This window comes from Musca autumnalis, unplaced genomic scaffold, assembly GCF_047663935.1.
Source record: "Musca autumnalis isolate F117 unplaced genomic scaffold, ASM4766393v1 scaffold_4, whole genome shotgun sequence".
In the NCBI taxonomy this organism is placed as follows: domain Eukaryota; kingdom Metazoa; phylum Arthropoda; class Insecta; order Diptera; family Muscidae; genus Musca; species Musca autumnalis.
This window is the reverse complement of record NW_027411977.1, coordinates 232,979,136-233,048,790: the sequence shown is the minus strand read 5'-3', so window position 1 is coordinate 233,048,790 and position 69,655 is coordinate 232,979,136. Positions and strand designations below refer to the sequence as shown.

The 69,655-nt window shown below is 38.1% G+C and overlaps 4 protein-coding genes across 10 annotated transcripts; 1 reads left to right on the top strand and 3 right to left on the bottom strand.

Moving 5' to 3' along the window:
• Window positions 1-9,944: 9,944 nt before the first annotated feature.
• LOC141403503 (uncharacterized) lies at window positions 9,945-11,016 on the bottom strand. Its single transcript, XM_073986021.1, has 2 exons — window positions 10,715-11,016; window positions 9,945-10,658 (listed from the first exon to the last, which is right to left on the bottom strand). Exons 1-2 carry the CDS (start codon window positions 10,925-10,927, stop codon window positions 9,966-9,968), a joined length of 906 nt encoding a protein of 301 aa, XP_073842122.1. The 5' UTR covers window positions 10,928-11,016; the 3' UTR covers window positions 9,945-9,965.
• LOC141403276 (lamin Dm0-like) lies at window positions 10,978-22,031 on the bottom strand. The gene is made up of 2 exons (XM_073985464.1): window positions 21,063-22,031; window positions 10,978-10,995 (listed from the first exon to the last, which is right to left on the bottom strand). The coding sequence occupies exons 1-2, from the start codon at window positions 22,029-22,031 to the stop codon at window positions 10,978-10,980; spliced, it is 987 nt and encodes a 328-aa protein (XP_073841565.1).
• An 8,825-nt stretch (window positions 22,032-30,856) lies between these two features.
• On the bottom strand, window positions 30,857-36,150 carry LOC141403500 (uncharacterized). Its single transcript, XM_073986010.1, has one exon. It carries the CDS (start codon window positions 36,066-36,068, stop codon window positions 31,008-31,010), a length of 5,061 nt encoding a protein of 1,686 aa, XP_073842111.1. The 5' UTR covers window positions 36,069-36,150; the 3' UTR covers window positions 30,857-31,007.
• A 7,526-nt stretch (window positions 36,151-43,676) lies between these two features.
• LOC141403501 (uncharacterized) lies at window positions 43,677-58,233 on the top strand. 7 transcript variants are annotated; one of them, XM_073986018.1, is made up of 7 exons: window positions 43,677-43,728; window positions 43,796-44,221; window positions 54,351-55,553; window positions 55,611-55,859; window positions 55,925-56,476; window positions 56,534-56,776; window positions 56,835-58,233. In XM_073986018.1, the coding sequence occupies exons 1-7, from the start codon at window positions 43,704-43,706 to the stop codon at window positions 58,208-58,210; spliced, it is 4,074 nt and encodes a 1,357-aa protein (XP_073842119.1). In that variant the 5' UTR covers window positions 43,677-43,703; the 3' UTR covers window positions 58,211-58,233. The 7 variants fall into 7 exon arrangements, with proteins under 7 accessions (XP_073842119.1, XP_073842118.1, XP_073842117.1 ...); XM_073986017.1 differs by having other exon boundaries at window positions 43,682-43,728; window positions 54,351-55,859; window positions 55,925-56,167; window positions 56,234-56,476; XM_073986016.1 differs by having other exon boundaries at window positions 43,682-43,728; window positions 54,351-55,859; window positions 55,925-56,167; window positions 56,225-56,476.
• The last annotated feature ends 11,422 nt before the right edge of the window (window positions 58,234-69,655 follow it).

The following is a 69,655-nucleotide window of genomic DNA, read 5'->3' as shown; positions in this document are numbered from 1 at the left end:
TTTAACAATTGAAGGTGTCTAACTGCACAATATTGATGGAGAAGACATCGAGAATTTATGGAATAATGTAAAAAACTCCATGAATACCATAACCAGCAATATCCTTGGAACCACAACATCTAAAAGAGAAGACACGTGGATGACGGACGAAATACGCGCGCTTCGCATAGAAAGGAGCAAGCACAAAAATTCTAACTATGAAAGATATTGGGAAATAAATCAAGAAATAAAAACTGCAACTCGGGCCGCAAAAAATGCGGAACTCAATAAACAGTGCCAGGAAATTGAAAGACTCCAAATCCTACATGACGATTTCAATCTCCACAAAAAGTTAAAAGAGGCATCTGGAATTTATTCAAAAAGATCATATACATGTATTTTTGCTGAGAATAATACAGCCATATACGAAACTGCAGAAAAGAAAAAACACTGGGAAAACTATATTAGAAATCTCTTTACCGACACTACAAGAACAGAAACTAATAACACAGATAGAGAAACCAATTTTAGAGGAAGACGCATTACCAAAAGTGAACTAGATATGGCCATAAATTCAATGAAAAACAATAAGGCTACCGGGCCGGATGAAGTCCCATCTGAATTATTTAAATTACTAGATGAAAGAAACACACAACTATTGTTGAAATTATACAACCAAATTTATGAAACAGGACAATACCCTCAAGATTGGCTGAAATCTACGTTTATAACGATTCCCAAGAAAAATAATGCGAAGACGTGCGGAGACTATAGATTAATAAGTCTTATGAGCCATGCTTTAAAAATATTCTTAAAGATAATACATAGGCGCATATACCCAATATGCGAATCACATATGGGAAAAACTCATTTTGGTTTCAGGGAAGGCATGGGTACTCGAGAGGCCCTACTTAGTTTGAATGTACTAATACAAAACTGCCGAGATGTGCAAAAGGATGTTTACATATGCTTTATCGACTACGAGAAGGCATTTGACACGGTCAACCATGACAAGTTGATGGAAATTTTGATATCAATTGGATTAGATGAAAGTGACCTTAAATGCATTAGAAACCTGTACTGGCAACAGAGAGCCAACATTCATATAGATGGTGAACTTACCAACGATGTTCCTATTTCAAAAGGCGTAAGACAGGGTTGTATACTATCCTCTCTTCTATTTAATGTATATTCCCAAAAAATTTTTGAGGAGTCAATATGTGGGAAAAATATCGGAATTAGAATAAATAATACATTCATAAACAATATACGTTATGCCGACGACACCACATTACTTGCAAGCAGCCTCGCAGGATTACAAAAGCTAGTAGATGCTCTAGAACATTCTAGTACGTCATATGCCTTAAAGATTAATATAATGAAAACGAAGTATATGATTATAAGTAGAAGAAATATCGAATCCAATATTCCCTTATGCATTAAAGGAACTCAAATAGAAAGAGTCTCCAAATTCAAATACCTCGGAGTGCAAATTAATGACCACTGGGACATATCAAAGGAAATAAAATGCCGAATTGAAATGGCAAGAAACTCTTTTTTAAATATAGAAAAATACTAACGAGCCATGACATAACCATGGAAACTAAAAAACGATTTGTTAAATGCTACATTTGGTCCGTTTTATTATACTCGGCAGAAACATGGACGCTAAAAGCAGCAGACGAAAGAAGACTGCACTCGTTTGAGGTTTGGATATACCGACGGATCTTAAAGATATCCTGGACAGATCACATCTCAAATAATGAAGTACTGAGACGAATGAACACCGAAAGTCAAATGATCAGATTGATAAAAACGAGAAAAACTGCTTATTTGGGACACCTTATGAGAAATAGCAAATATAATCTCCTCCAAGCAATCATAAGAACCAAAATAGAAGGACGCCGACCAAGAGGGAGACGAGAAATAACATGGATCAAAAACATTCTGGAATGGACAGGACACCAAGATGAAATAAGCCTTTTAAGCGCCGCCAGAAACAGAGAACTAGCTATTATAGAATGAAATTTTTAATTTTATAACATATAACCAAATAACTCTGTAATAATTAACATTGTATGATCGCTAATATCCGAATACGGATTTGCAAATAAAAAAGAAGAAGAACATTTTTTTATTTTCCATTTAAAATTCTTCTTCGATCCATAAAATCTTGTACACGCTTAACAGCTATATTATTTGATTTTGTGTCAACAGATGTGAAAATAATCTTCTCTCCTTCTCTGACCTTTCCTACAGCTTGTTCTGAGTGCGAGAATGCGGATTGGATTATGACAATCGTTTGTGAGATAGGGCAACACGGAAATCCAAGACACGAAAATCCAATGATGTTGTAGCTTGTGCCTTTACATATAGTGGCTCTCCTTCCACGTTCTTATGTGATAGTGGTCGATTGACTTATGCAGGCAAACCCGTTGACTTGACTTGCGCCAATGATCCGGAACTGAGTTCCACCCGGCTATCGTGTTAAGGCCTCGGTACATAAGAAGCATTTCTGCCTCTTATGTGACGAGGCCCTTAGTGTTGCTACAACTATAATTCCCTTTCCAATGCACAAATATAAAACATACTGGAACGCAGTGCAATGTTTGGCATACAGTATCGGCCAAAACTAAAGCACCCCCTCAGTAAATTTTTTTGAAATGATAATTTTTTTATGAAAACTAAATTATAAATTTATATTTTATTTTTCTTTTTATTTATTTATATCTTTATAATTGGAAAATACAAAAATAAGGGATTCAGAATTTAATAAACAAAAGTTAAAATTCAAAAAATATTTTAGGTCGCAAATATAAGCGGACAAAACTAAAGCACCCCCCAATTTGAGGTACAACAAAAACTATTGAAATCAATATTTCGTTGCGTGTCCTCTATTCTGAATGACACAATCACATCTTTTTGGTATAGAAGATACTAAATTATTAATTATTGCAGGCGAAATAATCGGTTTTCGGAAAATTTAGCTTAAATCCTCAAAATACTGAAAATCGGAAGTTACCGTTATATGGGGCTAAACCCAAACGTGGACCCAGGTCCACGATTTTTGGTGGATATGTTTTGTGACCACTAGGAATCCTAAGTACCAAATTACAGCTAATTTAGTAGGAAAATGTGGCTTAAATATCCGAAATACCGAAGATCGAATGGTACCGCTTTAAGGGGGCAATACCAAAACATTAGCCGATATTGTTCAGATTCATCCAAAAATGATGATACATCATCCACTAGTCAAATACAATACGCTAACGTTTAAAAATTAGCAAAAGAACGAATTGCAGAAGAACGACAGACGCCGGCTTATTCAGTCGACGACCAGCAAAAAAAATGAAGGAGCCAGACTGGCATTCGCCAAGACCCATTTGAACTGTTTTCCGATGAATCTATGTTTAATTTAAAGTATTCAGGTGGTAAAAGGCTTGGACCAAATGGGCAACCGTTAAATCCTAAATATTGCAAAGACGCTGTAAAACATGGAGGCGGAAGGTTTTTTGCTGGTCGTCGACTGAATAAGCCGGCGTCTATCGTTCTTCTGCAATTCGTTCTTTTGCTAATTTTTAAACGTTAGCGTATTGTATTTGACTAGTGGATGATGTAGCATCATTTTTGGATGAATATGAACAATATCGGCTAATGTTTTGGTATAGCCCCCTTAAAGCGGTACCTTCCGATCTTCGGTATTTCGGATATTTAAGCCACATTTTCCTACTAAATTACCTGTAATTTGGTACTTAGGGTTCCTAGTGGTCACAAAACATATTCATCAAAAATCGTGGACCTGGGTTCACGTTTAGGTGTAGCCCCCCATATAACGGTAACTTACGATTTTCAGTATTTTGAGGATTTAAGCTAAATTTTCCGAAAACCGATTATTTCGCCTGCAATAATTAATAATTTAGTATCCTTTATGCCTAAAAGATGTGATTGTGTCATCCAGAATAGAGGATAAGCAACGAAATATTGATTTCAATACTTTTTGCTGTACCTCAAATGGGGGGGTGCTTTAGTTTTGTCCGCTTATATTTGCGACCTAAAATGTATTTTGAATTTTAACTTTTGTTTATTAAATTCTGATCTCCTTATTTTTGTATTTTTCAATTATAAAGATATAAATAAATAAAAAGAAAAATAAAAAATAAATTTATAATTTAGTTTTCATAAAAAAATTATAATTTCAAAAAAATGTACTGATGGGGTGCTTTAGTTTTGGCCGATACTGTACATATTTATTGATACCGTTGGGAATACCAGGCCGTCTACATTGTGTTTCTCCTACTCCATGGATGCACTGCTTTTTGCTGAGATTTGATACCTTTAAAATAAAAAAAAATAAAATAGTCACCAGAAACTACAAAATAAGTTATTTTACTTACATTACCGTTTTCCATAATTTATTTAATAATTTGTTCCCTTTTTTATATCTATTTATTTTAATAGTCAAACGTTTATTTATGTTTTTGCCAAGAAGTCCGCCACAAAACATTCGAATTTAAATCAGCTGATCAAACTTGCAAATTCTTACAAGAAAAATTTTCCTTGCAAAAACTTGTAAACAAATGTCTCCAAAACTCTCCAATATTCTCTCACAATTGTCTCCAAATTCTCTCTCTTTTACTTTGCAAGTTTGTTATCGAACAGCATTTTGTAAAAGTTTGTGCAAATTTACAACAGCAAAAACTGCTGTAAAATTATGAATGAAAGTCGTCAATTTCTTTTTGTTTTCCGTTCACATATTTTGTTTCTGTTCATGTTCTCTTATTTTCAACAGATTTCAATTATTATCACACTTAGTTTTACAAAAGTGTCAAAAATTTGTTAACCCGACTGTCTGTGAAAAAATGACGGACAGCTGGGAGACAACCGAGAAATGTATGTACGTGTTAGTAAATCAGAGTTGTATTTGCAGACAGTTTGTCTTGTGTAAACGCCTAGTAAAGTTGCGAACATTTTTACAGTAATCCACGATAAGGAAATTCTTAATGCGGTGCAATTCGAGACTCCATTTCGAAGTCTGAACTGAACCAAAATCTAGCTTAAAAGATCGAGGAACAATCGCCATACAGACAAGTAAGAAATGATCAGTCAGCTGTGCTGACGCAGATATACCCTCAACCTCTGACCAAAAAAGAAGCAAATACAATAATTATGCCGTATATAAAATACTAGCAAATTGCCCGCTACTTCGTAAGACCTTATCGCACCTCTACACTTCAACAGCTGCCTACATTTGAAATTCTAGTCAATGTTTTATTAGAACGGTACCATATTTAGTATTTAGAATATGTTATAGTTTCAAAAATTACTTTCTTATATCCAAAACTATATCCCAACCGCGATTTAGTATTTTTCAAATACATTAGTTCGAATTTCCGAAACTTCCTCTCTATCTCCACTCTAAACGCCAAATGCTATACTAACACCGAATTTCACAATTTCATCCCTACCCCTACAATACACAATAACAATTTGAACCAAATTCTGTGCCATTTAGTAATTTTCGTACACTTATTGTACGTATATCCACAACCACATCCATATCTCAACCCGACACACCAACAGCGGCTATAATACCAAATTTCCCAATTCCATCTCTATTGATACTACCATTAATACTTTTCGTATGAAAGTACGAATTTCAACAACAGTAATTCCGCATTTCATTATTCCAACTCTATCCCTTCACCCAAATCTAAAATGTACCAAATTTAGTACCATTTAGTACTTTTCGTAACAATAAGTACGAACCTCCAAAACTATCTCAGTTCTACACCCCAACAGTAATCTAAATTCCAAATTTCAGAATTCAAACTCTATCCGATCAACCAAATCCAAATTGAACCAATGCTAGTACCACTTATTAGTCCCAATTTACATTAGGCGAGTTTACTTGCGGCAATTGTCAGTTTGTAGGTGAGAGAGGGTGCTGAGAGGCAAAGGGTTACCATATGCCTCACCTCTCTCTCCTGCAAAATGACTATTGCCGCAAGTATACTCGCCCAATGTAAATTGGGACTTACTTTCCGTACCCATAAGTACGAATTTCCAAAACCACCTCAAACCTACACTCCAGCAGCAATCTTAATTTCAAATATCAGAATTCCAGCGCTATCCGTTCACCCAACTCCACATTGTTCCAAATTTAGTACTTTTTATACCCATAAGTATGAATTTCCAAAACTTCCTCAATCCTACACTCCAACAGTAACCTTAACTCAAAATTTCAGGATTCCAGCTTTGTCCCTTCAAATCTAAATTGAACAAAATTTAGTACCACTTAGTACTTTCCGTACCCATAAGTACGAATTTAGTACTTTTCGTTGCCAAAGGTACGAATTTCCAAAGGTATCCCAATACCACACTCCAATAGTAATCTTAATTCCAAATTTCACTATTCCAGCTCTCTCCGATCACTTAAATTCATATTGTACCAAATTTGGTACTATTTAGTACTTTTCGTACCCAAAAGTACGAATTTCCAAAATACTTCTATCCTACACTCCGACAGTAATCCTAATTCTAAATTTCAGGATTTCAGCTCCATCCGTTCCCCCAAATCCAAATTGTACTTTATTTGGTACTATTTAGTACTTTTCGTACCCTCGTATCTCAAACCTACACTCCAACAGTCAATCCCACGGCGGCGGGTTCTTTCGTACCGGATTGACCCGGAACAACGCAAAAACAATGTTCCGGCCAGCGGCTGCCACCTCAGTGTGTACATGTTCGTATTTGTTTCGTTTTTCTGCATTGGGAGCAGCATATCCCGGAATGCCTGCTCCGAATTCTATTGGTCCGAGCCGGGACGGAGGAAAACCCAGGACCAATATATCTGTGCTCAGTTTGTCACATCCGCATCTTCACCCACATCCAACCTTCGGTGAGATGCAATAGATGTCAGGAGTGGGTGCATCTAAGGGGTTGCTCTGGACTCGTCCACGTGAGGGACTACGACAGGGACTTTGTTGCTGCATGCTGTGTGAACACAGTCTCCCTCGTCGTCTGATTACGAAACTCCCCCGTAGTACCCTCGACAACAACCGCACACGCAGCCATTGTTGTCCCAATCCCCGAAAATGCAGCCGTTTTGCAATTGAATTGCAATGGACTCCGAGTTAAGATTGAGGAGATAGGTTCGAGAGTTATTTTGTTCGCTAGCCATTTTAGTACATATGTGTGTATGTATGTGCTTGCAGGGTATAGCAGCTTTTCTTTATTTTGAGAAGGGGTGTATAGAAGCACCCTTTTTTGAGAAGGGGTGTATAGAAGCACCCTTTTTTGAGAAGGGGTGTATAGAAGCACCCTTTTTTGAGAAGGGGTGTATAGAAGAACCCTTTTTTGAGATAGGGTATATAGAAGCACCATTTTTGAGAAAGGGTATATAGAAGCACACGCAGCCTTTAACACCAGCCATTGTTGTCCCAATCCCCGAAAATGCAGCCGTTTTGCAATTGAATTGCAATGGACTCCGAGTTAAGATTGAGGAGATAGGTTCGAGAGTTATTTTGTTCGCTAGCCATTTTAGTACATATGTGTGTATGTATGTGCTTGCAGGGTATAGCAGCTTTTCTTTATTTTGAGAAAGGGTGTATAGAAGCACTCTTTTTTGAGAAAGGGTGTATAGAAGCACCATTTCTTTGAAGGCAGGGTTCAAGGGTCTGCTGTTGCCTATAAAAGACCTCAAGAGGTTTTCTGTTATCTATGTAAAGCCTCAAGAGGACTTATGTTGCCTATAGAAACTACAAGACATCTTCTGTTGCCTATAGAAGACCTTAAGAGGTATTGCGTTGCCTAAGAAGACCATAATAGGTCCTCTGTTGCCCAAAGAACACCATATCAGGTCTTATGTTACCTATAGAATACCTCAAGAGGACTTATGTTACCTATAGAATACCTCAAGAGGACTTATGTTGCCTATAGAAGACTACAAGACATCTTCTGTTGCCTATAGAAGACCTTAAGAGGTATTGTGTTGCCTAAGAAGACCATAATAGGTCCTCTGTTGCCCAAAGAACACCATAATAGGTCTTCTGTTGCCTATAGGAAACCTCAAGAAGGCTTATGTTACCTATAGAATACCTCAAGAGGACTTATGTTATCTATAGAAGACATCAAGAGGACTTATGTTGCCTACAGATGCCACCAATAGGTCATCTACTGTTGTTGGTCTTTTGTTGGCTACATAAGACCTCAGTAGGTCTTCTGTTACCTTTAAAAGACCTGAAGAGGTCTTCTGTAGCCTATAGAAGCCCTCATGAGGTTTTTTGTTGCCTCAACAATAACACAGCAGGTTTCTATTGCATAGAAATGCAACCTAAATCGATCTCAGTAGATCCTATGTTGCCTCTAGAATACTTCAATAGGTCTTCCTTGGTCTAAAGAAGACCTCAATAGGTCTTGTGTTCACCTCAAGAGGTCGTATTTTCTTCAAAGAAAACCTAAAGAGGTCTTCCGTTGCCTAAATGAGATTTCAAAAGGTCTTCTGTTGCCTTTGTTGCCTAATGAAGAAATCAAAATTTCTTCGGTTGCCTATAGAAGAAGGCCTCATGAGGTTTTCTGTCTTTTGAAGAACACCTCACGAGAGCTTTTGTTGCCAAAAGAAGACTTCAAGAAATCTTTGGTTGCCTAAAAAACCTCAAGAGGCCTTCGGTTGCCTAACAAAGACTCCAGGAGCTCGTATGTTGTCCATAGAGGTTTTCTGTCTTTTGAAGAACACCTCACGAGAGCTTTTGTTGCCAAAAGAAGACTTCAAGAAATCTTTGGTTGCCTAAAAAACCTCAAGAGGCCTTCGGTTGCCTAACAAAGACTCCAGGAGGTCGTATGTTGCCCATAGAAAATCACTAGAGGGAGAGGTCTTCGTTTGCCTATGAAAGTAAATAAGAGGTCTTCTGTTGTCTAAAAATGGCAATAGGTCATGGCTTACTCATAGAACAACTGAAGAAGTCTTCTGTTGCCTATAGGAGGTCTTCTCTTACTTAAAAAAGGCCTCAAACAGTTTTTGGATTTTTGAAGGATACTTCATACGGTATTCTGTAGCCTAAAGAATATTTGAAGAGGTCTTCTGTTGCCTAAGAAACCTTCCGAGGTATTCGCTTGTCTACAAGAGACATGAAGAGGTCTTCTGTTGCAAAACGAAAAAAAAATAATAAAAAAACTAAGACGTCTTCTGCTGCCTATAAAAGGTCTCAACAAGTCCTATGTTGCTTATAGAAGAGGTCAAGGTATCCCCTGTTGCCCCAATAAGTCTTATGTTGCCCATATATTATAACATAGCTCTTATTTGGTGACATTGCCTAAAAAAATACCTCAATAGGTCAGGCAACAGATGATAGAAGACCTCAAGAAGACTTCCAAAAGGTCTTCTGTAGCCTATAGAAGCCTCAAGGAGTCCCCTGTTACCTCAATAGGTCTTCTGTTGCCTACAAAAACCTGCAGTTGTTCTTCTGCTAACTATAGAAGATTTCAATAGGTTCTCTGTTGCCTATAGAGACCTCAACAGGTATTCTGTTGACTAAAGAAGGATTCAATTCGTCTTCTGTTGCCTATGGAAGACCTCAATAAGTCTTCTGACCTCAATAAGTCTTCTGTTGCCTATAGATGGCCCCAAGAGGTTAAATAAATCCACGTTGGTCCTAGAGGACCCCTAAATTTTTTTTAATAAATCCACGTTGGTCCTAGATGCCTTTAGAAAATCTCAAAAAATGCTAGAGACTTCCTCAAATTCTTTAAAAAATACACATTGGTACTTGAGGCCTTCTAATTTTTTAACCACCTTGATTCTAGAGACCTCCTAAAATTCTTTAAAAAAAATCCACGTTGGTCCTAGAGGTCTTCTAATTTTTTTTTTTTTAATTTTTTTTCTCCTTTTTCCTAGAGGACCCTTAAAATTCTTCACAAAAAATCCACGTTGGTACTATCGGGCTCCTAAAATTGTAAATTTTTTTTTTTTTTATTTTTCATTTTCAAATTCAATCATCATTACATATTCCGTTTGTATCGGCAACACATTTTTTCGAATTCGCATTAAAATAATAACCCGTGGGACACTGATCTACATAGGCTATGCTATTAAGACACACATAATATTTATAACATTTGGGATGGATGAATTTCAAACCATCCATGGCATCACTACAAATGGGTTCACGTTCCAATATTGCACCACCGTCGTCGGTTGTTGTACAAAACCCCGTTACACAGGTACTGTTCGCCTTGTGGAAATGTTCATTGAAGGCGCATGCCTTCAAGTGTATCTGTTCATCCTGACATTCGTAGTATTCATAACAGTTGGGCGATTCAAAACGTAAACCATTGGGTTTATTTCGACACCACTTGCCGAATGGCAGACAATCGGCCTCAATGGCTGGTACACATTTCTCTTCGGTTTCGGAATAATGTTGAGTTGAAGGACATTCTATGAGAAGAGGTTTATCCTTCGTGCAAAGATAATACGATTCGCAATTATCTGAAACTTTCTCGAATAAAGTTTTACCAAGGCACAGGGTGGTATCTGCATGACATGCTTGACATTTGGTTGTAGTTTTGTCAAAACACATTCCTTTTCCACAATCTCCAAAGTGTGGTGGCTGAACAAGACACACTACATAGTGCTGGGGATTTTGAGGATATGCTATAATATCCTCTGAGGATTTTTCACAAAGCTGTGGAATAGAAATGTTTATTAATTTCCATTATTTGGAAAAATGTTGATATTCACCTCGGTTAGTTTGTTATCATCAACTTCGACTAGAGGTTTTAATATGCTGCCACCATCATTCCCTTTCTCTTCACTGCCGTCTGTGGCTTCACTTGAATCCGATTCTTGGGTTTCTGCTGAATTCTCATTTTTCGATTCGCCAGATTCCGCATAGACAGCGTAGTTGATTAGAATTATCAAGAGCCCAAATTGAAATAATTGCATACCCCACATGTCGGCAAATATTTTTACGAATGATAAATCGTCAGTTTTGCAACTCTTATTTAAACGAATGTGTGTGACTGTGAAAGTTTCGAAGGGAATTTTTTTAATTTTGTTGCCAAAAATCTGGAATGTTATCTTGATTGCAGCATTGCAGACAATTCAATTTTATATCAAAAAGTGATAAAAGTTTTTTTGAGGGTATCTTACAAGGCAGCACAGTGACTCACAGATAACAATTGGAATTCAACGCAAACAAAAAAAGGGCCTATAGAAGCACCCTTTCTTGCAGAAAGGAACTATAGAAGCACCCTTTCTTGCAGAAAGGGACTATAGAAGCACCCTTTCTTGCAGAAAGGAACTATAGAAGCACCCTTTCTTGCAGAAAGGGACTATAGAAGCACCCTTTCTTGCAGAAAGGGACTATAGAAGCACCCTTTCTTGCAGAAAGGGACTATAGAAGCACCCTTTCTTGCAGAAAGGGACTATAGAAGCACCCTTTCTTGCAGAAAGGGACTATAGAAGCACCCTTTCTTGCAGAAAGGGACTATAGAAGCACCCTTTCTTGCAGAAAGGGACTATAGAAGCACCCTTTCTTGCAGAAAGGAACTAAAGAAGCACCCTTTCTTGCAGAAAGGAACTATAGAAGCACCCTTTCTTGCAGAAAGGAACTATAGAAGCACCCTTTCTTGCAGAAAGGGACTATAGAAGCACCCGTTCTTGCAGAAAGGAACTATAGAAGCACCCTTTCTTGCAGAAAGGAACTATAGAAGCACCCTTTCTTGCAGAAAGGAACTATAGAAGCACCCTTTCTTGCAGAAAGGAACTATAGAAGCACCCTTTCTTGCAGAAAGGAACTATAGAAGCACCCTTTCTTGCAGAAAGAAACTATAGAATCACCCTTTCTTGCAGAAAGGAACTATAGAAGCACCCTTTCTTGCAGAAAGGAACTATAGAAGCACCCTTTCTTGCAGAAAGGAACTATAGAAGCACCCTTTCTTGCAGAAAGGAACTATAGAAGCACCCTTTCTTGCAGAAAGGAACTATAGAAGCACCCTTTCTTGCAGAAAGGAACTATAGAAGCACCCTTTCTTCCAGAAAGGAACTATAGAAGCACCCTTTCTTGCAGAAAGGAACTGTAGAAGCACCCTTTCTTGCAGAAAGGAACTATAGAAGCACCCTTTCTTGCAGAAAGGAACTATAGAAGCACCCTTTCTTGCAGAAAGGAACTATAGAAGCACCCTTTCTTGCAGAAAGGAACTATAGAAGCACCCTTTCTTGCAGAAAGGAACTATAGAAGCACCCTTTCTTGCAGAAAGGAACTATAGAAGCACCCTTTCTTGTAGAAAGGAACTATAGAAGCACCCTTTCATGCAGAAAGGAACTATAGAAGCACCCTTTCTTGCAGAAAGGAACTATAGAAGCAGCCTTTCTTGCAGAAAGGAACTATAGAAGCAGCCTTTCTTGCAGAAAGGAACTATAGAAGCAGCCTTTTTTGCAGAAAGGAACTATAGAAGCACCCTTTCTTGCAGAAAGGAACTATAGAAGCAGCCTTTCATGCAGAAAGGAACTATAGAAGCACCCTTTCTTGCAGAAAGGAACTATAGAAGCACCCTTTCTTGCAGAAATGAACTATAGAAGCAGCCTTTCTTGCAGAAAGGAACTATAGAAGCACCCTTTCTTGCAGAAAGGAACTATAGAAGCAGCCTTTCTTGCAGAAAGGAACTATAGAAGCAGCCTTTCTTGCAGAAAGGAACTAAAGAAGCAGCCTTTCTTGCAGAAAGGAACTATAGAAGCACCCTTTCTTGCAGAAAGGAACTATAGAAGCACCCTTTCTTGCAGAAAGGAACTATAGAAGCAGCCTTTCTTGCAGAAAGGAACTAAAGAAGCAGCCTTTCTTGCAGAAAGGAACTATAGAAGCACCCTTTCTTGCAGAAAGGAACTATAGAAGCAGCCTTTCTTGCAGAAAGGAACTAAAGAAGCAGCCTTTCTTGCAGAAAGGAACTATAGAAGCAGCCTTTCTTGCAGAAAGGAACTATAGAAGCACTTCTTGCAGAAAGGAACTATAGATGCAGCCTTTCTTGCAGAAAGGAACTATAGAAGCAGCCTTTCTTGCAGAAAGGAACTATAGAAGCAGCCTTTCTTGCAGAAAGGAACTATAGATGCAGCCTTTCTTGCAGAAAGGAACTATAGAAGCAGCCTTTCTTGCAGAAAGGAACTATAGAAGCACCCTTTCTTGCAGAAAGGAACTATAGAAGCACCCTTTCTTGCAGAAAGGAACTATAGAAGCACCCTTTCTTGCAGAAAGGAACTACAGAAGCATCCTTTCTTGCAGAAAGGAACTATAGAAGCACCCTTTCTTGCAGAAAGGAACTATAGAAGCACCCTTTTCTTGCAGAAAGGAACTATAGAAGCACCCTTTCTTGCAGAAAGGAACTATAGAAGCACCCTTTCTTGCAGAAAGGAACTATAGAAGCAGCCTTTCTTGCAGAAAGGAACTATAGAAGCACCCTTTCTTGCAGAAAGGAACTATAGAAGCAGCCTTTCTTGCAGAAAGGAACTATAGAAGCAGCCTTTCTTGCAGAAAGGAACTATAGAAGCACCCTTTCTTGCAGAAAGGAACTATAGAAGCACCCTTTCTTGCAGAAAGGAACTATAGAAGCACCCTTTCTTGCAGAAAGGAACTATAGAAGCACCCTTTCTTGCAGAAAGGAACTATAGAAGCACCCTTTCTTGCAGAAAGGAACTATAGAAGCACCCTTTCTTGCAGAAAGGAACTATAGAAGCACCATTTCTTGCAGAAAGGAACTATAGAAGCACCCTTTCTTGCAGAAAGGAACTATAGAAGCACCCTTTCTTGCAGAAAGGAACTATAGAAGCACCCTTTCTTGCAGAAAGGAACTATAGAAGCACCCTTTCTTGCAGAAAGGAACTATAGAAGCACCCTTTCTTGCAGAAAGGAACTATAGAAGCAGCCTTTCTTGCAGAAAGGAACTATAGAAGCAGCCTTTCTTGCAGAAAGGAACTATAGAAGCAGCCTTTCTTGCAGAAAGGAACTATAGAAGCACCCTTTCTTGCAGAAAGGAACTATAGAAGCAGCCTTTCTTGCAGAAAGGAACTATAGAAGCAGACTTTCTTGCAGAAAGGAACTATAGAAGCACCCTTTCTTGCAGAAAGGAACTATAGAAGCACCCTTTCTTGCAGAAAGGAACTATAGAAGCACCCTTTCTTGCAGAAAGGAACTATAGAAGCAGCCTTTCTTGCAGAAAGGATCTATAGAAGCAGCCTTTCTTGCAGAAAGGAACTATAGAAGCACCCTTTCTTGCAGAAAGGAACTATAGAAGCACCCTTTCTTGCAGAAAGGAACTATAGAAGCAGCCTTTCTTGCAGAAAGGAACTATAGAAGCAGCCTTTCTTGCAGAAAGGAACTATAGAAGCAGCCTTTCTTGCAGAAAGGAACTATAGAAGCAGCCTTTCTTGCAGAAAGGAACTATAGAAGCAGCCTTTCTTGCAGAAAGGAACTATAGAAGCAGCCTTTCTTGCAGAAAGGAACTATAGAAGCACCCTTTCTTGCAGAAAGGAACTATAGAAGCACCCTTTCTTGCAGAAAGGAACTATAGAAGCACCCTTTCTTGCAGAAAGGAACTATAGAAGCAGCCTTTCTTGCAGAAAGGAACTATAGAAGCACCCTTTCTTGCAGAAAGGAACTATAGAAGCAGCCTTTCTTGCAGAAAGGAACTATAGAAGCAGCCTTTCTTGCAGAAAGGAACTATAGAAGCACCCTTTCTTGCAGAAAGGAACTATAGAAGCAGCCTTTCTTGCAGAAAGGAACTATAGAAGCAGCCTTTCTTGCAGAAAGGAACTATAGAAGCACCCTTTCTTGCAGAAAGGAACTATAGAAGCACCCTTTCTTGCAGAAAGGAACTATAGAAGCACCCTTTCTTGCAGAAAGGAACTATAGAAGCACCCTTTCTTGCAGAAAGGAACTATAGAAGCACCCTTTCTTGCAGAAAGGAACTATAGAAGCACCCTTTCTTGCAGAAAGGAACTATAGAAGCACCCTTTCTTGCAGAAAGGAACTATAGAAGCACCCTTTTCTTGCAGAAAGGAACTTTAGAAGCACCCTTTCTTGCAGAAAGGAACTATAGAAGCACCCTTTCTTGCAGAAAGGAACTATAGAAGCACCCTTTTCTTGCAGAAAGGAACTATAGAAGCACCCTTTCTTGCAGAAAGGAACTATAGAAGCACCCTTTCTTGCAGAAAGGAACTATAGAAGCAGCCTTTCTTGCAGAAAGGAACTATAGAAGCAGCCTTTCTTGCAGAAAGGAACTAAAGAAGCAGCCTTTCTTGCAGAAAGGAACTATAGAAGCAGCCTTTCTTGCAGAAAGGAACTATAGAAGCAGCCTTTCTTGCAGAAAGGAACTAAAGAAGCAGCCTTTCTTGCAGAAAGGAACTATAGAAGCAGCCTTTCTTGCAGAAAGGAACTATAGAAGCACCATTTCTTGCAGAAAGGAACTATAGAAGCACCATTTCTTGCAGAAAGGAACTATAGAAGCACCCTTTCTTGCAGAAAGGAACTATAGAAGCACCCTTTCTTGCAGAAAGGAACTATAGAAGCAGCCTTTCTTGCAGAAAGGAACTATAGAAGCAGCCTTTCTTGCAGAAAGGAACTATAGAAGCACCCTTTCTTGCAGAAAGGAACTATAGAAGCACCCTTTCTTACAGAAAGGAACTATAGAAGCACCCTTTCTTGCAGAAAGGAACTATAGAAGCACCCTTTCTTGCAGAAAGGAACTATTGAAGCACCCTTTCTTGCAGAAAGGAACTATAGAAGCAGCCTTTCTTGCAGAAAGGAACTATAGAAGCACCCTTTCTTGCAGAAAGGAACTATAGAAGCAGCCTTTCTTGCAGAAAGGAACTATAGAAGCAGCCTTTCTTGCAGAAAGGAACTATAGAAGCAGCCTTTCTTGCAGAAAGGAACTATAGAAGCAGCCTTTCTTGCAGAAAGGAACTATAGAAGCACCCTTTCTTGCAGAAAGGAACTATAGAAGCACCCTTTCTTACAGAAAGGAACTATAGAAGCACCCTTTCTTGCAGAAAGGAACTATAGAAGCACCATTTCTTGCAGAAAGGAACTATAGAAGCACCCTTTCTTGCAGAAAGGAACTATAGAAGCACCCTTTCTTGCAGAAAGGAACTATAGAAGCACCCTTTCTTGCAGAAAGGAACTATAGAAGCAGCCTTTCTTGCAGAAAGGAACTATAGAAGCACCCTTTCTTGCAGAAAGGAACTATAGAAGCAGCCTTTCTTGCAGAAAGGAACTATAGAAGCACCCTTTCTTGCAGAAAGGAACTATAGAAGCACCCTTTCTTGCAGAAAGGAACTATAGAAGCACCCTTTCTTGCAGAAAGGAACTATAGAAGCACCCTTTCTTGCAGAAAGGAACTATAGAAGCACCCTTTCTTGCAGAAAGGAACTATAGAAGCAGCCTTTCTTGCAGAAAGGAACTATAGAAGCACCCTTTCTTGCAGAAAGGAACTATAGAAGCAGCCTTTCTTGCAGAAAGGAACTATAGAAGCACCCTTTCTTGCAGAAAGAAACTATAGAAGCAGCCTTTCTTGCAGAAAGGAACTATAGAAGCAGCCTTTCTTGCAGAAAGGAACTATAAAAGCAGCCTTTTTTGCAGAAAGGAACTATAGAAGCACCCTTTCTTGCAGAAAGGAACTATAGAAGCAGCCTTTCATGCAGAAAGGAACTATAGAAGCACCCTTTCTTGCAGAAAGGAACTATAGAAGCACCCTTTCTTGCAGAAATGAACTATAGAAGCAGCCTTTCTTGCAGAAAGGAACTATAGAAGCACCCTTTCTTGCAGAAAGGAACTATAGAAGCACCCTTTCTTGCAGAAAGGAACTATAGATGCACCCTTTCTTGCAGAAAGGAACTATAGAAGCAGCCTTTCTTGCAGAAAGGAACTATAGAAGCAGCCTTTCTTGCAGAAAGGAACTATAGAAGCAGCCTTTCTTGCAGAAAGGAACTATAGAAGCAGCCTTTCTTGCAGAAAGGAACTATAGAAGCACCCTTTCTTGCAGAAAGGAACTATAGAAGCACCCTTTCTTGCAGAAAGGAACTACAGAAGCACCCTTTCTTGCAGAAAGGAACTACAGAAGCACCCTTTCTTGCAGAAAGGAACTATAGAAGCACCCTTTCTTGCAGAAAGGAACTATAGAAGCACCCTTTTCTTGCAGAAAAGAACTATAGAAGCACCCTTTCTTGCAGAAAGGAACTATAGAAGCACCCTTTCTTGCAGAAAGGAACTATAGAAGCACCCTTTCTTGCAGAAAGGAACTATAGAAGCACCCTTTCTTGCAGAAAGGAACTATAGAAGCAGCCTTTCTTGCAGAAAGGAACTAAAGAAGCAGCCTTTCTTGCAGAAAGGAACTATAGAAGCACCCTTTCTTGCAGAAAGGAACTACAGAAGCACCCTTTCTTGCAGAAAGGAACTACAGAAGCACCCTTTCTTGCAGAAAGGAACTATAGAAGCACCCTTTCTTGCAGAAAGGAACTATAGAAGCACCCTTTTCTTGCAGAAAAGAACTATAGAAGCAGCCTTTCTTGCAGAAAGGAACTATAGAAGCACCCTTTCTTGCAGAAAGGAACTATAGAAGCACCCTTTCTTGCAGAAAGGAACTATAGAAGCACCCTTTCTTGCAGAAAGGAACTATAGAAGCACCCTTTCTTGCAGAAAGGAACTATAGAAGCAGCCTTTCTTGCAGAAAGGAACTAAAGAAGCAGCCTTTCTTGCAGAAAGGAACTATAGAAGCACCCTTTCTTGCAGAAAGGAACTATAGAAGCACCCTTTCTTGCAGAAAGGAACTATAGAAGCAGCCTTTCTTGCAGAAAGGAACTAAAGAAGCAGCCTTTCTTGCAGAAAGGAACTATAGAAGCAGCCTTTCTTGCAGAAAGGAACTATAGAAGCACCCTTTCTTGCAGAAAGGAACTATAGATGCACCCTTTCTTGCAGAAAGGAACTATAGAAGCACCCTTTTCTTGCAGAAAAGAACTATAGAAGCACCCTTTCTTGCAGAAAGGAACTATAGAAGCACCCTTTCTTGCAGAAAGGAACTATAGAAGCACCCTTTCTTGCAGAAAGGAACTACAGAAGCACCCTTTCTTGCAGAAAGGAACTATAGAAGCACCCTTTCTTGCAGAAAGGAACTATAGAAGCACCCTTTCTTGCAGAAAGGAACTATAGAAGCACCCTTTCTTGCAGAAAGGAACTATAGAAGCACCCTTTCTTGCAGAAAGGAACTATAGAAGCAGCCTTTCTTGCAGAAAGGAACTATAGAAGCAGCCTATCTTGCAGAAAGGAACTATAGAAGCAGCCTTTCTTGCAGAAAGGAACTATAGAAGCAGCCTTTCTTGCAGAAAGGAACTATAGAAGCAGCCTTTCTTGCAGAAAGGAACTATAGAAGCAGCCTTTCTTGCAGAAAGGAACTATAGAAGCACCCTTTCTTGCAGAAAGGAACTATAGAAGCACCCTTTCTTGCAGAAAGGAACTATAGAAGCACCCTTTCTTGCAGAAAGGAACTATAGAAGCAGCCTTTCTTGCAGAAAGGAACTATAGAAGCAGCCTTTCTTGCAGAAAGGAACTATAGAAGCAGCCTTTCTTGCAGAAAGGAACTATAGAAGCAGCCTTTCTTGCAGAAAGGAACTATAGAAGCAGCCTTTCTTGCAGAAAGGAACTATAGAAGCAGCCTTTCTTGCAGAAAGGAACTATAGAAGCACCCTTTCTTGCAGAAAGGAACTACAGAAGCACCCTTTCTTGCAGAAAGGAACTATAGAAGCACCCTTTCTTGCAGAAAGGAACTATAGAAGCACCCTTTCTTGCAGAAAGGAACTACAGAAGCACCCTTTCTTGCAGAAAGGAACTATAGAAGCACCCTTTCTTGCAGAAAGGAACTATAGAAGCACCCTTTCTTGCAGAAAGGAACTATAGAAGCAGCCTTTCTTGCAGAAAGGAACTATAGAAGCAGCCTTTCTTGCAGAAAGGAACTATAGAAGCAGCCTTTCTTGCAGAAAGGAACTATAGAAGCACCCTTTCTTGCAGAAAGGAACTATAGAAGCAGCCTTTCTTGCAGAAAGGAACTATAGAAGCAGCCTTTCTTGCAGAAAGGAACTATAGAAGCAGCCTTTCTTTCAGAAAGGAACTATAGAAGCAGCCTTTCTTGCAGAAAGGAACTATAGAAGCAGCCTTTCTTGCAGAAAGGAACTATAGAAGCACCCTTTCTTGCAGAAAGGAACTATAGAAGCACCCTTTCTTGCAGAAAGGAACTATAGAAGCACCCTTTCTTGCAGAAAGGAACTACAGAAGCACCCTTTCTTGCAGAAAGGAACTACAGAAGCACCCTTTCTTGCAGAAAGGAACTATAGAAGCACCCTTTCTTGCAGAAAGGAACTATAGAAGCACCCTTTTCTTGCAGAAAAGAACTATAGAAGCACCCTTTCTTGCAGAAAGGAACTATAGAAGCACCCTTTCTTGCAGAAAGGAACTATAGAAGCAGCCTTTCTTGCAGAAAGGAACTATAGAAGCAGCCTTTCTTGCAGAAAGGAACTATAGAAGCAGCCTTTCTTTCAGAAAGGAACTATAGAAGCAGCCTTTCTTGCAGAAAGGAACTATAGAAGCAGCCTTTCTTGCAGAAAGGAACTATAGAAGCACCATTTCTTGCAGAAAGGAACTATAGAAGCACCATTTCTTGCAGAAAGGAACTATAGAAGCACCCTTTCTTGCAGAAAGGAACTATAGAAGCACCCTTTCTTGCAGAAAGGAACTATAGAAGCACCCTTTCTTGCAGAAAGGAACTATAGAAGCAGCCTTTCTTGCAGAAAGGAACTATAGAAGCATCCTTTTTTGCAGAAAGGAACTATAGAAGCAGCCTTTCTTGCAGAAAGGAACTATAGAAGCACCCTTTCTTGCAGAAAGGAACTATAGAAGCACCCTTTCTTGCAGAAAGGAACTATAGAAGCAGCCTTTCTTGCAGAAAGGAACTATAGAAGCATCCTTTCTTGCAGAAAGGAACTATAGAAGCAGCCTTTCTTGCAGAAAGGAACTATAGAAGCACCCTTTCTTGCAGAAAGGAACTATAGAAGCAGCCTTTCTTGCAGAAAGGAACTATAGAAGCACCCTTTCTTGCAGAAAGGAACTATAGAAGCACCCTTTCTTGCAGAAAGGAACTATAGAAGCACCCTTTCTTGCAGAAAGGAACTATAGAAGCACCCTTTCTTGCAGAAAGGAACTATAGAAGCACCCTTTCTTGCAGAAAGGAACTATAGAAGCACCCTTTCTTGCAGAAAGGAACTACAGAAGCACCCTTTCTTGCAGAAAGGAACTACAGAAGCACCCTTTCTTGCAGAAAGGAACTATAGAAGCACCCTTTCTTGCAGAAAGGAACTATAGAAGCAGCCTTTCTTGCAGAAAGGAACTATAGAAGCACCCTTTCTTGCAGAAAGGAACTATAGAAGCAGCCTGATGAGGCGACTCCTAGCCTCATCACTACAATGCAGCCCAAGAAAACCTAAGGAAAAACCCAAGAACGAAAACACGCGGGTGATGTATATTCTTCGATGGTTCGAAAGAAACTCAAATTTTATTTACTATTCTACAAAATATTTACAACTCTTAAAACTAACACACACAGACAATACATTTAGTAATGTACGCTGTGTACATAAATACATCATGCACACCACGCACACACTGCGTTGCGGGTGATAAGAAACATACACTATTTTATTACCGACCCTTTCTATTTATGGCCGACATCTGTTATGTGTAAAGATAGCACATTGGTGCGTTGACTAAAATCTACCTGACACCATTAAAAACAATTCTATAAAATTGTCCATACTCCCCGCCGTGAAAAGATCCTAATCTTTTAACAATTGTATGTATTAGTATCTTATCTTTTACAAACTAAATTTTTTAGTAATATTGCAATTACATTTAATTTTGTAACTGCTGAAGGCATTACTTATATTCTAAAACTAATTATATGAATGCAACAATTATTATAACTTAATTCTAGGTGATGGCACCCAACACCTTCAGCAACCAGCTCGGACGGGGACTTCTTTTCCATTGCTTAATTACATGGTAAATCCATTTTCTTCGTAGAGGATAACCTGAAACATTGCTAGCGTCAGCTCTGGTTGTGCGATAACCGGTAACTTCTTCATTGGCATTAAACATCGATGCCTTTTTGCTAGCGCCACCTTGTATTTCTTGTGATTTCATAACCATGTGGATCGGAGGTTCATATGTTGCACTAACTCTCAATTTGTTGATATCACCCTCAATGGTGCCTGAGCGATGGAAATTGACGTCATTCTCTTTGTCATTGGCATAAGGTTTAAATTGGACACCACCGATATGTATTTCTTTAGTACCTTTCTTCAGTACCATTTCTTCAAGATCACTTTGGGAAATTTCGATGTGATCTTTCTCCCTGCTGGGTTGACTCATATCTTCTTCGTTCCACAGTAATTTGTCGTACATAGCACTTTCTTCTTGTAGTTGTTGTTGTGCCATTCCATTTCGTAGACGTCGCAATTCATCTTCCAGATTTACTACCTCAGCAGCATGGCATGTCCGTTCCTGTTGGATCAATTCCTCCAAATCACGATTACGGGCATTCAATGCAGCATTTGTAGCTTCCAACTCATTAATGCGACTATTCAAGCTATGATTGGCTTCTGCTTGAAGACTATTAATCTCTTGTTGGTACATCATTTCAAGTTTGCGCATTTGTTCTTCGTGTTGTTCACGCAACTGTTGTAACACTGCACTGATTTCAGCTTGGTGGCGAGAATGTATTTCATCAATTTCTCGCAAATGACTTTGCTCCTTAAACGTGAGTTCTTCGCGTAGACTCTGAATGCGGTTTTGCAAATCCGTACGGATCATAGATTCAGCGTTTAAATATTTACGAGCTTCGTCCAATTGTTGTCGTAGACACTCCGATTCTTTCTGCACTTCACAAAGATTTTCCACAGCCTTTTCCTTTTCAGCATAAGCAGCATTGTATTTGACGGTAACGTCAGTGACCTGTGACTCATACATGCGAGCCTTTTCTTCAGCAAGTCGGCAGTCCTTGATTTGTTGATCCAATTTGGACTTAAATTGCTCATTTTCTTCACGTAATCGATTTGTTTCACTTTTTAATTTTCGCGAAACATCCACGCACGCGTTTTCATTCTCAGTTTTCGAGCTCCTAACAACTTCCTGTGTAGGCCCTAAACTACCTGAGAACTGTGCCTCATAATTTATGTTCACCTTTTTTGGTGCTACTCTTGAAATGTTCCCACTTCTTACTATTTGGTAACAAATTTGCAGATAATGGTAATGACTTGTGTAGTCACCCTCTATCCCTACTACCTCCAAATATCGCACGTAATGTGACAATAATGACTGATAACTCTTTTCGAAGTCTTTTGTTCTTGAGAAAAGAGCTTTTCTAATCTCCCCCCAAAAATCAAAAGAAGCATCTACTAAATTAATTGTTTCCCTAATATTTGGCGGTCCTGTTTGGAGCAGTCCGGATTTCTTTCCACACTGTTCCGATGAACTTAAGCTGTTCACCTCAGCTATAAAATCTACATTATGTAAACGTGGCACTTCTATAGGCACAAACAAACCCATAGCTTCCATGTTTTCCTCTATGCTTTTAACGGCATATTGCACTCCCACAGCGAATATGCAATGATCGTATGGTACTTTTTCCATACGTCGGAGCTCCCTTTCGTTACCTAAAAAGTCCGTTCTTGCTTCCGCGAAAGAACTAACTATTTTGGAACACTTTTCCTTAATTTCCTTGGCTACACTTGTTTGAGCAATTTTGCATATTTGCAAATCAATGGACACTATATACTCGCCCAACATCCTTTGATGTTGGATGAATTCTTCAAAATTCATTTTTTCGAGATACACTTCTTGTCGCTTTATTTATTTTTAGATATAAAATTGGCCTTACACACTATTTGCTTCGAGTGTGCGCCTTTTATACAGACGGATAACCTAACGAGGTTTCTTTTTAACCTACGTGCCTACCTCGTCTCTAAAATAGTGAATAAATCCGCCGCAGTATTCTTTTACACTACGCGAACTATCACTTTATACCGACTAAGCCTAACATAGTCACTTTTTAACTACGCGCCTAATACTTTTTGCACTACAACACTTCACTAAAATGCTAGCCTTTCACGTCTCTACTACTACGCGATCTATTTCGTGTCTATACTACACACGAAATAATCACGTCGGGGTCACCAAATGATGAGGCGACTCCTAGCCTCATCACTACAATGCAGCCCAAGAAAACCTAAGGAAAAACCCAAGAACGAAAACACGCGGGTGATGTATATTCTTCGATGGTTCGAAAGAAACTCAAATTTTATTTACTATTCTACAAAATATTTACAACTCTTAAAACTAACACACACAGACAATACATTTAGTAATGTACGCTGTGTACATAAATACATCATGCACACCACGCACACACTGCGTTGCGGGTGATAAGAAACATACACTATTTTATTACCGACCCTTTCTATTTATGGCCGACATCTGTTATGTGTAAAGATAGCACATTGGTGCGTTGACTAAAATCTACCTGACACCATTAAAAACAATTCTATAAAATTGTCCACAGCCTTTCTTGCAGAAAGGAACTATAGAAGCAGCCTATCTTGCAGAAAGGAACTATAGAAGCAGCCTTTCTTGCAGAAAGGAACTATAGAAGCAGCCTTTCTTGCAGAAAGGAACTATAGAAGCAGCCTTTCTTGCAGAAAGGAACTATAGAAGCACCCTTTCTTGCAGAAAGGAACTATAGAAGCAGCCTTTCTTGCAGAAAGGAACTATAGAAGCACCCTTTCTTGCAGAAAGGAACTATAGAAGCACCCTTTCTTGCAGAAAGGAACTATAGAAGCAGCCTTTCTTGCAGAAAGGAACTATAGAAGCAGCCTTTCTTGCAGAAAGGAACTATAGAAGCAGCCTTTCTTGCAGAAAGGAACTATAGAAGCAGCCTTTCTTGCAGAAAGGAACTATAGAAGCACCCTTTCTTGCAGAAAGGAACTATAGAAGCACCCTTTCTTGCAGAAAGGAACTATAGAAGCAGCCTTTCTTGCAGAAAGGAACTATAGAAGCAGCCTTTCTTGCAGAAAGGAACTATAGAAGCAGCCTTTCTTGCAGAAAGGAACTATAGAAGCACCCTTTCTTGCAGAAAGGAACTATAGAAGCAGCCTTTTCTTGCAGAAAGGAACTATAGAAGCGCCCTTTCTTGCAGAAAGGAACTATAGAAGCAGCCTTTCTTGCAGAAAGGAACTATAGAAGCAGCCTTTCTTGCAGAAAGGAACTATAGAAGCAGCCTTTCTTGCAGAAAGGAACTATAGAAGCAGCCTTTCTTGCAGAAAGGAACTATAGAAGCAGCCTTTCTTGCAGAAAGAAACTATAGAAGCAGCCTTTCTTGCAGAAAGGAACTATAGAAGCACCCTTTCTTGCAGAAAGGAACTATAGAAGCACCCTTTCTTGCAGAAAGGAACTATAGAAGCACCCTTTCTTGCAGAAAGGAACTATAGAAGCACCCTTTCTTGCAGAAAGGAACTATAGAAGCACCCTTTCTTGCAGAAAGGAACTATAGAAGCACCCTTTCTTGCAGAAAGGAACTATAGAAGCACCCTTTTCTTGCAGAAAGGAACTATAGAAGCACCCTTTCTTGCAGAAAGGAACTATAGAAGCAGCCTTTCTTGCAGAAAGGAACTATAGAAGCAGCCTTTTCTTGCAGAAAGGAACTATAGAAGCACCCTTTCTTGCAGAAAGGAACTATAGAAGCAGCCTTTCTTGCAGAAAGGAACTATAGAAGCAGCCTTTCTTGCAGAAAGGAACTATAGAAGCAGCCTTTCTTGCAGAAAGGAACTATAGAAGCAGCCTTTCTTGCAGAAAGGAACTATAGAAGCAGCCTTTCTTGCAGAAAGGAACTATAGAAGCAGCCTTTCTTGCAGAAAGGAACTATAGAAGCAGCCTTTCTTGCAGAAAGGAACTATAGAAGCAGCCTTTCTTGCAGAAAGGAACTATAGAAGCACCATTTCTTGCAGAAAGGAACTATAGAAGCACCATTTCTTGCAGAAAGGAACTATAGAAGCACCCTTTCTTGCAGAAAGGAACTATAGAAGCACCCTTTCTTGCAGAAAGGAACTATAGAAGCACCCTTTCTTGCAGAAAGGAACTATAGAAGCAGCCTTTCTTGCAGAAAGGAACTATAGAAGCAGCCTTTCTTGCAGAAAGGAACTATAGAAGCACCCTTTCTTGCAGAAAGGAACTATAGAAGCACCCTTTCTTGCAGAAAGGAACTATAGAAGCACCCTTTCTTGCAGAAAGGAACTATAGAAGCAGCCTTTCTTGCAGAAAGGAACTATAGAAGCAGCCTTTCTTGCAGAAAGGAACTATAGAAGCACCCTTTCTTGCAGAAAGGAACTATAGAAGCAGCCTTTCTTGCAGAAAGGAACTATAGAAGCAGCCTTTCTTGCAGAAAGGAACTATAGAAGCAGCCTTTCTTGCAGAAAGGAACTATAGAAGCACCCTTTCTTGCAGAAAGGAACTATAGAAGCACCCTTTCTTGCAGAAAGGAACTATAGAAGCACCCTTTCTTGCAGAAAGGAACTATAGAAGCACCCTTTCTTGCAGAAAGGAACTATAGAAGCACCCTTTCTTGCAGAAAGGAACTATAGAAGCAGCCTTTCTTGCAGAAAGGAACTATAGAAGCAGCCTTTCTTGCAGAAAGGAACTATAGAAGCAGCCTTTCTTGCAGAAAGGAACTATAGAAGCACTCTTTCTTGCAGAAAGGAACTATAGAAGCACCCTTTCTTGCAGAAAGGAACTATAGAAGCACCCTTTCTTGCAGAAAGGAACTATAGAAGCACCCTTTCTTGCAGAAAGGAACTATAGAAGCACCCTTTCTTGCAGAAAGGAACTATAGAAGCAGCCTTTCTTGCAGAAAGGAACTATAGAAGCACCCTTTCTTGCAGAAAGGAACTATAGAAGCAGCCTTTCTTGCAGAAAGGAACTATAGAAGCACCCTTTCTTGCAGAAAGGAACTATAGAAGCAGCCTTTCTTGCAGAAAGGAACTATAGAAGCACCCTTTCTTGCAGAAAGGAACTATAGAAGCACCCTTTCTTGCAGAAAGGAACTATAGAAGCACCCTTTCTTGCAGAAAGGAACTATAGAAGCACCCTTTCTTGCAGAAAGGAACTATAGAAGCACCCTTTCTTGCAGAAAGGAACTATAGAAGCAGCCTTTCTTGCAGAAAGGAACTATAGAAGCACCCTTTCTTGCAGAAAGGAACTATAGAAGCAGCCTTTCTTGCAGAAAGGAACTATAGAAGCACCCTTTCTTGCAGAAAGGAACTATAGAAGCAGCCTTTCTTGCAGAAAGGAACTATAGAAGCACCCTTTTTTGCAGAAAGGAACTATAGAAGCAGCCTTTCTTGCAGAAAGGAACTATAGAAGCACCCTTTCTTGCAGAAAGGAACTATAGAAGCAGCCTTTCTTGCAGAAAGGAACTATAGAAGCACCCTTTCTTGCAGAAAGGAACTATAGAAGCAGCCTTTCTTGCAGAAAGGAACTATAGAAGCACCCTTTCTTGCAGAAAGGAACTATAGAAGCAGCCTTTCTTGCAGAAAGGAACTATAGAAGCACCCTTTCTTGCAGAAAGGAACTATAGAAGCAGCCTTTCTTGCAGAAAGGAACTATAGAAGCACCCTTTCTTGCAGAAAGGAACTATAGAAGCAGCCTTTCTTGCAGAAAGGAACTATAGAAGCACCCTTTCTTGCAGAAAGGAACTATAGAAGCAGCCTTTCTTGCAGAAAGGAACTATAGAAGCACCCTTTCTTGCAGAAAGGAACTATAGAAGCAGCCTTTCTTGCAGAAAGGAACTATAGAAGCAGCCTTTCTTGCAGAAAGGAACTATAGAAGCAGCCTTTCTTGCAGAAAGGAACTATAGAAGCACCCTTTCTTGCAGAAAGGAACTATAGAAGCAGCCTTTCTTGCAGAAAGGAACTATAGAAGCAGCCTTTCTTGCAGAAAGGAACTATAGAAGCACCCTTTCTTGCAGAAAGGAACTATAGAAGCACCCTTTCTTGCAGAAAGGAACTATAGAAGCACCCTTTCTTGCAGAAAGGAACTATAGAAGCACCCTTTCTTGCAGAAAGGAACTATAGAAGCACCCTTTCTTGCAGAAAGGAACTATAGAAGCACGCTTTCTTGCAGAAAGGAACTATAGAAGCAGCCTTTCTTGCAGAAAGGAACTATAGAAGCAGCCTTTCTTGCAGAAAGGAACTATAGAAGCACCCTTTCTTGCAGAAAGGAACTATAGAAGCACCCTTTCTTGCAGAAAGGAACTATAGAAGCACCCTTTCTTGCAGAAAGGAACTATAGAAGCACCCTTTCTTGCAGAAAGGAACTATAGAAGCAGCCTTTCTTCAAGAAAGGAACTATAGAAGCAGCCTTTCTTGCAGAAAGGAACTATAAAAGCACCCTTTCTTGCATAAAGGAACTATAGAAGCAGCCTTTCTTGCAGAAAGGAACTATAGAAGCACCCTTTCTTGCAGAAAGGAACTATAGAAGCAGCCTTTCTTGCAGAAAGGAACTATAGAAGCACCCTTTCTTGCAGAAAGGAACTATAGAAGCACCCTTTCTTGCAGAAAGGAACTATAGAAGCAGCCTTTCTTGCAGAAAGGAACTATAGAAGCAGCCTTTCTTGCAGAAAGGAACTATAGAAGCACCCTTTCTTGCAGAAAGGAACTATAGAAGCACCCTTTCTTGCAGAAAGGAACTATAGAAGCACCCTTTCTTGCAGAAAGGAACTATAGAAGCACCCTTTCTTGCAGAAAGGAACTATAGAAGCAGCCTTTCTTGCAGAAAGGAACTATAGAAGCACCCTTTCTTGCAGAAAGGAACTATAGAAGCAGCCTTTCTTGCAGAAAGGAACTATAGAAGCACCCTTTCTTGCAGAAAGGAACTATAGAAGCACCCTTTCTTGCAGAAAGGAACTATAGAAGCACCCTTTCTTGCAGAAAGGAACTATAGAAGCACCCTTTCTTGCAGAAAGGAACTATAGAAGCACCCTTTCTTGCAGAAAGGAACTATAGAAGCACCCTTTCTTGCAGAAAGGAACTATAGAAGCACCCTTTCTTGCAGAAAGGAACTATAGAAGCACCCTTTCTTGCAGAAAGGAACTATAGAAGCACCCTTTCTTGCAGAAAGGAACTATAGAAGCACCCTTTCTTGCAGAAAGGAACTATAGAAGCACCCTTTCTTGCAGAAAGGAACTATAGAAGCACCCTTTCTTGCAGAAAGGAACTATAGAAGCACCCTTTCTTGCAGAAAGGAACTATAGAAGCACCCTTTCTTGCAGAAAGGAACTATAGAAGCACCCTTTCTTGCAGAAAGGAACTATAGAAGCACCCTTTCTTGCAGAAAGGAACTATAGAAGCACCCTTTCTTGCAGAAAGGAACTATAGAAGCACCCTTTCTTGCAGAAAGGAACTATAGAAGCACCCTTTCTTGCAGAAAGGAACTATAGAAGCACCCTTTCTTGCAGAAAGGAACTATAGAAGCAGCCTTTCTTGCAGAAAGGAACTATAGAAGCACCCTTTCTTGCATAAAGGAACTATAGAAGCAGCCTTTCTTGCAGAAAGGAACTATAGAAGCAGCCTTTCTTGCAGAAAGGAACTATAGAAGCACCCTTTCTCCACGCTGGTCTCTAAATACATACACTTTGATCCTAGAATCCTCCTAAAATCTTAATAAAATGAACTTTGATCCGAGAGGATTCCTAAAATTTTTTAAAATAGCCACATCAGTGTCAGAAACCTCTTTTTTTTTAATATCCACATTAGTCCTAGAAGCCTTCTAAAATTCTTTAATAAATCCACGTTGGTCCTAGACGCCTACTAAAATTCTTTAAAAAAAAACCTCATTGGTCCTAGTGGCTTCCTAAAATTTTAAAAAAAAAAATCCTTTTGCTCCTAGAGGCCTTCTTAAATTTTTGAAAATCCTTATGGATCTCAAATATATACTAAAATTCTCTAAAAAATCCACTTATTCTAAAATTCTTAAAAAATGGAGGCCTCCTAAAATTCTGTAAAAAGTCCCTGTTGGTCCTAGAGGCCTACTAAAATTCTGTAAACCAATCCCTGTTGTCCTTGAGGCCTCCTAAAATTCTGTACAAAATCCACGTTGGTCGTAGAGGCCTTCAATTTTTTTTAAAAAATCCACGATGGTCCTGGAGCCCTCAATTCTTTAAAAAATCCACGTTGGTCGTAGAGGCCTCCTAAAATTTGAAAGATCCACATTGGTCCTAGAGACCTCTAAAAAATTCTTTAAAAAATCTACGTTGGTCCTAGTGGCCTCCTAAAATTTTTAAAAAATCCCCGATGGTCCTACAGGTCTCCTAAAATTCTTTAAATAATTCCTGTTGGTCATAGAGACCTCCTAAAATTCTTTAAAAAATCCGAGTTAATGAGGACTCCTAAAATTCTCGTTGGTCCTAGAGGCCTCCTAAATTTCTGTAAAAAATTCACGTTGGTCCTAGAGTCCTCCAAAAAATTCTTTAAAAATCCTTGTTGATCACAGATGCGTCCTAAAATTCTGTACAAAATCCACGTTGGTCATAGAGACCCCCTAAAATTCTTTTAAAAATCCACGTTGACCCTAGAGGCCTCCTAAAATTCTCTAATAAATCCAGATGGGTCCTAAGGGCGTCTTAAAATTCTGCTAAAAATCCACGTTGGTCCTAGAGGCTTCCTAAAATTCTGTTAAAAATCCACGTTGGTCCTAGAGGCTTCCTAAAATTCTTTAAAAATCCATGTTGGTCTGGAGGCCTCCTAAAATTCTGTAAAAAATCCCTGTTGGTCGTAGAGTCCTCCTAAAATTCTTTTAAAAATCCACGTTGCTCCTAGAGGCCTCCTTTTTTTGAGAATCCACTATGGTCCTGGAGGCCTCCTATAATTCGTTAAAAACCACGTTGATACCAGAATAATCCAAAAATTTCTTTAAAAAATCCAAATTGGTCCTAGAGGCCTCCAAAAATTCTTTAAATAATACTTCTTGGTCGTAGAAGCTTCCTAAAATTCTGTACAAAATCCCTGTTGGACCTAAAGGCCTCCTAAAATTCTGTAAAAATCCACGTTGGTCCTAGAGGCCTCCTAAAATTCTTTAAAAATCCACGTTGGTCCTAGAGGCCTCCTAAATCTGTTTTGAAAAATCCACGGTGGTCGAGAGAGGCCTCCTAAAAATCTGTACAAAATCCACTTTGGTATTATAGACCTCCTAAAATTATTTTAAAAATCCACGTTGGTCCTAGAGGCCTCCTACAATTCTTTAAAAATCGACGTTGTTTCTAGATACCTCTAAAAAATTCTTTAAGAAATCCACGTTGGTTCTAGAGGCCTCCTAAATTTCTTTACAAACGCCACGTAGATCCTAGAGGCCTCCTAAAATTCTTTAAATAATCCCTGTTGGTCATAGAGGCCTCCTAAAATTCTGTAAAAAATTCCTGTTGGTCCTAGAGGCCTCCTAATTTTCGTAAAAAATCCACTTAGGTCCTAGAGGCCTCCTAAAATTCTTAAAAAATCCCCCTTTTCTGATACCCCTTACGTTGGTCTTCTTTAAAAAATCCACGTTGCTCCTCGATGCCTCCGAAATTTTTTTAAAAATCCCTGTTGGTCATAGAGGCCTCCTCAAAATTTGTACAAAATCGTTGTTGATCCTAGAGGCCTTCTAAAATTCATTAAAAAATCTAGGTCGCTTGGGCTCTTAAATTCTTTCCAAATAAGGTATTGTCAGCTATTCTGAAGACCTCTTTAAACTCAGTGAAATATCAGAAGTGATTTGAATTTAAAGAATTTATTTATTTGAATTTTCGACTAAAATCATATGTTTTTCTTCCAATTATGTTGTAATAAACGACCTTGGCATAATAAAAACTCTTGACCGTTGTTACGTATTGATATAATACAGTTCACACGCTACCGATAGCCATTACTTGTTTGAACCATTTGTCGGTTCACATTCACCCATCACACAAGCATTAACGTCCTTATTCCAATAGGTGTTGGCTGGACAGGTCAAGACAATAGGTAGACTATCTCTATTAATACATTTTAGGAAATTTCTACAATTCTCTGGATCAGCTAGAAATGTGGTGGTGGCATTCGTACATATCGTATCTCGCGAAGAAAGCATAGAATTCTGACCACCATTTACTGTAGGATTTATCGTCACATCTGCCGCAATTGATAATACCTTTGCATTATCTTTTCTTGATTTGAGTAATAATCGGCCAATACGCCTAGCCGGAGGAGTGGTAAAAGGTGATTCTTCATGTATTTCCATAGAAGGATTATTAGAGGTTTCTGAGTTTCCGAAATCTTCTCGTTCGGTATATCCATTATTAATTTCTTCTGAATTATTGGTGGTTCCTTCGTCCGTTGAGTTTGTAATAAAATCGGAATATTTGCTTGGGGTTGTAGTTTCTGAATAATTTTCGTGTGAAGTGTCCGCAATGGCTTCCGAGGAATTTGAAGATTCACGTTTTGGGTCCAGTGTTGTTGATCCTGTATTGCTAAAAGTTTGGAAATCTGTTGTAGCTTCTGTTGAATTTTTGAGGATAGTTGTTTCGGATGAGTTCAAAGGTTCGTGTTCTGGGTTATGTGTTGTAACAACTTCGTATTTAGTCGCTACATCTGAGGAGGTAGTGTTTGTTGCTGTCACAAGCCCGAGATGAGATGTGGTTTCGGAATTTGATATTTCATCCGTCGAATTTGTGTTCTGATTTTCTGAGGACGGAGTTTCTGAAGATTCTTGCCCTGGATTAGCTGTTGTTTCCGGAGTTTGTGAAGATTCTTGTCCTGGATTAGCTGTTGTTTCGGCATTTTTAACTTCATCCGTAGTATCTGAAGTCAGATTTTCTGCTGAGGGACTTTGTGAAGATTCTTGTCCTGGATAAGCTGTTGTTTCGGCATTTGTAACTTCATCCGTTGAATCTGAATTCTGATTTTCTGAGGATAGAGTTTGCGAAGATTCTTGTCCTGGATTAGGGGTTGTTTCGGAATTTATAATTTCATCCGTTGAATCTGAATTCTGATTTTCTGCGGAGGGAGTTTGTGAAGATTCTTGTCCTGGATAAGCTGTTGTTTCCGAATATGTAACTTCATTCGTTGGATCTGAATTCTGATTTTCTGAGGAGGGAGTGGTTGCTGAATTTGATACTTCGTCTGTTTTCTGATTCTCTGAAGTGGTCGTTTCTGCAGATTCTTGTCCTAGATTAGCTGTTGTTTCGGCATTAGTAACTTCATCCGTAGTATCTGAAGTCAGATTTTCTGAGGTGTGGGTTTCGGAAGATTCATCTACTGAATTAGCTGTTGTTTCAGAATTTGTAACTTCATCCGTTGAATCTGAATACTGATTTTCTGATGAGGAAGCTTGTGAAGATTCTTGTCCTGGATTAGCTGTTGTTTCGGCATTTGTAACTTCATCCGTAGAATCTGAATTCTGATTGTCTGATAAAGAAGTTTGGGATGTTTCTTGTCCTGGATTAGCAGTTGTTTCGGCATTTGTAACTTCATCCGTTGAATTGGAATTCTGATTTTCTGAGGTGGGAGTTTCGGAAGATTCCTGTCCTGGATTAGTTGAAGTTTCGGAATTTGTCACATCATCCGTTGAATCTGAATTGTGATTTTCTGAAGAGGGAGTTTGCGAAGATTCTTGTCCTGGATTAGGTGTTGTTTCAGAAATTGTAACTTCATTCGTTGAATATGAATTCTGATTTTCTAAGGAGGGAGTTTGTGAAGATTCTTGTCCTGGATTAGGAGTTGTTTCGGCAATTGTAACTTCATCCGTAGAATCTGAATTCTGATTGTCTGATAAGGACGTTTGTGAAGGTTCTTGTCCTGGATTAGGAGTTGTTACGGAATTTCTATCCTCATCCGTTGAATCTGGATTCTGATTCTCTGAGGAGGGAGTTTGTGAAGATTCTTGTCCCAGATAAGCCGTTGTTACGGAATTTGTAACTTCATCCGTTGAATCTGAATTTGTATGGGTTGGAGCAGTTTCCGAATTTGTAGCTACATCTGTAGTATGCGAGTTCAGATTTTCTGAGGTGGTTGAGTGGGAAGATTCATGCCCTGGATTCGATGTTGTTTCGTAATCTGTTCGTGCATCTGTTGAATCTGAGTTGGTAGTTTGTAAAGCTTCCTGTCCTGGATTCTCTGATGTATCAGTTTGCGAATTAGTTGTTACTTCTTCCGCATGTGAATTTGAATTTACTGAGGAGGTAGCGACTGAAGATTCCCATTTTGGATTATTTGTTGTAACATCCGTAAAAGCTGAATTCGAATTTTGCGAGGAGGTTGTGGGGTTTTCCGTAGTACTGGAAGTCTCGGTATTAGGCGATTCTGTAGTTTCTCTCAGCCCCTCCGTAGTCCTTAATGTTACCACCGAAAAGTTATCTTCACAGTTACCTATTACACACTTAGCCTCTTCCTTATTCCAATAGGTATCCGGAGGACAGGTCAAGGTAATTGGTATTCCCTTGAAGCATTGTATAAAATGTCGACAATTATTTGGATCAGGATGAAACGAAATTTCATCTCCACAAAAACTAGGTGGTGCGGTTGTTGGCTCCGGTTGAGGAGTAGTCGTTACTATTACACTACTGCTAGTGGTGGTAGTGGTTTCGGGTTCTGGTTTTATGTTTGTGGTTGTTGTCTCTGGTTTATCGGTAGTGGGGTTTGTAGTTTCATGTATTTCGGTGGTTGTTGTCTGCTCTGAAGTTTCTTCTATGGTTGTTGTTTCCGGTTTTTCGGTGGTGGGAATTGTAGTTTCATGTATTTCGGTGGTTGTTGTCTCTGGTTTATTTGTGGTTGGATTGGTAGTTTCGCTTATTTCGGTGGTTGTTGTCCACTCTGAAGTTTCAGTGGTTGTGGTTTCAGCTGTTTCACTTGTTCCCCTAGATGTCTCTGTGGTTGCTGTTGTTGTGACTTCAGGCATCTCACTTGTTGTTGTTTCCTCTTTCACCTTGCTAGTGGTTGTAATCTCGGTAGTTGTTGTTGCTTCGGGAATTTTGGTAGTACTAACTTCCGTATTCCAAGTTGTGGTTGTGGTGGTATCTGGTTCCTCCACACATTCTAATTTCCTACATTTACCACTTGAGCTGTTCCAAACAAAGTGCTGGGGACAAGAGAGCCCATGGCGTTGCCCATGCCAACATTGCCAAAAATTGCTGACATTATTCGAATCTCCATGGAAATTATCGTTGCCATCACAACCATTAGTCTTACAATGTTGCGAAGTCTTAATGCATTGCAAACTCTCCTGAGACCAATATAAGTTGCCACAGGTTTCCAGAACCGGAACTCCATCATGACATTTTATATAATTATGACAATAGTATGGATCGGAATAATACATTTGGCCATTCGTACATATGCCTCCCATTGGATTTGGATCGGGTTCACTTGGACTAGTTGACGAAACATTTTCACATTTGCCCACAACACAGGCGCCCAAAGTAGGCTCCCAATAGGTAAATTGATGGCAATGTTTTATGCTGGCCACACCATTTAGACACTGTATATAATTCTGGCAATTTTCCGGATCCGGATGATATGATAATTCATTGCTTGGACAAAAACCAGGTGGAATTGTTGTTGTTGGCTTTGTGGTTGTTGGCAATGGTGTAGCGGTGGCATTGCCAACATTTTCACAATTTTCCTCCTTACCCAAAAGGCAAGCCTGCAGTTTTACATCGAAATATAAATCCTGAGGACATTTTTGTCTTTCCAGTTCACCAGCGATGCATTCAAAGTAATTTTGACAATCATATGGATCCGCTAGAAGGTCCTGACAATCATCACAAAGTTGACCAGAAGGGGAAGTTGTTGTGGTTAAAGGATTTTCTGTTGTAGTATCAGGAGTAGTTGTCACTTCGGGAGTTTTCGTTGTGGTGGTAGTTGGAACAGAAGTTGAAGTTGTACTGGAAGGTGTGTTACAGTTTAAGGTTGTTGTTGTTGTTGGAGTTGAAGTGCTGCTGGTCTGCGGTGTAGTTGGTGTTAATGTGGTAGAGGTTGTCTTAGGTGTAGTAGTTGTGCCCAAATTCCCACAATGTTCCGACGAACGAATACAAGTTAAATCCGCTTGATTCCAATAGGTACCGGGAGCACAAGGTTGCCTAATGGGTACTCCATTGCTGCACTGTATAAAGTAACGACAATCTTCAAGGTCGGGATGATATATTTGATCATTGCCCGTGCAGATATTGGCCGCTGGAGTAGTGGCGGTAGAGGTGGGTAATGTTGTAGAGCTGTTGCTGGTTGTACCCGTACTTGAGGATACTGTAGTAGAACTTGTCGCCAAAGAACTTCCTATAGTCGTTGAGGATATGGTAGTAGAACTTGTCGCCGGAGTACTTGCCTTAGTCGTTGAAGATATGGCAGTAGAACTTGTAGGCGGAGGACTTCCTATAGTCGTTGAGGATATGTTATTAGAACTTGTCGCCGGAGAACTTGCCGTAGTCGTTGAGGACGTGGTAGTAGAACTTGTCGCCGGAGTACTTGCCTTAGTCGTTGAAGATATGGTAGTAGAACTTGTCACCTGAGTACTTCCTATAGTGGTTGAGGATATGGTAGTAGAACTTGTCGCCGGAGAACTTGCCGTAGTCGTTGAGGATATGGTAGTAGAACTTGTCGCCGGAGAACTTGCCGTAGTCGTTGAGGACGTGGTAGTAGAACTTGTCGTCGGAGAAGTCGTAGTCGTGGTCGTTGAACCACCCAATTGATCATCACAATGATCCGATGTACGAATACAAGTCAACAGCCTTTGACTCCAATAGGTTCCCGGTGCACATGGTTGCCTATAGGCCACACCATTACTACATTGTAAAAAATAACGGCAATCACTTGGATCCGGATGATACATTTCACCATTTAAACACACTGAACTGTCAACAGTACGATATACAGAGAATTTTTGTGTTCTTCCCCTTACAACCCGTAACTGAAGGAAGATCCCAAAGGCCAATGCCAAGGATATAAAAGACTTCATGCTAAAACTTTTGTTGCTGTTGTTATCACGAACTTCTTTAACGTATCAATCTGTCTTCGAAGATAAATTTTATATAAATAATTTCATCAACCTTCAAGCGGGTGGTATTTATTAGCTGTGCAATTTCTTTAGCGCAGATCTTATCAATTCATTAAAACTGAACATTAAATATTTGCATTAAATCGCGTCTTCTTCTTCTCTTTCATTATTTGATAAAAGTGCTGCTGATAAAATTAATCAATTTAAATTTACATGAACCTAGTTGCGAATGCATTTTTTGGTTACATTCCATTGGCCCTTCATATGGCTTTTCAGAGTTTCTCAAATAATAAATTCTGTCAAATGATTGTCAATATAATTTTGAATGCATCAATGGTGAACTGGAAAGAAAAAATGAGACCCAAATAATGCCAGGTTTTCTTGTCCCGAACACGATGTTTGGAACAGCTCAAGGGGTAAATGTAGGAAATTAGAATGTCTGGAGAAACCAGATAGGACCACTGCTACAACTTGGAATACGGAACCAAGTACCACTAAAATTCCCGAAGCAATAAGAATAACTACCGAAATCACAACCACCACCAAGCTGAAGGAGGAAACCACAACAAGTGATATGCCTGAAGAAAAAATAACAGCAACCACAGAGACATCTAGAGGAGCAAGTGAAACAGATGAAAACACAACCACTGACACTTCAGAGCGGACACAACCACCAAAATAATCGAAACTACCAATCCAATCATAGATAAACCGGAGACAACAACCACAAACATAGAAGAAACATCAGTGCGGACAACAACCACCGAAGGAAGATACCACAACGTGAGATGCCTGAAGTCTCAACAACAGCAACCTCAGAGACATCTAGAGGGACAAGTATAACAGCTGAAACCACAACCACTGAAACTTCAGAGCGGACAACAACCACCGAATTACGCGAAACTAGAAATCTAGTGAAACAGCTCTAGTGAAACAGCTGAAAACACAACCACTGACACTTCAGAGCGGACACAACCACCAAAATAATCGAAACTACCAATCCAATCATAGATAAACCGGAGACAACAACCACAAACATAGAAGAAACATCAGAGCGGACAACAACCACCGAAGGAAGATACCACAACGTGAGATGCCTGAAGTCTCAACAACAGCAACCACAGAGACATCTAGAGGGACAAGTATAACAGCTGAAACCACAACCACTGAATCTTTAGAGCGGACAACAACCACCGAAATACGCGAAACTAGAAATCCAAACACACATAAATCGGAGACAAGTACCACAAACATAGAAGAAACATCAGAGCGGACAACAAGCAGCAAAATAGGCGAAACTACCAATTCAACCACAGATAAACCGGAGACAACAACCATAAGCATAGAAGAAACTTCAGAGCAAACAGCAACCACGGAAGTTCGCGGATCTACAGATCGAACCACCGATAAACCGAAGACAACAACCACAACCATAGAAGAAACTTCAGGGCAGACAACAACCACCGAAATACATGAAACTACAAACCACACCACCGATAAACCGGAGACAACTACCACAACTTTAGAACCAGAACCCGAAACCACCACTACCAGTAGAGTAAAAATAACGACTACCCTTGAACCGGAGACATCAACCGCACCACCTCGTTTTTGTGGAGATGAAATTTCTTTTCATCCTGATCCAAATAATTGTCGACATTTTATACAATGCTTCAAGGGAATACCCATTACCTTGGCCTGTCCTAGGGATACCTGTTGGAATAAAGAAAAGGTAATAGGTAACTGTGAAAATGACTCTTCGGTGGTAACACTAAGCATTACAGAGGGGTTGAGAAAAACTACAGAATCGCCTAACACCTCAGAAAATCAGAATTCAGACTCAACGGATCCTGTCACACATTCCGAAACAACTCTTAAGCCTGGTCATTAATCTTCAACATCTCCCTCTTAAAAAAATTACAACTCAGATTCAACGGATGAAGTTTCAAATGCCGAAACAACAGCTTATCCAGGCAAAGAATCTTCACAAACTTCCTCTTCAGAAAATCACAATTCAGGCACAACGGATGATGTGACAAATTCTAAAACAACAGTTCATCCAGGACAATAATCATCACAAACTCCCTCTTCAGAAAATCAGAATCCAGGACAAGAATCATCGAAATCTCCGCCCTCAGAAAATCACAATTGTGATTCACAAACTTCCTTATCAGACAATCAGAATTCAGATTCAACGGATGAAGTTACAATTGCCGAAACAACTCCTAATCCATGACAAGAATCTTCACAAACTTCTTTATCAGACAATCAGAATTCAGATTCAACGGCTAAAGTTACAATTTCTAAAACAACGCCAAATCCAGGACAAGAATCATCACAAACTTCTTTATCAGACAATCAGAATTCAGATTCAACGGATGAAGTTACAATTGCCGAAACAACAACAGCTAATCCTGGACAAGGATCTTCAGAAACGACCACTTCAGAAAATCATAATTCAGATTCTACGGATGAAGTACAAATGCCGAAACAACAGCTAATCCAGGACAAGAATCTTCACAAACTTCTTTATCAGACAATCAGAATTCACATTCAACGGCTGAAGTTACAATTTCTAAAACAACGCCAAATCCAGGACAAGAATCATCACAAACTTCTTTATCAGACAATCAGAATTCAGATTCAACGGATGAAGTTACAATTGCCGAAACAACTCCTAATCCATGACAAGAATCTTCACAAACTTCTTTATCAGACAATCAGAATTCAGATTCAACGGCTGAAGTTACAATTTTTAAAACAACGCCAAATCCAGGACAAGAATCTTCACAAACTTCCTCATCAGAAAATCAGTATTCAGATTCAACGGATGAAGTTACAACTTCTGAAACAACAGCTAATTCAGGAGATGAATCTTCCGAAACTCACACCTCAGAAAATCTGACTGCAGATACTACTGATGAAGTTACTAATGCCGAAACAACAGCTAATCCAGGACACGAATCTGCAGAAACGACCATTTCAGAGAATCAGAAAACAGATTCTACGGACGAAGAATCAAATTCGGAAACCACTCCCTCCTCAGAAAATCAGAATTCAGATCCAACGAATGAAGTTATATATTCGGAAACAACAGCTAATCCGGGGCAAGAATCATCACAAACTCCTTCTTCAGAAAACCAGAATTCAGATTCAACGGATGCTGTTACAAATTCCTAACAAGAATCTTCACAAACTTCCTCTTCAGAAAATCAGAATTCAGATTCAACGGATGAAGTTACAAATGCCGAAACAACAGCTTATCCAGGACAAGAATCTTCACAAACTCCCTCCGCAGAAAATCAGAATTCAGATTCAACGGATGAAGTTATAAATTCCGAAACAACTCCTAACTCAGGACAAGAATCTTCGCAAAATCTCTCCTCAGAAAATTAGAATTCAGATTCAACGGATGAAGTTACAAATGCCGAAACAACAGCTTATCCAGGACAAGAATCTTTAAAAACTCCTTCCGCAGAAAATCAGATTACAAATTCAACGGATGAAATATCAAATTCCGAAACCACATCTCATCACGGGCTTGTGACAGCTGCAAGCACTACCTCCTCAGATGTAGCGACTGAAACCGAAGTTGATACAACACATAAGCCAGAACATGAGCCTTTGGACTCATCCGAAACAACTGTCCTCAGAAATTCTACAGAAGCGACAACAGATTTCCAAACTTTTAGCAATTCAGAATCAACAACACCGGACCCAGAACGTGAGTCTTCAAATTCCTCGGATGCCATTGCGGACACTTCGCACAAAAATTATTCAGAAACTACAACCCCGAGCCAATATTCCGATTTTATAACAAACTCAAGGACCGAAGGGACCACCAACAACTCAGAAGAAATTAATAATGGATATATCGAACCAGAAGATTTCGGAAACTCAGAAACCTTTAATAATCCTTCTATGGAGATACATGAAGAATCACCTTTTACCACTCCTCAGGCTAGGCGTATTGGCCGAATAGTACTTAAATCAAGAAAAGATAATGCGGCAGATGTGACGATAAATCCTACAGCAAGTGGTGGTCAGAATTCTATGCTTTCTTCCCGAGATACGATATGTACGAATGCCACCACCACATTTCTAGCTGATCCAGAGAATTGTAGAAATTTCCTAAAATGCATTAATACCTATTGTCTTGACCTGTCCAGCCAACACCTATTGGAATAAAGTCATTAATGCATGTGTGATGGGTGAATGCAAACCGGCAAATGGTTAAATCAAGTACTGGCGATCACTGAGTGTGAACAGTATTAGGTCACTGTGTAACAACGGCCAAGCGTTTTTATTTTGCCAAGGTCGTTATTACAACACAATTGGAAAAATAACATATGATTTTAATCGAAAATAAAATAAATTATTTCACTTCTGATATTTTACTGAGTTTAAAGAGGTCATCAGAAGACCTGACAAAACCTTACAAATTTGGAAAGAATTTAAGAACAAAAGCAACCTGAATTTTTTTATGAATTTCAGGAGGCCTCTATGACCAACAGGGATTTGTTTCCTTTCGGAGGCCTATAGGACCAACTAGGATTTTTAATAATATTAGGGGGTATCTCGAGGATCAGAAAATGTGGATTTATTAAAGAATTTTAGAAGGCCTCTGGACAAACGTGGATTTTTTAAAGGATTTTAGGATGCCTCTAGGACCATCGTGTATTTTTAAAGAATTTTAGGAGTCCTTTAAGACCAACGTGTTTTTATAAATAATTTTAGCAGGCCTGTAGGGCAACGAGTATTTTTTTAAAGAATTTTAGGAGACCTTTTGTACTGAAGTGGGTATTTTAAAGAATTTTAGGAAGCCTCTAGGATCAATGTTGATTTTTTTAAAAATCTCTGGACATACGAGGAGTGTTAACGCATTTTACGAGGCCTCTAGGACCAACGGGGATTTTTTAATGGATTTTAGGATGCCTCTAGGACCATAGTGAATTTTTTCAAGAATTTTAGGGGGCCTTTAAGACCAACGTGGGTTTTTTTAATAATTTTAGGAGGCCAACGATGATTTTTTTAAAGTATTTTAGGAAGCCCCTATGACTAACGAAGTAGAAGAAGGAGAATTTTTGAAGGCCTCTTGTACTGATGCGGATATTTTAAAGAATTTTAGGAAGCCTCTAGGATCAAAGTGGATTTTTTAAAAAGTTTAGGAGAAGTCTCTAGGGTCAAAGTGGATTTTTAGAGAACTTTAGGAGGCTTCTACGATCAAAGTGGATTTTTTAGAGAATTTTAGGATTTTTTTGGGACCCACAAGGATTTTTTAAAGAATTTTTGGAGGTCTCGAGCAGCAAATAAAACAATTTTTAAACAATTTAATGAGGCCTCTATGATCAAAGTGGATTTTTTAGAGAGTTTTAGGATATTTTTTTGGACCCACAAGGATTTTTAAAGAATTTTTGGAGGCCTCTAGTACCAACAGGGATTTGTTTAAAGAATTTTACGAGGCCTCGAGGAGCAACGTGGATTTTTTAAGGGATTTTTTGGAGTCCTCTAGGACCAACGTGGAATTTTTTTTAAAGAATTGAGGCCTCTTCGACCACCGTGTATTTTTCAAAAAAAATTTAGGAGGCCTCAAGGACCGACGGGGATTTTTTAAAGAATTTTAGGAGACTTCTAGGATTTTTTAATGAAATTTAGAAGAATTTAGGACTTGTTAAAGAAATTTAGGAGACCTCTAGGCCCAACTGTGATTTTGTAATGATGTTTAGGTTTTTTGAAGAAAGGGTGCTTCTATAGTCCCTTTCCAAAGGAGAGGGTGCTTCTATAGTCCCTTTCCAAAGGAAAAGGTGCTTCTATAGTCCCTTTCCAAAGGAGAGGGTGCTTCTATAGTCCCTTTCCAAAGGAAAGGGTGCTTCTATAGTCCCTTTCCAAAGGAAAGGGTGCTTCTATAGTCCCTTTCCAAAGGAAAGGGTGCTTCTATAGTCCCTTTCCAAAGGAAAGGGTGCTTCTATAGTCCCTTTCCAAAGGAAAGGGTGCTTCTATAGTCCCTTTCCAAAGGAAAGGGTGCTTCTATAGTCCCTTTCCAAAGGAAAGGGTGCTTCTATAGTCCCTTTCTGAAAGAAAAGCTTCTTCTATAGTCCCTTTCTGAAAGAAAAACTTCTTCTATAGTCCCTTTCCGAAAGAAACGCTGCTTCTATAGTCCCTTTCTGAAACCGGCCCTTTCTGAAAGAAAAGCTGCTTCTACTGTCCCTTTCTGAAAGAAAGTCTGCTTCTATAGTCCCTTTCTGAAAAAGGCTGCTCCTATAGTCTCTTTCTGAAAGAAAGGCTGCTTCTGTAGTTCCTTTCTGAATGAAAGGCTGCTTCTATAGTCCCTTTTTGAAAAAAAGGCTGCTCCTGTAGTCCCTTTCTGAATGAAAGGATGCAGATTAAATCTTTTTTAACCATTGAAAAATCGCTTCATTGGCATTACTGCCTAATCAATATTTAAACGTGGTGCATACTTCTAGGCTTTACATTATTTAGGGTAAATGGAAATAATGCGATACAATTATATTTAAATTCCAATTCAATTCAATCTTTATTATGTTTCTGTCTTAATGTGCGAAAATTAGTATCCATATCGGTGGGTGAGAGAGAGGGATAGCAGGCGAGAATTAAAAACAACCCAGTACATAATATCAATAGTGATATGCCAACATTACTTTTGGACTTATGAACTTCATTGAACTTGGCAATAATTTCCAAAATGTTGTTGGGTGTTATGTCCGTTAACCTTCCAGAAAACGAAAAAAAAATTGTTAAAATAATTTAATTTTGTTTAAAACTGTTGAAGGCGAAAAGATATTTGCACCCGATCTTTGTAACTGCCCAATATTTTATATTTAATATTCTTTCGGATTGTTTCGGATTGCCATACGTTCCTGGAAGCACCGATGATCAAGGTTCTTCTAAGAGGTATATCCTGAATTCGACTATAATACCAAACATTCTGTAATTGCCAACTAAGAAACAAACAACGTTGGGCGCCATCTGGTAATAAATGTCATATTTACAGAAACTTAATTGACAAATCGTGGACTCTATAAAAATCTGTTGCGTAAGTCGGTATTTATCAACTAAGCTAAACTAAGCACCCAACGTTGGGCGCCATCTGCTAACAATGAGCATATTGACAGAAACTTAGTTCGCAAATCGTGGACTCTATAAAAATCTGTTGCCTAAGTCCTTTCTATGATATTTTACACACACTGAAAACTGTGTTTATAGTGCCATAGCTCTGACTTTTTCCACTTTCCTTGGAAGCCATATTCATGAAAACTTTTGATAATATATTGTTTTTTAACGAATATCTCTGTAGAAATTTGTTGCTTTTTTATCTTAGTCACCGTCTCCTTTGTTAGCGTCACATATTTTTCAGACAAAGCTCAATATTAACTACAGTAGGCCTTATTTACATTTCGATGAAATTCGATAAGGGAATATTGATTTTTAATCAAAACTACAACAATGATGGGTGCCACAGCAGAAGTCAATTACCTAAACATTCATCTACACAGATAAGAGATTCCAAGCCAGAAGTTATAATAAAAACCAAAGATGAATATTGGCTCAAATTTTCATTTGATATTCAACAAAGAAATGTGGTGGTTGTGGATAATGAAAGGTAAAAAATATTCAGAAAAAAAAATTAAAAATTAAACCTTCGAATTTGATCAAATCTCTTTGTCTAGTCTGGTGGTTTCCAGTATTTATGCTTTTGCTATCTACAAGTTTTTCCCAAGAACTTTTGGATACCACTTTGTGTCTCTTTAAACATGGTGATTATCTCGAGTATCCAGGAAATTGTTCAAAATTCATACACTGCAGTCATGGTCGGGTGTATGTGTTCCATTGCCCGGCAACATTGCAATGGAATCGGGATTTAATGACCTGTGATTATGCCGAGAATGTCAAGTGTAGTTTGGGTGGAGTTCACGAGGGAGCGGAGGCAAAGCGTGCTGTTAAAAGGGATACTAGTAAGCAAGAAAATGAATTAAAGTTGAGTTTGAATTCACCAAGTGAATGGGAATTATCACAAGAGATGAAACAATCCTTAGAGATAAAGGGAAATGAAGGAGGACGAATGAATTGTACGAGAGACAAGAAAATCCTGGGAGGTAAGTACAACCTTAAAGGACCATTCGAAAAGGATTTTTTTAATTGAAAAAAAAAATGCTACAAAAGTTGAATTTTTAAAGACCACAAAACATAGATTTGTTTTGTAGACCACCAAAACGTAAAATTTTTTAAATATTTAATTATTTTTAAATATTTTTAATGAAGACTTTTTAACATCAACAAAACGTGGATATTTTAAAGAAGATTTTTTTTAAACATCAACAAATCGTGGATTTTTAAAAAAATATTTTTTTTCAATCTCACCAAGCGTGGATTTTTTAAAGAAGATTTTTTTCAAGCTTCACCAAGCGTGGATTTTTTTTAAGAAGATTTTTTTCAAGCTTCACCTACCGTGGATTTTTTAAAAAAAGATTTTGGTTTTCAAGCATCGCCAAGCGTGGATTTAAAAAAAAAGATTTTTGTTTTCAAGTATATCCAAACGTAGATTTTTTAAAAAATATTTTTGTTTTCAAGCATCGCCAAGCGTGGATTTTTTAAAAAGGATTTTTGTTTTCAAGCATCTCCAAGCGTAGGTTTTTTAAAAAGATATTTTTGTTTTCAAGCATCTCCAAGCGTAGGTTTGTTAAAAAATATTTCTGTTTTAAAAAAGATGTTGGTTTTCAAGCATCTCCAAGCGTAGGTTTGTTAAAAAATATTTCTGTTTTAAAAAAGATGTTGGTTTTCAAGCATCTCCAAGCGTAGGTTTGTAAAAAATATTTCTGTTTTAAAAAAGATTTTGGTTTTCAAGCATCTCCAAGCTTGGATTTTTAAAAAAAAAGATTTTGGTTTTCAGGCTTCACCAAGCGTGGATTTTTTAAAGAAGATTTTTTTCAAGCTTCACCAAGCGTGGATTTTTTAAAGAAGATTTTTTTCAAGCTTCACCAAGCGTGGATTTTTTAAAGAAGATTTTTTTCAAGCTTCACCAAGCGTGGATTTTTTTAAGAAGATTTTTTTCAAGCTTCACCAAGCGTGGATTTTTTAAAGAAGATTTTTTTCAAGCTTCACCAAGCGTGGATTTTTTAAAGAAGATTTTTTTCAAGCTTCACCAAGCGTGGATTTTTTAAAGAAGATTTTTTTCAAGCTTCACCAAGCGTGGATTTTTTTAAAGAAGATTTTTATAGAATGTCAGAGCTTTTTTTGACAATTATTACTTACTACTTATTGAGCATTTAAAAAAGCGATGACGGCGTATGAATTATGTCACCACTTATACGTCACATTAGATCTTGCTCTGTCTGCAAATGAACCTCTTGAAGCGTATTTTTCGAAAATAATTGTCTTTAAAATCCTTCCGTCTACAAAATATTTTTATTGACTTGCTGATGGTCCTCTGAAAATTTCTGAAGTCTATAGATCTTCTGCATACGGAAACAATTGCCTTTGAAATGTCTTCCTTTTGTCCTTCTAACCTTAGAATACAATCGTCTAATAATGTATGTCATTACCAGATCTCTGGGGGCGTATGACTTATGTCACCACGTATGTGTCACATATGATTTTCTTCGATTTGATCTTCTTTGGACTTCAAAATGGACTCTGAAGTTCTGAGGTGTTATGCCATTGCTGAAGAGTACTATTTCGAAGAGAATTGTATTGATAAATGGTCTTCAGTCTGTCAACAATTTTGTGAATCATATTTTGTTTTTTGAAGACTTATGTCAACGACCTTCTGAAGACCTTGAAGCCCTACTAAAAGAAATCCCTTTTAAGGGCTTTCTTTTGCCAGAAGACTTTCTGAAATTTCTTTTATCTACAGAAAATCCTTTTATAAGGTTTTATGTCTTTGAAGACATACCTGAAGGGTATTCTTTCTAAAAAAAATTGTTTTGAAAGGTATTCAATCTCTAGAAGCCTTATGTGGATGGTGTTTTGTTAATCGAAGAGTCATGTGGATGATTATCTGAAGATTTTTAAGTCTATAGATAGCCTATCTACAAAAAGAAACCTCTTCCAAAGGCATTCCCTTTGTCCACCTCGTCACATGTCAAAGGTGGCGTATGAATTATGTCACCACGTATACATCACATTTTACCCCTTTTGATTTAGACTTCTTTAGACTTCATGAAGGACCCTGAAGGCTATTGATTGCCTAGAATAAGTCCTATTTATTCTTTAGACTTCATTAAGGACCCCGAAGACTATTGATTGCCTAGAATACCTCCTATTTATAAACAAACACCGATTCTAAGTGGTAATAAATTTTTTGAAAGTAGACAGAGAAGTAGAGACTTGTTGTGATATTTTGTTTAAAGGACACTTACGTGAATGGCTCTTTTTTTGCTTTGATTTAGGCTCCATTGGACTTCTTTGAGGACCCTGACTGCTATTGATCGCCTTCTTATAAGGGACTCTGAAGGTTATAGATCACCTGTTTACAAAAACAAACCTCAAAGCATTCCTTTAGCCCAGTTTATCCTCTTATAGTCCCTTTCAAAAGAAAACTTTTTAAAGATGTACTTTATCTGTATAGGGCCCGCTTGAAAAGTGTATTTTCTAAAAACTAGTTTTGAAAGTCGTTTGCGTATACAAAAGGTAAGTGGATGATATTTTCTTTAAAAAATACAAATTTTGATAACCTCCTGATGATTACAAAAGATATTTCTCTTTGAAAGGTCTTTCAACGTCCTTTTCTCCACAGCAGAAACTTCCTAAAGAACTTCTGTCTATAAAAGTGCTCTGGTGGCGTATGACTTATGTCACCAAGTATACGTCACATTTGATTCCCTTGGATTTAGTATTATGTGTACTTCATGAAGGACTTTTAAGCCTATAAATCAGCAATCTACAAAACCCATCCATTTTAAAGGTCTTCCTCTTGCCCAGAAGACCACTTATGTTTGGAATATGTGCCTCTTGGAGGTAATTATTTCCTAAAAAATTGTTTTGAAAGGCCTTCTGTCTGTACAAGACTTATATTGATGGTCTTCCGGATGCACTTTTAAAGACTGTGCAGTCTATAGAGCATCTGTCTACAAAAACAAATCTCTTTGCAAGCGTTTCCTTTTGTCATTCTCTCCTAAGAAAATAGCTTCAGTCATTAGAAGAGACCTGGTGACGCATGATTTGTGTCACAACGTATACGTAGATCTATGATTTGTATTTTTTGGACTGCATGGCGGACCCGAACTTAAAAATTCTTTCTTTTGCCCAAAACACCTCTTGTAAAGTAATTTACATGCAGAAACTTCGATTCAGAGTTATTCTGCCTGTAGATAACCATCTGTAATGATATTCTTTCTAAAATAATTGATTTTATTTTGATTATGAATGATCATAGAATGCCTCTAGGCTCATGCTTATAAAACCACTCATATGTAGAGCACTACGAAATCTTAAAGACCTGGCCTTTTGTCTCTACAAAAGAAACCACTTTGAAAAATCCTATTTTCTCCTTATCTGCATATAAGAACATCAACTATTGAAGAGCTCTGGTGGCGTATGAGTTATGTCACCACGTATACGTCACATAAATTCATGTTTGATTTAGTCTTCTTTTTACTTGTCTCGTACTTGAGGAACTCTGACGACAAACCACTTTGAAATGTATTTAATCAATAGTAACCTACTTTTAAGAGGAATTCTGTCTATATGCGATGAAAATTAATCTTCTAGATATTTTTTAATGATTCTTTTTGTCTATATTTATCAAGAAGAAGTCCTAATGAATGTTAATTTGTCTATAGGAGGTCTATAATAGGTCTTATCTCTATTGAAGACTTCTGTAAAAGATCATATCCCGGAAGAAGACTTACTTAAGATTTTTTATGTATAGAAGACCCTTGCGAAAGGTCTTCTCTCCATAAAATACCCTCATGAAAAGTAGCCTCTAAAGAAGACCTGCCTTTACAGCTCTTCAGACTCAAAGACCCCTCTCAACAAGACCGTTGATAAAGGTGCTCTGTCAAATTTTTTCTTGTTTACAGAATGCCCCTTAAAAGGCATTCTGCCTACAGAATAAATTCTCGAAAAATTGTAAGGAGTTTTTAAGAAGTTCTGTCTTCAAAGATTTTATAAGATGAACATTTCGAGTGCAGAATATTTGAATCATGAAGTTTTTAAATATCGTTTCTTTAGATTTGAAGACAACAAATTGTAGATTTTTGGGGATTTGTAGGGCCTATGAAATCCAAAGGACACTAAATAAAAGAGAATCCAATGGGACGTATACGTTTTGACACAAGTCATACGTCACCAGAGCCCTTCTAAAGATTAACAGCGTGTTTTTGTAAAAAGTTTTTGCCCATTCGTTCGTCGATTTCACGAACGAAGACACAATTTGGTTTTCATAGCGGTTGACGTTTGTATTCGTGTGACAAACAAATGAAAGCTTTTTATTTTCGTAATTTTTTTGGTTTTCGTAACAAAATCAGACGAACGAATACGTCAAAAATAAACGAATGGAAAAGACCCATCGTTTTGAATGAAAATTAAATAATTTGAGTAATAAATGGCACAAAACACAGGAAAACAGGAAGGGAATGCAATTTTATTTATTTCCATAGAAGCACACGCGTGTATGTGCATCCGTTTCTTCATATTATCACAATTATTTTTGGACAAATTTGATTACATTTTTTTCTTATTTTTTGTTTTTCATCTGTTTATCGGGGTTGCCATCAAGTAACACATTTTACGTGCAGATGCCTATGCAAAATTCACAAAATAAGTATCATGGAAACCCTGAAATATAAAAGCTTTTATGAAATGGACGAAAGCTTTCAGATAAAAACGAATGGTTCGTAAAATTTTACAAGAACCAAATTTTGAACGTATACGTTTTAGTACGAACGGTTCGTGTGACAGGCAAGCATTTTTACAAAAACACCCTGTAAACCTCGTATACGTTTTGACACAAGTCATACGTCACCAGAACCCTTCTAAAGATTAAACCTCAGCTTATTTGTTTTAAACGAAGAAAGTTTTTCTATTCGTTTTAAACAAATTGTGAAATTTTGTACATGATTTTTACATGGTTATAAGAAAATTAAGATTGTCCAGGTATTTTTAGCTATATATATGGAACGTATCTACGAAAACGTAGGTTTCTACGTTTTCTATATCGATAGCTTTGATGCCTGAATAATGAAGAATATATACGAATGCCTTATTGACAAATATGTTCTACGGAACAAGCCCAGAAAAATATTTTAAAAATAAAAATTATTCTTCTAATAAATGTTGGAACTATGGAATTTCTTAGGAACCCAGAGTCCACAAGCTGAATTGCTCATCCACATTGTCTTAAATTTTTATTTATTTACTTTTTTTAATTCATTGAAGTGAATATTTTGGCCTTTTTATATTCCATTCAAATGAACTTAACATCGAACTTGTCAAAAAATGACATTGAAAAATATTTGAAAATAACTATTTGACAGTGATGATGAAGAACTGATAATGTAATTTTCAAATTCAAGCCATAAACGGAAACGTTTATGATAAGAATCGCATAACATGACAAGATTCCGATATTATCATTTGAATGTATGACAACAAATTGAATCAATCGATAGGTTATGACAATTTTTGTAACATGTATTAAAGCTTCGCCATGAACAATGGCATGAGGCGATAAGAAATGAGCTGAGTAATGCCGAAAGAGATAGTAAGAGAATGTAACTAACAAACCGAACAAGATATTTTTAAAAATTTACGTTCTGTGGTCTAATAATCCCCGAAAAAAATATTTTAAAAAAATCCACGTTTTGTGGGCTAATGGTCCCCGAAGAAATATTTTTAAAAAAATCCACGGTTTGAGTTATAATAGTCCCCGAAAAAAATATTTTTAAAAATCCGTGATTTGTGTTGTGAAGCTCCCCGAAAAAAATATTTTTAAAAAATCCACGTTCTGTGGTCTGATGGTCCCCGAAAAAATATTTTTTAACAATCCACGTTTTGTGGACTAACGGTCCCCGAAAAAATATTTTTAAATAATCCACGTTTTGTGGTCCCCGAAAAAATATTTTTAAAAAATCCACGTTTTGTGGTCCCCGAAAAAATATTTTTAAAAAAATCCACGTTTTGTGGTCCCCGAAAAAATTTTTTTAAAAAATCCACGTTTTGTGGTCTATTGGTCCCCGAAAAAATATTTTTAAAAAATCCACGTTTTGTGGTCTAAAGGTCCCCGAAAAAATATTTTTAAAAAATCCACGTCTTTGGTCCCCGAAAAAATATTTTTAAAAAATCCACGTCTTTGGTCCCCGAAAAAATATTTTTAAAAAATCCACGTTTTGTGGTCCCCGAAAAAATATTTTTAAAAAATCCACGTTTTGTGGTCCCCGAAAAAATATTTTTAAAAAATCCACGTTTTGTGGTCTATTGGTCTCCGAAAAAATATTTTTAAAAAATACACGTTTTGTGGTCTAAAGGTGCCCGAAAAATATTTTTAAAAAATCCACGTTTTGTGGTCAAATGGTCCACGAAAAAATATTTTTAAAACATCCACGTTTTGTGTTCTAATGGTCTCCGAAAAAAAAATTTTTAAAAATCCACGTTTTGTGGTCTTATGGTCCCTGAAAAAAATATTTTTAAAAAATCCACGTTTTGTGGTCCTATGGTCCCCGAAAAAATATTTTTAAAAAATCCACGTTTTGTGGTCCCTGAAAAAAATATTTTTACAAAATCCACGTTTTGTGGTCTAATGGTCCTCCAAAAAAATATTTTAAAAACTCCACGTTTTGTGGTCTAATGGTCCCCGAAAAAATATTTTTAAAAAATCCACGTTTTGTGGTCTAATGGTCCCCGAAAAAACATATTTAAAAAATCCACGTTTTGTGGTCTAATGGTCCCCGAAAAAACATATTTAAAAAATCCACGTTTTGTGGTCTAATGGTCCCCGAAAAAATATTTTTAAAAAATCCACGTTTTGTGGTCTAATGGTCCCCGAAAAAATATTTTTAAAAAATCCACGTTTTGTGGTCTAATGGTCCCCGAAAAAATATTTTTAAAAAATCCACGTTTTGTGGTCTTATGGTTCCCTGAAAAAATATTTTTAAAAAATCCACGTTTTGTGGTCTAAAGGTCCCAGAAAAAATATTTTTAAAAAATCCACGTTTTGTGGTCTATTGGTCCCCGAAAAAATCCACGTTTTGTGGTCCCCGAAAAAATATTTTTAAAAAATCCACGTTTTGTGGTCTATTGGTCCCCTAAAAAATATTTTTAAAAAATCTACGTTTTGTGGTCTAAAGGTCCCCAAAAAATATATATATAATATAAATAATGGTCCCCGAAAAAAATATTTTTAAAAAATCCACGTTTTGTGGTGTAATGGTCCCCGAAAAAATATTTTTAAAAAATCCACGTTTTGTGGTCTAATGGTCCCCGAAAAAATATTTTTAAAAAATCCACGTTTTGTGGTCTAATGGTCCCCGAAAAAATATTTTTAAAAAATCCACGTTTTGTGGTCTTATGGTTCCCTGAAAAAATATTTTTAAAAAATCCACGTTTTGTGGTCTAAAGGTCCCAGAAAAAATATTTTTAAAAAATCCACGTTTTGTGGTGTAATGGTCCCCGAAAGAATATTTTTAAAAAATCCACGTTTTGTGGTCTTATGGTTCCCTGAAAAAATATTTTAAAAAATCCACGTTTTGTGGTCTAAAGGTCCCTGAAAAAATATTTTAAAAAATCCACGTTTTGTGGTCTAAAGGTCCCCGAAAAAATATTTTTAAAAAATCCACGTTTTGTGGTCTAAAGGTCCCCGAAAAAATATTTATAAAAAATCCACGTTTTGTGGCCCCCGAAAAAATATTTTTAAAAAATCCACGTTTTGTGGTCCCCGAAAAAATATTTTTAAAAAATCCACGTTTTGTGGTCCCCGAAAAAATATTTTTAAAAAAATCCACATTTTGTGGTCCCCGAAAAAATATTTTTAAAAAATACACGTTTTGTGGTCCCCGAAAAAATATTTTTAAAAAATCCACATTTTGTGGTCCCCGAAAAAATATTTTTAAAAAATCCACGTTTTGTGGTCCCCGAAAAAATATTTTTAAAAAATCCACGTTTTGTGGTCCCCGAAAAAATATTTTTAAAGAATCCACATTTTGTGGTCCCCGAAAAAAAAAATCCACGTTTTGTGGTCTAAAGGTCCCCGAAAAAATATTTTTAAAAAATCCACGTTTTGTGGTCTAAAGGTCCCCGAAAAAATATTTATAAAAAATCCACGTTTTGTGGCCCCCGAAAAAATATTTTTAAAAAATCCACGTTTTGTGGTCCCCGAAAAAATATTTTTAAAAAATCCACGTTTTGTGGTCCCCGAAAAAATATTTTTAAAAAAATCCACATTTTGTGGTCCCCGAAAAAATATTTTTAAAAAATACACGTTTTGTGGTCCCCGAAAAAATATTTTTAAAAAATCCACATTTTGTGGTCCCCGAAAAAATATTTTTAAAAAATCCACGTTTTGTGGTCCCCGAAAAAATATTTTTAAAAAATCCACGTTTTGTGGTCCCCGAAAAAATATTTTTAAAGAATCCACATTTTGTGGTCCCCGAAAAAATATTTTTAAAAAATCCACGTTTTGTGGTCCCCGAAAAAATATTTTTAAAAAATCCACATTTTGTGGTCCCCGAAAAAATATTTTTAAAAAATCCACGTTTTGTGGTCCCCGAAAAAATATTTTTAAAAAATCCAGGTTTTGCGGTCCCCGAAAAAATATTTTTAAAAAAATCCACGTTTTGTGGTCTATTGGCCCCCGAAAAAATAATTTTAAAAAATCCACGTTTTGTGGTCTATTGGTCCCCGAAAAAATAATTTTATAAAATCCACGTTTTGTGGTCTATTGGTCCCCGAAAAAATATTTTTAAAAAATCCACGTTTTGTGGTCCCCGAAAAAATATTTTTAAAAAATCCACGTTTTGTGGTCTATTGGTCCCCGAAAAAATATTTTTAAAAAATCCACGTTTTGTGGTCTATTGATCCCCGAAAAAATATTTTTAAAAAATCCACGTTTTGTGGTCTATTGGTCCCCTAAAAAATATTTTTAACAAATCCACGTTTTGTGGTCTATTGGTCCCCTAAAAAATATTTTTACAAAATCCACGTTTTGTGGTCTAAAGGTCCCCAAAAAATATATATATAATATAAATAATGGTCCCCGAAAAAAATATTTTTAAAAAATCCACGTTTTGTGGTGTAATGGTCCCCGAAAAAAATATTTTTAAAAAATCCACGTTTTGTGGTGTAATGGTCCCCGAAAAAATATTTTTAAAAAATCCACGTTTTGTGGTCTTATGGTTCCCTGAAAAAATATTTTTAAAAAATTCACAATTTGTGGTCTATTGGCCCCCTAAAAATATTTTTAAAAAATCCACGTTTTGTGGTCTATTGGTCCCAGAAAAAATATTTTTAAAAAATCCACGTTTTGTGGTCTAATGGTCCCCGAAAAAATATTTTTAAAAAATCCACGTTTTGTGGTCCATTGGTCCCCGAAAAAACATTTTTAAAAAATCCACGTTTTGTGGTCTAAAGGTCCCCGAAAAAATATTTTCAAAAAATCCACATTCTGTGGTCTAATGGTCCCCAAAAAAATATTTTTAAAAAATCCACGTTTTGTGGTCTAATGGTCCCCGAAAAAATATTTTTAAAAAATCCACGTTTTGTGGTCTAAAGGTCCCCGAAAAAATATTTTCAAAAAATCCACATTCTGTGGTCTAATGGTCCCCAAAAAAAATATTTTTAAAAAATCCACGTTTTGTGGTCTAATGGTCCCCGAAAAAACATTTTTAAAAAATCCACGTTTTGTGGTCTAAAGGTCCCCGAAAAAATATTTTCAAAAAATCCACATTCTGTGGTCTAATGGTCCCCAAAAAAATATTTTTAAAAAATCCACGTTTTGTGGTCTAATGGTCCCCGAAAAAATATTTTTAAAAAATCCACGTTTTGTGGTCTATTGGTCCCCGAAATTTTTTTTTAAAAAATACACGTTTTTTTATCTAATTGTCTCCTAAAAAATATTTTTAAAAAATCCACGTATTGTGGTATGATGGTCCCCGAAAAAAATTCTTATAAGTCTGCGGGTTAGATTAACCAACAACAGAGGGAAATGGAGATCCACACTTCACAGATTTCAATAATTAAAATTATAGCAATAAAATCGTTAATAACAAATTTTTATCTCTGCTAATTTAACAGATAACAAGGAAAACCCAAAAAGTCCACATAAAGAGGAGAGTACAGTTTTTGCCGGGGCAAGCTTTAATATTAATTCCAGTTTGCAAATAATAACCATGGAACCAAGTACAGATGTAAAACTGGACATTAAAATTATTTCTGTTAACTTAACGGAGGATGCTGAAAACTCTCAAAGGCCATTTGAGGCAAATTTATCAAACCTCTCGGAAGAAGAAACCTTTGAAACAACGCCTAATACCCAAGCAACAATTTTGCAGGCAATACCAAATGTTGATATTGACTTTATGATCACTTCTGTCAATTTAACAGATAGTTTAACAGAGATTTTTGCAAACTCTCATAGTCCGTATGATAACAAAAACACAGAACTTAGAGAAGATCTCTCGAAAAGGAGTTCTAGTAACGAAATAACAGCCTTGGAGTTGAGTACAGATGCGAATATACAATTTATTAACATTACTGCTAACTTAACAGAGGTTACTGAAACCTTTGAAAGCCCACATGAGGCAAATTTATCAACTCTGAAAGAAAATACGACCTTTGAAACATTAGCATATTTCCAAACAACAACCTTGGAGCCAAGTACAAATGTGGAGATAGAATTTGCGACCAATTCTGTTAACATAACAGAGGTTACGGAAACCTCTCCAAGACCATATGAAGTGGAGACCACAACAATTACATTAGATTCCTTTAAAATGTCTTCCAATTCTCATATAAACCCATTAGAGCTAACTGCAGATGTGAACATTGACATTATGGATATTTCTGTTAATTTAACAGAGGTTACTGAAACCTCTCAAGGGCCACTTGAGGCAAATTCATCAACACTCTCAGAAGAAGAAACCTTTGAGACATTGTCTTATATTCAAACAACAACTTTGAAGCCAAGTACAGATCTAGATATAGAATTCATAAATAGTTCTGTTAACTTAACAGATATTGCTGAAACCACCAAAAGCTCATATGTAGAGGAGACCACAACCCTAATCGGAAGGCCGGAAAATATTCATTATATTACCGAAATAACAACACTGGAGCCAAGCACAGATGTGAATATGGACTTTTTGAACAATTCTGTTAAGTTAACAGAGGCTACAGACAGCACCCAAACCCCGCTTGAAGTTGAGAGTACAACACCGGCAATAGAGCCATATGGAACACTTTCCCAAGCTGAAATAACAAAATTAAAATCGGATAATGGTGAAGACACAATGCGCTTGAACGTTTCTGTTAACTTAACAGAAGTTTTATTTCAAGATGTAATAAAGTTTACGGAATCTGCCCAAAGCACATATGAAAGCGATACTTCAATAGCCTCAGAAGAAACCTTTCAAGCTCTTTCTAACAAAATTACGACATTGGAACCGAGTACTGATAAGGAACTAAACCTATTGAAGACTTCTGTTAACTTAACAGAAATGTTGTTTCATGAGAGAACAAAGTTTACGGAAACTACTCAAAGTCTTCTTTCTAATAACGAAATAACAACATTGGAGACAACTACAGGTAAGAAAAAAATTAATTGCAGTTTACTGTAAACTTAACAGAACTGTTATTTGCACTTATAACAGAGTTCACAGAAACTAAGCAGAATACATTTGAGGGAGATATTTCAACGTTCGCACAAGAAACCTATAAAACACTTCCGTATGACGAAATAACAACATTGGAACCAAGTACAGTTAAGGAAACACACCGCTTGAAGGCTTCTGTTAACTTAACAGAGTTGTTATTTGCAAATAAATCAGAGTTTACTGAAACCGAACAACGCCTTCTTCCAAATACTGAGATAACAACCTTGGAGCCAATAACAGGTAAGGCAAAAAATCAATTACAGTTTACTGTAAAATTAACAGAACTTTTATTTACAGAGTTAACAGAGTTTACAGAAACTACCCAAAGCCAATATGAGGGAGATATTTCAACGCTCGCTGAAGAAAACTTTCACACACTTTCTAATAATGAAATAACAACATTGGCACCGAGTACAGATAAAGAAAAACACCGCTTGAAGAATTCTGTTAACTTAACAGAGCTGGTATTTAATGGTAAATCAGAGGTTACTGAAGCTGAACCAGGTCTTCTTTCAAATACTGAGATAACAACCTTGGAGCCGATTACAGGTGAGGTAAAAACTCAATTGCAGTTTACTGTAAACTTAACAGAAGTGTTATTTACAGAATTAACAGAAGCTATCCAAAGCCAATATGAAGGAGATATTTCAACGCTGTCTGAAGAAGACTTTAAAACACTCCCCAATGACAAAATTACAACATTGGTACCAAGTACAGATAAAGAAATGCACCGCTTGAAGACTTCTGTTAACTTAACAGAGCTGTTATTTGAAAATAAATCTGAGCTTACTGATACCGAACAAAATATTCTTCCTAATAATGAAATAACAAACTTAGAGTCGATTACAGGTATGAATGTAAAACATTTTAAGGTTTCTACAAAACTTAACAGAACTGTTATTTACAGAGTTAACAGAATTTACAAAAACTACCCAAAGTCGATATGAAGAAGATACTTCAATGACCACAGAAGAAATCTATAAAACTCTTGCTAATACTGAAACAACAACATTGGAAACGGCTATAGATGAGGAAATATCCCCTGTAAAGCTTTCTGTAAACTTAACAGAGCTGTTACATACAGCAGAAACCCCATTCACCACTAGTAGCAATGAAGTTGAGAATACAATTCTTACCAATACTGAAACCACAACCATGGAAACGGCTATCGATGAGGAAATATCCACTTTAGAGGTCTCTGTTAACTTAACAGAGCTGTTACATACTAGGCAAATATCATTCACCACTAGTAGCTATGAAATTGAGAATACAACCCTTGCTTATACTGAAACAACAACATTGGAAACCCCTTCAGATGAGGAAATATCCATTTTAGAGGTCTCTGTTACCTTAACAGAGTTGTTACATACTGGAGAAACCTCATTTACCACTATTAGCTATGAAGTTGAGGATACAACCCATATGGAAGATCAAATGCAGACAACATTTAATGATTCGGAAAATATGTTAACAAAAATGTTATTAACAGAAGTCAAATGGGGAACAACAACAGAATCTATTGAAGAACAACAATTTCCTAGTGGCAAGGAAAATAATGTTAATACAACAACTAACTTAACAGCAATGTTATCAACAGATGATATGGCAACAACAGTGACAGCCACAGAATACACTATGTTAAAAGAGGAGACTACATCTATTATTGAAAATAAATTTGAAAATGTTACACAACTGTTAATAACAGAAATGGATAATGGATCCCTAACAGAGATCGTGGCCACAACCTTAACAGCCACAGAATATGTTATGTTAACAGAGGAGTCTACTGATGCTGTTAAATCAGATAAATCAAAGACAAAATTTAACAGTGATGCTATGTTAACACACATGTTATTAACAGAAACAAACGATAAACTCCCTACAAAAGCTGTTACAGAAACTACAACAACAAAATTCACAAATAACGAAGAAAAAAATGTTGAAACAACAACACTCACACCTCTGTTATTAACATCTGCTACCGCAGAAAATGTCCCACTAACTGTGAAGCCCACAGCAACTCCCCAAGAAGTAATTGTTGCAACACAAGAACCCATAAATATTTTTGCTGAATTTAAGACATCACCAGATCCTCGATTACCCTTTCGTTCCATACACTGTCAGGGTGAAAATAATCAACAAAAATTACCCGCCAATAAATGTTATCGATATTATCAATGTTATGCCGGTTGGGCATTTCTACTCAATTGTAAGGATAATTATGTGTTTGATGTTAATTTAGGAGAATGTAAACGGGATGTAAATAAAGAATGTTATCAATGAGAAGAAGAAATAGAAATCCAAAACCATAATGTTTTTTTTTTTCGAGTGCTCACCTAAGTGATTCTGGTGGGTATAAGTGTTAGGGGTGGATTTTTCAAGACCATTTTCAGGGGTCAGCAGACCAGCAGGCGTGGATTTTTAAAGACAATTTCTTCAAGGGTCACCACAACAACAGGCGTGGATTTTTAAAGACAATTTCTTCAAGGGTCACCACAACAACAGGCGTGGATTTTTAAAGACAATTTCTTCAAGGGTCACCACAACAACAGGTGTGGATTTTTAAAGACAATTTCTTCAAGGGTCACCACAACAACAGGCGTGGATTTTTAAAGACAATTTCTTCAAGGGTCACCACAACAACAGGCGTGGATTTTTAAAGACAATTTCTTCAAGGGTCACCACAACAACAGGTGTGGATTTTTAAAGACAATTTCTTCAAGGGTCACCACAACAACAGGCGTGGATTTTTAAAGACAATTTCTTCAAGGGTCACCACAACAACAGGTGTGGATTTTTAAAGACAATTTCTTCAAGGGTCACCACAACAACAGGCGTGGATTTTTAAAGACAATTTCTTCAAGGGTCACCACAACAACAGGCGTGGATTTTTAAAGACAATTTCTTCAAGGGTCACCACAACAACAGGCGTGGATTTTTAAAGACAATTTCTTCAAGGGTCACCACAACAACAGGCGTGGATTTTTAAAGACAATTTCTTCAAGGGTCACCACAACAACAGGCGTGGATTTTTAAAGACAATTTCTGCAAGGGTCACCACAACAACAGGCGTGGATTTTTAAAGACAATTTCTTCAAGGGTCACCACAACAACAGGCGTGGATTTTTAAAGACAATTTCTTCAAGGGTCACCACAACAACAGGCGTGGATTTTTAAAGACAATTTCTTCAAGGGTCACCACAACAACAGGCGTGGATTTTTAAAGACAATTTCTTCAAGGGTCACCACAACAACAGGCGTGGATTTTTAAAGACAATTTCTTCAAGGGTCACCACAACAACAGGCGTGGATTTTTAAAGACAAATTCTTCAAGGGTCACCACAACAACAGGCGTGGATTTTTAAAGACAAATTCTTCAAGGGTCACCACAACAACAGGCGTGGATTTTTAAAGACAATTTCTTCAAGGGTCACCACAACAACAGGCGTGCATTTTTAAAGACAATTTCTTCAAGGGTCACCACAACAACAGGCGTGGATTTTTAAAGACAATTTCTTCAAGGGTCACCACAACAACAGGCGTGGATTTTTAAAGACAATTTTTTCAAGGGTCACCACAACAACAGGCGTGCATTTTTAAAGACAATTTCTTCAAGGGTCACCACAACAACAGGCGTGCATTTTTAAAGACAATTTCTTCAAGGGTCACCACAACAACAGGCGTGGATTTTTAAAAGACAATTTCTTCAAGGGTCACCACAACAACAGGCGTGGATTTTTAAAGACAATTTCTTCAAGGGTCACCACAACAACAGGCGTCGATTTTTAAAGACAATTTCTTCAAGGGTCACCACAACAACAGGCGTGGATTTTTAAAGACAATTTCTTCAAGGGTCACCACAACAACAGGCGTGGATTTTTAAAGACAATTTCTTCAAGGGTCACCACAACAACAGGCGTGGATTTTTAAAGACAATTTCTTCAAGGGTCACCACAACAACAGGCGTGGATTTTTAAAGACAATTTCTTCAAGGGTCACCACAACAACAGGCGTGGATTTTTAAAGACAATTTCTTCAAGGGTCACCACAACAACAGGCGTGGATTTTTAAAGACAATTTTTTCAAGGGTCACCACAACAACAGGCGTGCATTTTTAAAGACAATTTCTTCAAGGGTCACCACAACAACAGGCGTGCATTTTTAAAGACAATTTCTTCAAGGGTCACCACAACAACAGGCGTGGATTTTTAAAGACAATTTCTTCAAGGGTCACCACAACAACAGGCGTGGATTTTTAAAGACAATTTCTTCAAGGGTCACCACAACAACAGGCGTGCATTTTTAAAGACAATTTCTTCAAGGGTCACCACAACAACAGGCGTGGATTTTTAAAGACAATTTCTTCAAGGGTCACCACAACAACAGGCGTGGATTTTTAAAGACAATTTCTTCAAGGGTCACCACAACAACAGGCGTGGATTTTTAAAGACAATTTCTTCAAGGGTCACCACAACAACAGGCGTGGATTTTTAAAGACAATTTCTTCAAGGGTCACCACAACAACAGGCGTGGATTTTTAAAGACAATTTCTTCAAGGGTCACCACAACAACAGGCGTGGATTTTTAAAGACAATTTCTTCAAGGGTCACCACAACAACAGGCGTGGATTTTTAAAGACAATTTCTTCAAGGGTCACCACAACAACAGGCGTGGATTTTTAAAGACAATTTCTTCAAGGGTCACCACAACAACAGGCGTGGATTTTTAAAGACAATTTCTTCAAGGGTCACCACAACAACAGGCGTGGATTTTTAAAGACAATTTCTTCAAGGGTCACCACAACAACAGGCGTGGATTTTTAAAGACAATTTCTTCAAGGGTCACCACAACAACAGGCGTGGATTTTTAAAGACAATTTCTTCAAGGGTCACCACAACAACAGGCGTGGATTTTTAAAGACAATTTCTTCAAGGGTCACCACAACAACAGGCGTGGATTTTTAAAGACAATTTCTTCAAGGGTCACCACAACAACAGGCGTGGATTTTTAAAGACAATTTCTTCAAGGGTCACCACAACAACAGGCGTGGATTTTTAAAGACAATTTCTTCAAGGGTCACCACAACAACAGGCGTGGATTTTTAAAGACAATTTCTTCAAGGGTCACCACAACAACAGGCGTGGATTTTTAAAGACAATTTCTTCAAGGGTCACCACAACAACAGGCGTGGATTTTTAAAGACAATTTCTTCAAGGGTCACCACAACAACAGGCGTGGATTTTTAAAGACAATTTCTTCAAGGGTCACCACAACAACAGGCGTGGATTTTTAAAGACAATTTCTTCAAGGGTCACCACAACAACAGGCGTGGATTTTAAAGACAATTTCTTCAAGGGTCACCACAACAACAGGCGTGGATTTTTAAAGACAATTTCTTCAAGGGTCACCACAACAACAGGCGTGGATTTTTAAAGACAATTTCTTCAAGGGTCACCACAACAACAGGCGTGGATTTTTAAAGACAATTTCTTCAAGGGTCACCACAACAACAGGCGTGGATTTTTAAAGACAATTTCTTCAAGGGTCACCTCAACAACAGGCGTGGATTTTTAAAGACAATTTCTTCAAGGGTCACCACAACAACAGGCGTGGATTTTAAAGACAATTTCTTCAAGGGTCACCACAACAACAGGCGTGGATTTTTAAAGACAATTTCTTCAAGGGTCACCACAACAACAGGCGTGGATTTTTAAAGACAATTTCTTCAAGGGTCACCACAACAACAGGCGTGGATTTTTAAAGACAATTTCTTCAAGGGTCACCACAGGCGTGGATTTTTAAAGACAATTTCTTCAAGGGTCACCACAACAACAGGCGTGGATTTTTAAAGACAATTTCTTCAAGGGTCACCACAGGCGTGGATTTTTAAAGACAATTTCTTCAAGGGTCACCACAGGCGTGGATTTTTAAAGACAATTTCTTCAAGGGTCACCACAGGCGTGGATTTTTAAAGACAATTTCTTCAAGGGTCACCACAGGCGTGGATTTTTAAAGACAATTTCTTCAAGGGTCACCACAGGCGTGGATTTTTAAAGACAATTTCTTCAAGGGTCACCACAGGCGTGGATTTTTAAAGACAATTTCTTCAAGGGTCACCACAGGCGTGGATTTTTAAAGACAATTTCTTCAAGGGTCACCACAGGCGTGGATTTTTAAAGACAATTTCTTCAAGGGTCACCACAGGCGTGGATTTTTAAAGACAATTTCTTCAAGGGTCACCACAGGCGTGGATTTTTAAAGACAATTTCTTCAAGGGTCACCACAGGCGTGGATTTTTAAAGACAATTTCTTCAAGGGTCACCACAGGCGTGGATTTTTAAAGACAATTTCTTCAAGGGTCACCACAGGCGTGGATTTTTAAAGACAATTTCTTCAAGGGTCACCACAGGCGTGGATTTTTAAAGACAATTTCTTCAAGGGTCACCACAGGCGTGGATTTTTAAAGACAATTTCTTCAAGGGTCACCACAGGCGTGGATTTTTAAAGACAATTTCTTCAAGGGTCACCACAGGCGTGGATTTTTAAAGACAATTTCTTCAAGGGTCACCACAGGCGTGGATTTTTAAAGACAATTTCTTCAAGGGTCACCACAGGCGTGGATTTTTAAAGACAATTTCTTCAAGGGTCACCACAGGCGTGGATTTTTAAAGACAATTTCTTCAAGGGTCACCACAGGCGTGGATTTTTAAAGACAATTTCTTCAAGGGTCACCACAGGCGTGGATTTTTAAAGACAATTTCTTCAAGGGTCACCACAGGCGTGGATTTTTAAAGACAATTTCTTCAAGGGTCACCACAGGCGTGGATTTTTAAAGACAATTTCTTCAAGGGTCACCACAGGCGTGGATTTTTAAAGACAATTTCTTCAAGGGTCACCACAGGCGTGGATTTTTAAAGACAATTTCTTCAAGGGTCACCACAGGCGTGGATTTTTAAAGACAATTTCTTCAAGGGTCACCACAGGCGTGGATTTTTAAAGACAATTTCTTCAAGGGTCACCACAGGCGTGGATTTTTAAAGACAATTTCTTCAAGGGTCACCACAGGCGTGGATTTTTAAAGACAATTTCTTCAAGGGTCACCACAGGCGTGGATTTTTAAAGACAATTTCTTCAAGGGTCACCACAGGCGTGGATTTTTAAAGACAATTTCTTCAAGGGTCACCACAGGCGTGGATTTTTAAAGACAATTTCTTCAAGGGTCACCACAGGCGTGGATTTTTAAAGACAATTTCTTCAAGGGTCACCACAGGCGTGGATTTTTAAAGACAATTTCTTCAAGGGTCACCACAGGCGTGGATTTTTAAAGACAATTTCTTCAAGGGTCACCACAGGCGTGGATTTTTAAAGACAATTTCTTCAAGGGTCACCACAGGCGTGGATTTTTAAAGACAATTTCTTCAAGGGTCACCACAGGCGTGGATTTTTAAAGACAATTTCTTCAAGGGTCACCACAGGCGTGGATTTTTAAAGACAATTTCTTCAAGGGTCACCACAGGCGTGGATTTTTAAAGACAATTTCTTCAAGGGTCACCACAGGCGTGGATTTTTAAAGACAATTTCTTCAAGGGTCACCACAGGCGTGGATTTTTAAAGACAATTTCTTCAAGGGTCACCACAGGCGTGGATTTTTAAAGACAATTTCTTCAAAGGTCACCACAGGCGTGGATTTTTAAAGACAATTTCTTCAAGGGTCACCACAGGCGTGGATTTTTAAAGACAATTTCTTCAAGGGTCACCACAGGCGTGGATTTTTAAAGACAATTTCTTCAAGGGTCACCACAGGCGTGGATTTTTAAAGACAATTTCTTCAAGGGTCACCACAGGCGTGGATTTTTAAAGACAATTTCTTCAAGGGTCACCACAGGCGTGGATTTTTAAAGACAATTTCTTCAAGGGTCACCACAGGCGTGGATTTTTAAAGACAATTTCTTCAAGGGTCACCACAGGCGTGGATTTTTAAAGACAATTTCTTCAAGGGTCACCACAGGCGTGGATTTTTAAAGACAATTTCTTCAAGGGTCACCACAGGCGTGGATTTTTAAAGACAATTTCTTCAAGGGTCACCACAGGCGTGGATTTTTAAAGACAATTTCTTCAAGGGTCACCACAGGCGTGGATTTTTAAAGACAATTTCTTCAAGGGTCACCACAGGCGTGGATTTTTAAAGACAATTTCTTCAAGGGTCACCACAGGCGTGGATTTTTAAAGACAATTTCTTCAAGGGTCACCACAGGCGTGGATTTTTAAAGACAATTTCTTCAAGGGTCACCACAGGCGTGGATTTTTAAAGACAATTTCTTCAAGGGTCACCACAGGCGTGGATTTTTAAAGACAATTTCTTCAAGGGTCACCACAGGCGTGGATTTTTAAAGACAATTTCTTCAAGGGTCACCACAGGCGTGGATTTTTAAAGACAATTTCTTCAAGGGTCACCACAGGCGTGGATTTTTAAAGACAATTTCTTCAAGGGTCACCACAGGCGTGGATTTTTAAAGACAATTTCTTCAAGGGTCACCACAGGCGTGGATTTTTAAAGACAATTTCTTCAAGGGTCACCACAGGCGTGGATTTTTAAAGACAATTTCTTCAAGGGTCACCACAGGCGTGGATTTTTAAAGACAATTTCTTCAAGGGTCACCACAGGCGTGGATTTTTAAAGACAATTTCTTCAAGGGTCACCACAGGCGTTAATTTTTAAAGACAATTTCTTCAAGGGTCACCACAGGCGTGGATTTTTAAAGACAATTTCTTCAAGGGTCACCACAGGCGTGGATTTTTAAAGACAATTTCTTCAAGGGTCACCACAGGCGTGGATTTTTAAAGACAATTTCTTCAAGGGTCACCACAGGCGTGGATTTTTAAAGACAATTTCTTCAAGGGTCACCACAGGCGTGGATTTTTAAAGACAATTTCTTCAAGGGTCACCACAGGCGTGGATTTTTAAAGACAATTTCTTCAAGGGTCACCACAGGCGTGGATTTTTAAAGACAATTTCTTCAAGGGTCACCACAGGCGTGGATTTTTAAAGACAATTTCTTCAAGGGTCACCACAGGCGTGGATTTTTAAAGACAATTTCTTCAAGGGTCACCACAGGCGTGGATTTTTAAAGACAATTTCTTCAAGGGTCACCACAGGCGTGGATTTTTAAAGACAATTTCTTCAAGGGTCACCACAGGCGTGGATTTTTAAAGACAATTTCTTCAAGGGTCACCACAGGCGTGGATTTTTAAAGACAATTTCTTCAAGGGTCACCACAACAACAGGCGTGGATTTTTAAAGACAATTTCTTCAAGGGTCACCACAACAACAGGCGTGGATTTTTAAAGACAATTTCTTCAAGGGTCACCACAACAACAGGCGTGGATTTTTAAAGACAATTTCTTCAAGGGTCACCACAACAACAGGCGTGGATTTTTAAAGACAATTTCTTCAAGGGTCACCACAACAACAGGCGTGGATTTTTAAAGACAATTTCTTCAAGGGTCACCACAACAACAGGCGTGGATTTTTAAAGACAATTTCTTCAAGGGTCACCACAACAACAGGCGTGGATTTTTAAAGACAATTTCTTCAAGGGTCACCACAACAACAGGCGTGGATTTTTAAAGACAATTTCTTCAAGGGTCACCACAACAACAGGCGTGGATTTTTAAAGACAATTTCTTCAAGGGTCACCACAACAACAGGCGTGGATTTTTAAAGACAATTTCTTCAAGGGTCACCACAACAACAGGCGTGGATTTTTAAAGACAATTTCTTCAAGGGTCACCACAACAACAGGCGTGGATTTTTAAAGACAATTTCTTCAAGGGTCACCACAACAACAGGCGTGGATTTTTAAAGACAATTTCTTCAAGGGTCACCACAACAACAGGCGTGGATTTTTAAAGACAATTTCTTCAAGGGTCACCACAACAACAGGCGTGGATTTTTAAAGACAATTTCTTCAAGGGTCACCACAACAACAGGCGTGGATTTTTAAAGACAATTTCTTCAAGGGTCACCACAACAACAGGCGTGGATTTTTAAAGACAATTTCTTCAAGGGTCACCACAACAACAGGCGTGGATTTTTAAAGACAATTTCTTCAAGGGTCACCACAACAACAGGCGTGGATTTTTAAAGACAATTTCTTCAAGGGTCACCACAACAACAGGCGTGGATTTTTAAAGACAATTTCTTCAAGGGTCACCACAACAACAGGCGTGGATTTTTAAAGACAATTTCTTCAAGGGTCACCACAACAACAGGCGTGGATTTTTAAAGACAATTTCTTCAAGGGTCACCACAACAACAGGCGTGGATTTTTAAAGACAATTTCTTCAAGGGTCACCACAACAACAGGCGTGGATTTTTAAAGACAATTTCTTCAAGGGTCACCACAACAACAGGCGTGGATTTTTAAAGACAATTTCTTCAAGGGTCACCACAACAACAGGCGTGGATTTTTAAAGATAATTTCTTCAAGGGTCACCACAACAACAGGCGTGGATTTTTAAAGACAATTTCTTCAAGGGTCACCACAACAACAGGCGTGGATTTTTAAAGACAATTTCTTCAAGGGTCACCACAACAACAGGCGTGGATTTTTAAAGACAATTTCTTCAAGGGTCACCACAACAACAGGCGTGGATTTTTAAAGACAATTTCTTCAAGGGTCACCACAACAACAGGCGTGGATTTTTAAAGACAATTTCTTCAAGGGTCACCACAACAACAGGCGTGGATTTTTAAAGACAATTTCTTCAAGGGTCACCACAACAACAGGCGTGGATTTTTAAAGACAATTTCTTCAAGGGTCACCACAACAACAGGCGTGGATTTTTAAAGACAATTTCTTCAAGGGTCACCACAACAACAGGCGTGGATTTTTAAAGACAATTTCTTCAAGGGTCACCACAACAACAGGCGTGGATTTTTAAAGACAATTTCTTCAAGGGTCACCACAACAACAGGCGTGGATTTTTAAAGACAATTTCTTGTAGATGATCAGGAACTCGATGTTCGGTTTTGTAGATGTTCGAATGTAAGTGATTTATAGTTGATCGGGAACTTGATAACTCGATGTCCCGCCAAGGTAATAGAATGTTTATATATAACCGGATTTAACGGACCCACTGGGTTTCAAATGTCAATTCCATTGGACTAAGTCCTGGTCTTTTGCATATAAAAGACAATCAGAACCATTTCCATTTGTCCCTCTGTTGTGACGACGTAATTTCATTTTGAAGCTGGGGTAGGTTCAGCGGGACCAGGGTCGCCACAAGAATTTATTTGGAACTACAAATATCGTGAGATATGGGCCGCAAAATTTAATAATATTGAGGTCAACTCCATCGTACCCCTCTCGCGCTAAAAAATGTTTGTAGTCTTTGTTACATCGCAATATAAATTAAGCTAAAATATTTCCTAAACTCTAAAAGGAATTTTTAAATAAATTGGGCGCCATCTACTTTGAGACATGATCTTGAATTTAAAAATTGTTTTCCGATAAGAGTATATACATATGTCTAAAGCCAGACGTTGGGAATTTTTTGCAGAGAGACGAGATGGAACACGAGAACCTCTTTCGTACAGCACAATTCGCGTTCTTTATACATATGTCTAAAGCCAGACGTTGGGAATTTTTTGCAGAGAGACGAGATGGAACACGAGAACCTCTTTCGTACAGCACAATTCGCGTTCTTTTAAGAAACAATTATTTTTAAATAACTTCCCCTTAAAAAAGCAATTTTCCTAGGAATATATTTTTTCTTATCAACATAACATTTTGTAACATTAGTTTTTATTTTCGATATTATTTCCATTAGCGATAGCATCAAAATCAAAAACAAAAATATTGCCAAATTTTCTGTTTTCCTATCTTTTCTATCGAAGCGTTTTGTTTTAACAGCAGCAACAACAACAACAATGATAACATTTTAAGATAAATTGATTATGTTTTCATGTTTTTGATAGCATCTTGCATTTTATCAAAAATGTCAAAACGAGAACAAATTTCAGTGTTTTTTTTCGAATATTGGACATCAACCTATAAAAGACTAACCTGATTTTGTGAAATGGCACAGAGTCACTACAGTACTCTAATAAAGTGTAGCAAATCAGTTTCAAGTGTGGAGACTAAATTCAAGTGCGGTATTGAAAAAAAGGATACACAGACGCAACGAAATGAAAAGTAAGTTTTGAATAAGGAACAAAAATAGTGTGGTGATTTATTTACATTGCGGAAAGAGTGCCGAGGATTCTGATCCTGGAGAGAAAAAAATATGGATTTACAAAAGAAAAATTATAAAAGTGCAGTGACAGTTATGTTACCAAGGAGAACCAGAAAGGATTTATTTTGATGCTCAAATAGAACGTTGGGCGCCATTTGAATTGTTTTATTAATAATATACAAAATGTTTGTTTGTGACTCCTTACGAAGCCATTGTCCTGAAATAGAACGGAAAAAATTTTGAGCTGAAAATATTAAATTGTGTAAGTGGCGCCCAATTAGGCATAATTTCCTTCTGTTGTACCCAAAAAAAGTGTCAAACATCGTTCCTCTAGATTGGGCGCCACTGAAAGCTTTAAGGTGCAAACACAACGTAAAAGAATAATGGGCAGGTACTGCCTAACTAAAATGCGATCCTTCATTTCTTTAATTATTTACACAAATTGAGGCTTGGATAAGCATGAATTTCTCATTGTGTTCGCACCTTTAAGGTCGAAAACACAACAAACGTTTGAGTATGAACTATTGCCGAATTGGGCGCCATTTTCAGCTTTAAACGATAACTCAAGTGCCGAGTACCTGCCTTAAATTCTGACTCACCAATAATCTAAAATTCCCTCATTTCCCCTCCTCCTTCTTTACAGCTTATCTCTTGGCTCTAGCAGTTATTGCTGCTTTGGCTGCCACCACATTTGCCGAAGATGAGGAATGTGTGCAACGCAAATTGCGTGGCTTAGCCTTGCATTGGCCCAATCCGCGAGATTGTTATTCCTTCTATCGCTGTACGAATAAAAATGATAAACGTGAAATTGCCTGTCCAGCTGGTCGGCAATATAATCGGCGTACCGGAAAATGTGCACCAGTGGGTAGAAAAGTTTGCCGCTTGAGTTTGTTGGCTCCGTTGCAAGAGGTAAGTGACCAACGAACCAAACATCCGTTAATTTAAACCACTTACATGTTGTTGTTCTTCTTCTTTGTTTTCTTTGACAGGCCAACAATCCCTGTGATGGCCAACTATCTGGCACATTTTTAGCCGATCCCAAGAGTTGCCGTAGCTTTAATATTTGCAATGCCAATTTAGCCTATCCACAAATCTGTGATCTTGGCAGTTATTTCAATACCGAAAAATCTGCCTGTGTACCCGATACCGAAGCCAATTGTTGGGAAAATCTTTGTGTAGCGAAAGCAAATGGTGTCTATATGGCCGATGAAACAGATTGTTATAGTTTCTATGTTTGTACGGATAATATGGCTGTGAAACAGGTATGCCCCAGCGGTAGCTATTTCAATAAAGATTCAATGAATTGTGTACCTGGTGTTTGTCCATCGGATGCCGGAACGACACCAACAACAACATGTCCTCCAATGACAACAACACCAAAAGTTGAGGTAACAACCACAACACCCTGTTCTGAAAAGACAACAACCACCACGACAACACCCTGTACTACAACAACCAAAGCAACGAACACAACAACCTGTACTGAGAAAA

What these genes read in the sequence shown, in the direction of transcription:
- LOC141403503 (XM_073986021.1), bottom strand. Translation starts at nt 10,927, where the DNA reads ATGTGGGGTATGCAATTATTTCAATTTGGGCTCTTGATAATTCTAATC. An exon ending in ATGATAACAAACTAACCGAG is followed by an intron (nt 10,659 to 10,714) that starts GTGAATATCAAC and finishes TCTATTCCACAG; the next exon opens with CTTTGTGAAAAATCCTCAGA.
- LOC141403276 (XM_073985464.1), bottom strand. Translation starts at nt 22,031, where the DNA reads ATGTATGAGTCACAGGTCACTGACGTTACCGTCAAATACAATGCTGCT.
- LOC141403500 (XM_073986010.1), bottom strand. Translation starts at nt 36,068, where the DNA reads ATGAAGTCTTTTATATCCTTGGCATTGGCCTTTGGGATCTTCCTTCAG.
- LOC141403501 (XM_073986011.1), top strand. Translation starts at nt 43,704, where the DNA reads ATGTGGTGGTTGTGGATAATGAAAG. An exon ending in AACCTTGGAGCCGATTACAG is followed by an intron (nt 56,477 to 56,533) that starts GTGAGGTAAAAA and finishes TGTTATTTACAG; the next exon opens with AATTAACAGAAGCTATCCAA. An exon ending in AAACTTAGAGTCGATTACAG is followed by an intron (nt 56,777 to 56,834) that starts GTATGAATGTAA and finishes TGTTATTTACAG; the next exon opens with AGTTAACAGAATTTACAAAA.